Source organism: Adiantum capillus-veneris, chromosome 9, assembly GCF_014529385.1.
Source record: "Adiantum capillus-veneris isolate H3 chromosome 9, ASM1452938v2, whole genome shotgun sequence".
Lineage (NCBI taxonomy): Eukaryota > Viridiplantae > Streptophyta > Polypodiopsida > Polypodiales > Pteridaceae > Adiantum > Adiantum capillus-veneris.
Genome location: NC_140939.1, coordinates 100,317,356 through 100,389,444, shown reverse-complemented (window position 1 = coordinate 100,389,444; position 72,089 = coordinate 100,317,356).

Here is a 72,089-nt window from a genome sequence, read left to right as displayed (position 1 = left end):
GGCCGACCCGGATGTGACGCACGTGCTACACCGACGCACCAGCAAAGCTGCTATTGACCGGCATCACGTCCACGATGCCCTCTTCAATAAACCGTAGGTTATTATCATCATTTTTTCCCATTTTCAACCAAATCTTATAAAAAATCCCAAACTTTTAAATTCTCATCTCTCTAGGTGATGGTCACAAAGGCCCACCTAGAGGTTTTCCTTATAATATTTCCCAAGACAAAGCAAGGGTCAACCACCCAGAGCCCACCACCTTGATTTGTCTCCCCTGATTAGATTACCCTAATCACATCACCCTAATCTAAAGCAGCCAGCACCTATAAAAGGACACTGAGAGGTCACTATCGCGGGCGGCGGGGGGGGCAAGTTCATGAGAGGTCAGCCCTTGGTAGTATTTTGGTGGGAGGAATTGGCAACATTTGCATCACAAGAGAGAGGACTTAGCATAGTGGTTTACTTTGAGAATTGTATTATGTAAAGGAAGCGATTTTCACATCTCGACTCCAACGGTCGATGCACACACACTCATGTTAGCAAATTTTCATGTCAATGAGTCATCTCTAGAGAACGCACCAAGTAGGTTCACTATCTCTCCCTCTATCTCTCTATCACCATGATGTGCCACCTCGTCAGAAATAAGGTTGCTGTAAATATGGCAAGAGAATAATTCTCCCTCATACCCCCGAGGGTTTTCATCACCTGTCTATTCTCTCTATATTCTCTGTGTGTGTGTGTGTGTGTGTAGAATTCGTGATATTTCAAATCACCGTTGTCTGTGTCCTTACCGCTCAAAGCTAGGTGGTGCCCCCTGTTCGCTTTACCGTGACCGGCTTGCGGCGTGAATCGGCTCTCGGCATTTTAGAGGCCGTCGGGGTTCGTGCCGCGCTTTTCTCCCGTCATTTGGTGCCCCTACCGAGGAGGGCATCTCGGAAACCTTCAGTTTACAATGCTGAAAGTAACGCACTGCATCAACTGGAGGACGGAAGAGGAGGAGACTAAGGAGGCACTAGCCACCTTCATTGAAGTACTACAGTAGTGTCATCAGTATTCAAGAGGTAAGCTCCCCATCTCATGTTTCTCGTTCTAACCACAAATTGAGAGCATCAGGTGGGAGGCCTATGAAGTGCCATCACTGCTATCAACCACGTCATTCTGTCAATGAGTGCCGACAGAGGAAGTGAAGAAAGAACAGTGAGTTTTGCTTTTGGAAACTGCGGCACTCTCACTATAGTCAGATTCTCTATAGCACCAAGTGTTTTCTCTCTAATGCTTTGAGAGGAGTCGTCAACTACATCAACCACAAAGTCTAAGTCCGAAAGCCTAAAGCATTTGGTGGACACAAGCGGGCCTACACTCTCTCTAGGTTGGGAGAGTTCAAATGAAGTTCGACCACCCAAGCGCCGTCACCGCATGCAGAATGGAAAGTCGATTGAGGTAAACTCTTCTCGCCTAGTCTGTTTTGAACCTAATGTGGAGGATTGTGCGGACTTCTAAAAGAGGTAGGAGCTTGTGGTGAAGGTGTCACCTCTTCAACACTTGAGGTACGCAACCCTAGTGGTGAAGATCCTTTCCCTACACCCAGCATGGATAATAACAATTGGCCCAGAAGTTTTTTCTTTCCGTTTCTTGCAACACATGCATGTAAACGTGTATATTGATAGGAAGACATTCTAGCAGCAAAAGATTGTTTTCTTATTCGGAGCCGAGATGCTTGATGAAATCCTTAGATCTCCACGTCCCATCATATTGACCCTTCTGGATTACTACCACTCTTTTGATGTAAGCATATTTATTCTATTCTAGCTTTGCGATCCATTCTTTATCCTGTTTTAATCTACCCACCCAACCCTATAAAAAGCGGTTATGAGCCACTACTGTCATTTATCTATTAGGAAAAAAGAAAAAGATTTTGTAATTTCCTGAGTCACTACCATGGCAAGTGTTTCTTTCCCAACGTTCAGTGGAAAGAAGGGAGAAGATCTCACCATCGACTTTCAGGATGATTCCGACATCGCTTGTGTGGTTTCCAACAAGGATGACAGTGCCTCACGGCTTCAAATTTTTCCTCTACTGATGAAAGTAGAGGCCAAGTCTTGGTACAATGCTTTGCCCCAAGCTACCAAAAATGCATGGGATGTGTTACGTGTTGCCTTTGTGAAGAGTTTTGGTGGAGTCACAACCTCGGAGAAGCTATGGCAGTTAACTGACGGAATTGAAGTAGCAAGGTCTGCTAGAGTATGCCACCTACGAGTCCAAGTTTGTGGATTTGTGGGAGAGATGGGTTGCCTCACTAGAGGAAGGTGAAGGAGCGCCTAATTTCTTAAAGAAGGACCATTTCATTGTTGGCATGTGTTCGCCGCTTAAGGAGAAGGTGAAGTGAAGGTTTCTTGCAATATATGAGTTGGCAGTAGAAGTAGCCTGCCTTAAAGACAAGAAGCTACGCATGCAAGCAAGAGTCAACGAGTCAAAGGAATCAAGCTCAGTCCAACTAACCCCAATGACTGCAACAGCCGTTCATAGAGCCCAACCACAAGAGGCATCAAAAGAGTAGCAAGACCTGCTGAGTCACATCACTACCCAACTCGAGAGTTTATCCGTGCATCTGGTGCAGCAAGGACATGCACCTGTCAGACATCCAGAACAAGGAAGAGGACAACAAAGGCAAAACCAAGAGTACCATTGCTATAATTTTGGGGAAGACGGCCATGGTATGTACTACTGCCCACATCCAAGGAGGCATAATTTCAATAGAGGAGGGAGACAGAATCATATATCTTCGCCAAGGGCAAGACCACCACCACCTAGGCAACCAAGGCTGATTCCACCGGTCCAAATCCTTCGACCACCTATACAACAACCACCACCACTACCCCCACCACTTGCTGTAATCCAGGCGGTGAGTGTTATTAGCTTGGAAGCTAAAGGGAAGGCAAAGGTAGAAGAACCAGTTCGAGAGAAGCACAAAGGGAAAGCAAAAGTAGAAGAAGTGGATGCTATGGGAGTGAAGCGTGCCAGGCATGAAGAAGCCTCTCAAAAGGAAGAGAAAATGAAAGGGAAAGCGGAGTCTAGCAAGCAAGCAGCTAAACCGCGATGGAAGATAGACATCGTAGATTTCTCACTAGGTGAGTATGCTAAACCCTATGACTTAGTTCAGGATGTGTTGATGTAGGGCCCGAAGATAACTTGGCCCCAATTACTCCACCTTGCACCAAGGATGAGGAGGCAATGGACAAAGATGGTGAGTACTAGGAAATCAAGACCAAGGATAGCTGGGGCTATCTCTGGGAGGGATCTCGACGACATCCTACCAACTATGGATGCCCACATCAAGGGGAAACAAATCTCAAACGTCTACATAGATGGTGGCATGCAAATATGCGTCATGAGTGAAAAAATGATGCACCATCTAGGTCTAGAGGTGAGTAGGCCGGCACCCTGCCGAGCCAAGGTGGAAAATAACGTAAGAGTGAAATGTGTAGGTATTGTGAATGCGGTCAAAGTAAAAACATTCAATATGGAAGTGGAGGTACACATCTTTGTCATGCCACACAAAGGGGAGGGCTACCCTATCATGCTTGGGAGACCCTGGCTCATGGCTATGGAAGCTAAGCAAGACTAGAGCACCGGAATGATTCAGATGAAGGACTCTAAAGGGAAGTCCATATTCTACGACATGAGGACTGAGAAGCAACGCAACATGATCTTGGAGGCTTCAGAAGATGAGTCCAGTAGTGACGATTCGTCTACCTCAAGAGAAGAGGCAACAATATTTGAAGAGAGTGACAGTAGCATCGAAGTGATGGGGGTCATCCTTAAAGACCCAAAAATATTGACACAATCTGAAGCACCCCCAACAAACCAAGAGGAACCATCAGGTATGCAATCCTTAGAGGATGCAAGTAAGTTTCATCGGATTCTCTCAAATGAGTTAAGCGATAAAGAAAGGAAGGAATATGTCTCCATGCTAGGTAACTTCACTAAATTGTTCATTGATGGCTATGATAAGATCACAGGAATCACAGTAGTACAACACCACATTAAACTCAAGTAAGGAAGTAAACCCGTAGTGCAGAAGCTCAGGAGACTTGGGGTAATCCAACAAGAGGCACTACTCAAAGAAGTGAGGAATTTGCTATAGGCAGGTTTCATCTACCCCGTCGAAGACTCAGAATCGGTCCTCTAGTATTAGTCACACCAAAGAAGAATGGCAAGTGGAGAGTCTGTGTGGACTATAAACCTCTCAACGCAGCCACAAAGAGGGATCACTTTCCCCTCCCATTCCAAGATGAAATTCTCAATGAAGTGGCTGGTCACTGAGCGCTACACAATATGTGATGGCTACTCAAGATACTTTTAAATTAGCATTGTGGAAGAAGACCAGAAGAAGACAACCTTCATCATGCCTTGGGGATGCTTTGATTACAGAATTATGTCTTTTGGCCTCACCAACGCTCCGGCCACATTTCAGCGCTATGTGACTTTTGTCTTCCAACCCTACTTTGGAACGTCAATATGGGTCTTCATAGATGATTTTTGCATCTATAGTTGACTCTCCCTCCATTTGAGCAAAGTCTATGATGGCTTGACGAGGCTGCAAACCTTGGGTGGCCAGCTCAACATGGATAAGTGTCACATTGGTGAAAGCAAGGTCACTCTCCTTGGCCATGTAATTTCAGCAAAAGGGATTGAGGCTGACCCAGCAAGATCCAAGCTTTGGTATCTTTGTCATCACCCACCACAGCTAAGAAGTTGGTTTCTTTCCTTCAGAAGGTAAGATACTTAAGCACGTTCATTCACTTGCTATCTCAAGCAGTTCTCCCTCTACAACAAGTCACCCAGAGGGATGTCTTCTCATGGAGTGAAGAAAATGAGCAGCAATTTACCGAGGTGAAGCAAATCCTAGCCACGCTTCCCACCATTTCACCCCCCAAGTGGGACGAGCCATTCTATGTGAACCCCAGTGTAGGAAGTGATACACTCGGAGCCATATTAATGCAAAAGGACCCCCAAACTTCCTTCATGTGTCCTATTTACTTCTCTAGTCGTGTCATGGCCCCATCAGAAAAGGGATTCACTACAGTAGAACATGTAATGGAATTGGCCTATTTAACTTGAAAGTAGCGGAAATTAATGAGAGTACTTTTGAGAAATAACTTTGTGAACATAACGGGTGAACATAATTGAAGATAACAACATAATCATACCAATTAGTTAACTTGGCATGAACAATACTTTTGCAAGAGAGAGAATTTAGAGAACATGACAACACTTGAGGGCCGGATTTATGTGGAGCCGGTCCCCCCTCCAATAGGCATTTGTATTATGATTTGTCCCATTAAGAGAGACTTGTTACAATACAGTCTTTGTGTTCCTTGTGACCTAGGTGATGCAATGAAGATGGAAAGCTTCATGCATCACAAATATAACATAAACTTGAAGAAATCTTTAACTATCCCAAGCCTCAGTCCCAAGACCTCAAACACCTTCAAAGGTGTAGAGAGCTAGCAGGGAATGAGGGTAGGGAAGAGGAAGAAGAAACATTTCGTAGGAGAAAGAATTATTTCCTCACTTATCATACTCTTGTTGCTAGCATACATAATAGCATAGTAATGAAGAAGAAGGACATGGCAAGCTTAAGCATTGAAGCATGGCTCTTGGTTGGATTTGCACTCCATAGCCAAGAGTGTTGGTGTAGGCTCTCAACCTCTACTTGCTTGGAGAAGGAGAGGGAGCTCTTGCACTTTTCATAGCACACAATGAGAGTGTTTGTGAGTGTGTGTGGGTGAGTATACCCCCTAAGCGTCCCCCTAGCTTGCTTGGGTCGACCCCCCCTTGTAGCTCATGCTTGAAGCTCATTGGACCCCTCCAGGCCTAGCCAATCATGAGCAGGAGGCATTACAAGCAGTAGGGGTAGCCTTGAGACAAGTGTCCCCCTTTCCCCTTTGAGAGAGAGGGCTAGATAAATGCTAAATCAATTAATTAAATCTCCTAAATTACTATTGGACCCCTTGGGTGGCCAACCAATACGTTTCAGGCATCTCACGAAGGTAACATACGTAGGGGCCTGACATGTGTCCTTGCTCCTCTTCAAGCTTGGGCCTTCCTTGTGTGTGTGAGTGGGTGTTCTCTCTCTAGCCCCTAGGAAAAGGGCTCACCCCCCTCTTGTAGGGATGCTTTTGACTTTTGGTGCTCAAGCATGACTAAGCACTTGAACTAGGGGGTATTCCCACAAGCATCTCAGGCAAGCTTTTCAAAGCACCTCAAGTACCTTAATCATGTAGCAAGTCAAGCACCTCAAGCATGTAGCAGATCAAGCACCTCAAGCATGACAAGCAACTCAAGCAGGACAAGCACCTCAAGCACAGCAAGCACCTCGAGCTTGGGCCAGGTTCCCACCTCAAGCTCAGCCCTAGCTTACCTAAGGTCAAAGGACTTTTACACACATTATTGGAGGTCTTCAATGAAGATAACCCTAAGGTCTTATGCTCCATTGGTTAGCCTTGCTCTTGATAGACCATCTCCCATTTGGGCCCCTTTACCATTGGCCCTGTGTTGAGATAGATCTATAAGCACATATCTATATCTTAACACTTTTTCCCGTTTATTCTTCCACATTAAGTGATCAATTTAATATGAGAAAATCATTTGGGTTGGTTAGATATTAGATTTTATGACATTACCTCTCTCTTGAAATCATAGTCGTGCTCGACTATGAGGCAAAAGAGATAAAGCCTTAGTCATTAGTCAATCGTACTTAGCGGGTAGAGGATCCCTTTTTACCTTACGACATCTCTCCAGGATGGACGACTAATCCATTTGGTGCTTGGGAGACATAGCTACCACAAGCATGTCTGCTCTTTAGTCCATTTCATTCTCCCAAAGTAGAGTTACAAATTCTACTTGGTGTTTCAGAGACGTCGTCATCACAAACATGATTCTAAGCATGCATACTAGTTAAATTTGTGCACAATTAAAAAGAGGACTAGTCTTATAAGACAAAAACATGAGTCATTTAAAAGAAATTTGTACATTTGCTTAATCTAATGTAGCATTGTAAGCATTAACAAGGTTCATACTATCCTTAAGTTGTACTCCTTGCATCCATCTAGCATCTTCAAAAGGATAAATTTTGAACTTAATAAGATACCGTCGGATAATCTTACCATGTCGTAGTACCTTGTCTTCATGCCGAAGGACAGCTTTGGGTTGTAGCACCTCTTCCTGGTCTTCAACTTCGGGAGGGTCTTCAATAATTGGTTCAGTTGGTGGCCCTCATTTGTAAGGCTTAAGTAGGCTTACATGAAAGGCATTGTGTATAAGACAATGGTTTGGGAAACTTGAGTTGATAAGCCGTCTCATTGATGGGCTTCAAGATTTGGAAAGGACCATAGTATCTTTTTGCTAGTTTAGCATAATACTTTTGATGGCCCGTAGGATTTTTGCCCGTCGTTTGCCTTAATCGAGCCTTAGGAAACTTGAGTAAGACCCAATCATTTTCTTTGAACGTTAAGGCTGTTTTGTGCTTATCAGCAACATCTTTTTGCCTTTGTTGAGAGATGGATATAGCCTCCCTAATCTTTTGAAAAGATTCTTGTAGGTCACGGCTATACTCATCGGCGGCGAAGATCTTCCCATGTACTTTAAGTAGCAAGGGACTTTTAGGTCTTCCCTCAATGATCTCAAAAGGTGCTTTTCCCGTAGAAGTGTGTACATTATTATTGTAGGCATACTCTACAAAAGGTAAATACTTTTCCCATTGTGAGCGTTGATCTACTTCGGTAACATAAGTCTTGAGTAGATCGAGTATTGTTAGATTGGCTATCTCACTTTGGCCATCCGTTTGTGGGTGATAGGCCAAAGAGAAACTCAATCTTGTTCCTAGATTTTCAAAGAGACCTTTCTAGAAATTACTGATCATTCTAGGATCTCTATCTGACACGATGGATGTGGGTAATCCATGGTGCTTGAAAATCTGAGATATGAAGAGAGTTTCCATTTGATGTGCCTTAATAGTCTTTTTGACAGGAATAAAATGTGCTTGCCTTCTAAACCTGTCGACTATTGTCCATATTCCTGTATTCCCATGGATAGACTTGGGTAATCCAAAGATGAAATCCATGGATATACTCTCCCATGGTGAATTTGGAATAGGCAATGGCTGGAGTAATCCAGGTTGCTTCCCTCTATCATACTTGGTCTTTTGGCATACTACACATTTTGATACATACTCTTGTATGTCCACTTTCATGGTAGGCCAATAGAAGTACGTCTCTACTCCTGGAAGAGTAGGTTGAATACCTCTATGCCCCGCATATGGAGGAGCATGGGATTCATACATAACTTTCTCACGAAGGGAGTGGGTAACACATAGCCTATTGCCGTGGAGAAGATAACCATCCTGCAAGGTGAATAATTCCTCTTTCTTCCCCAAAGCAAGGGCTAACATTATGTCTTTAAAGTCAGGGTCAATAGCATACTCATCTATCATAGAGGATAGATCATTGTGAGTAGCTATAGACACCGCATTAACTTTTGGTCGTCGTGAAAGTGCATCGGCAACTTGATTGTTCTTACCATCTATGTGAGCAATATGGAAATTAAATTGCGAAAGAAAATTTTCCCACCTCATTTGTTTTTCGGAAATCTTGGTTTGCGTCATGAAATACTTGAGACTTTGGTGGTCGGTTCTTAGGATAAATGGAGTCCCCAATAGGTAGTGCTTCCATGTGTCTAGGGCATGTAGAACAGCTAAAAGCTCTTTCTCATAAATGCCCAAAACTCATTTATCACTGTTGAGCCTTCGACTCTCATATGCTATGGCATGCCCTTCTTGAAGCAAAACCGCTCCAAGGCAATCACCACACGTATCACATTGGACCTCAAATGGCTTTGAGAGATCCGGAAGCACGAGGACTGGTTGGGAAGTAAGCTTCTCTTTGAGTTTTTCAAAAGCATTTTTCTCCTTAGTAGTCCATACAAACTTAACGTTCTTCTTAGGTAAGTCGTGTAGTGGTCCTTCTACTTGAGAGAATTTTGTTATGAAGCGTCTATAGTATGCACACATACCAATAAAGCTTCTTAGCTCACAGTGATTTCTTGGGTTAGGCCATGCTTTTATTACCTCTAACTTTTATGGATCCATTTGGATACCATCTTTAGAGATAATATGACCTAGGTACTGAATCTCTTGAAGGAAGAATTCGCTTTTCTTTTGGTTGAGATAAAGCTTGTTCTCCCTCAATGCTTGAAAAATCACTTGGAGATGTTGCTTATGTTCCTCCAAAGATTTGGAGTAGATGATGATATCATCAAAGAACACTCTAGTGAATTTACGATATGGTCTAAAAATTTTCTCCATTAAACGATTGAACGTAGATGGTGCATTAGTCAAGCCAAAAGGCATGACTAGATATTCATAAATACCAAACGTTGTGCGAAACGCGGTCTTTAAGATATCTTCATCCACTATCCTTATTTGATGATAGCCACTCTTAAGGTAAATCCTACTGAAGTAGGTAGAGCCTTGTAGCTTATCAAACAAATCTTCTACCCGAGGTACGGGAAATCTGTTTTTGATAGTGATATGGTTTAGTGATCGATAGTCCACACAGATATGGTATGTACCATCTTTCTTTTGCACTAAAAGGACTGGAGAACAAAAGGGAGAAGAACTAGGCCTCACCATCCCTTTGTCTACCAGCTCTTGTACTTGCCTCATGATCTCCTCTTGTTGAGCTTGTGAGACTCGATAAGGAGGCTTGTTAGGTGGTGAGCTTCCAGGAAGGATCTCAATGCGATGGTCATCATTCCCTCGTTTTGGAGGTAAGTCCATAGGGATATCATCGATGAACACATCCTGGAATCCTTTTAGAAAATTAGACAAGTCTAACTCTTCTTGATTCCTAACATTTACATTTGATGAAACATTAGTATCTTTTAGAGACTCTTTGACAAAAATCATGTACGTAGAAATTGAGCTCTTCATTGACTTATCAAAATCAAGAGGATTTACAAGTGGAATAGTGCGACCACGCTCACTAGCATCTATATACATGTTCTTTCCCCTGTAGGTGAAGTAAATTCTCCTTTCAGGGAACTTCATGTTGGCAGCCATGCGATGAGACCATGGTGCCCCTAGGATAACATCTTGATGTTGGAGAGGAGAGATGAAGAAGTCTTCTTTGTCGACATAGCTTTGGACATGAAGCCTCAACTTCCCAATGAAGGGAGTAACGGAGGCTTGTTGTCCCTGTTAGGAAATAAGACGTAGCTAAATAGATAATTGCGTAGATTACTTAATGGAGAGAGACAGATTTATATACACGAGATTATAGAGTAGAGAGAGAGAGAGAGAGAGAGAGAGAGAGAGAGAGAGTACACACGATATACGTGGTTCACCCAATGTGGGCTACGTCCACGGGAAAGCAGCCACTCAATGGCTTTAGTACTTCAAAACAAGAAGTAGTTTACAAAGGGATTATACCCTTAATGGAGCTCCCGCCTTACTTGACTCTCACCACCTCACACTCACCTTGTTGCATCAACTTCACACTATGAAATGTGTGTAGAAATGGCCTCCTTTTATAGGCCAAAAGGGCTGCCCTCTCTTATGAGAGACAGCCATGTGTAGCCGCCCTTGTGCGAATAAGTCCAAATCGGACCCTCCAATCCACCCATGTGTGGCCGCCCTTGAGAAGACAAGTCCGCTTTTGAATTCGGCCACCGGCCAACCGACCGGTTGTTTTCCGACCACTTTCCGGCCTCCGTCCGGCCATAATATTCCGGCCTTTAAAGTTGCCCCTAATTCTTGTCCGTGAAAATTTTGGTTTCCGGTGAGTGATTTTCCTTCACGCATGATGGATTCTCCTCATAATGGGGGCCTTACAAATGTGCGCTTTTACCACAGAAAATTACAAGGGTAAATCAGGTTCCATACTTAACAATCTCCCACTTGGAGACTGATCTCCAAACCAAACCTGTGACTGCTTTCCATTCTGGCTTCTTATCCTTGAATGCCGATTGAAGATGAGCAAAAGCTCAACTTCTCCTTGTTGACCACCTTTGTAAACATGTCTGCAGGATTTTCACTTGTATGCACCTTTCCTAGCTTTAGTTGTCCCTCTTCCAAAAGAGTGCGTATGAAGTGATATCTCACCTCAATGTGCTTTGTCCTTGAATGAAAGGCTGAGTTCTTCGCAAGATGGATAGCGCTTTGGCTATCACTGTACAAGACACAATTGTCTTGTTTGAATCCAAGCTCTTCTAAGAATCTGTGAAGCCACATAATTTCTTTGCTTGCCTCCGTCATTGCTACATACTTTGCTTCCGTGGTAGAAAGTGAAACCATTTTCTGCAGCTTTGAAGCCCAGCTTACTGCTGTGCCTCCAACTATGAACACATAGCCAGTAGTGCTCCTTCGAGTATCTTTGTCACCTGCCATATCTGCATCAGCATACCCTTCTAGATAAATATCAGTTCCTCCAAAATACAAAGCATTTGTTGTTGTCCCTTTTAGATACCTAAGTATCCACTTCACAGCTTACCAATGCTCTTTACCTGGGTTGTCCATGAACCTACTCACAACTCCCACTACATGTGCAATGTCTGGCCTTGTCCAGACCATAGCATACATTAGAGAACCTACCGCTACAGCATATGGAACTTTAGACATATAGGCTATCTCCTCTTGTGTCTTTGGACACATATCCTTCGTTAGTTTAAAATGACCAGCCAAAGGTGTAGAAACTGGTTTTGCATTTTGCATTGCAAACCTTTCTAGTACCTTCTTGATGTAATCTTCTTGAGATAGCTTTATTGTCTTCTTCGTCCTATCCCTTGATATTTTCATACCAAGTATCCTCTTTGCAGCACCTAAATCTTTCATTGAAAAAGATTTGGACAGCTCCTCTTTTAGGTCTTTGATGTCCTGCATGTTAGCACTTGCAATCAACATGTCATCAACATACAACATTAGGATGATGAATTTCCCATCTCCCAAATTCTCCGTGTAGACGCAGTGATCCGAGTTGCATCTTGTGAATCCATGATCCAACATCCATCGATCAAACTTCAAGTACCATTGTCTTGATGCTTGCTTTAAACCATACAAGCTCTTCTTTAATCTGCAAACCATTTTCTCCTTACCTTTTACTTCATACCCCTTTGGTTGAAGCATGTAGATTTCCTCCTCTAAGTCACCGTGAGGGAATGCCGTATTTACATCCATTTGCTCGAGATTTAGATCATGAGCAGCCACAAGGCTTAAGACAAGCCTAATTGAGTTCATTTTTACAACAGGAGAAAATATTTCATTGAAGTCAATACCTTTCTTTTGAGAAAAACCTTTTACCACAAGCCTAGACTTGTACCTTTTCTTCCCACCTTCTTCTTCCTTTAGCTTGTACACCCATTTGTTTTGAAGTGCCCGCTTACCTTTAGGCAACTCAACCAACTCCCATGTTTGGTTGCGATGTAGTGAGTCCATCTCCACTTGCATGCTCTTCGTCCATTCTTCTTTGGATTCATGTTGCATATCTTCTTCATATGATTCCGGCTCTCCAGAATCTGAGATCAAGAGATGGTTGAAGGAAGGAACAAACCTTTCTGGAGGTCTACTTGCTCTTGTAGATCTTCGGGGAATAGGTTGAGGCTCCTCATTTGGTTGACGTTGTTGCACATTGTCACCGTTTGCAGTCCTTGAGTCTTCACCGTCCTCAAGCTCCATGTACTCATCACCTGTTTCTTTTGTTTGTTTTCTTTCCAAGTAATCTTTGTACATATTTTGTTCGTTAAAAATTACATCCCTACTCCTTAAGATTTTACCATCTTCAGGATTCCATAGGCGATACCCAAAGTCTCCTTCTCCATAGCCAATGAAGAAACACTTTTTGGACTTTGCATCTAACTTTGATCTTAGGCTTCTATCTATGTGCATGAAATCCTCACACCCAAACACTTTGAGAAATGCATAATTCACCGGTTTACCTGTCCATGCCTCTTCTGGAACTCCCCCATCCAATGCCGTTGAGGGTGACAGATTGATTAAGTACACAGACGTACTTACAGCTTCTGCCCAAAGCTCAAGCGGTAGGCCTGCATGTAGCCGCATGCTTCGTGCTCGTTCCATGATTGTCCTGTTCATCCTTTCCGAAATCCAATTTTGTTGAAGTGTCCTTGGGGTTGTCCTTTGCCTCCGAATGCCATTGCTAGCACAAAAGCTTTCAAAATCTTGGCTGCAATATTCGCCTCCATTGTCGGATCTGAGGCATTTAACCTTGGTACCTGTTTCATTCTCCACAAAGGCTTTCCACCTTTGAAATATGGAAAATACATCGGATTTATTCTTCATGACATAAACCCATGTTTTTCTAGTCGCATCATCTATGAATGTTACATAGTACAATGAGCCACCAAGTGATGGTGTCCTTGCACGACCCCAAACATCAGAATGAACCAACTCAAGTTTTTTATTTTTTCTTTCATTTCCTGATTTTTGAAATTTTACCCTCTTTTGTTTACCATAAACACAATCTTCACAGAACTCTAAGTCCACTTCTTTCAAACCTGGTAGAAGCTTCTTTGTTTGAAGGATTTGCATTCCTTTGGCACTCATATGCCCAAGTCGGTAGTGTCACACCGCACTGTCAACTTCAGTAGTTGCTACACAAGCTGAAGGTTGCGTGCTAACAGTACACAAGTAAAGTGTACCGACTTTTTCTCCCTTGGCAACCACCAAAGATCCCTTTGAGATCTTTCACCGTTTGTTTCCGAATGCAATGTTGTGACCTTCATCGTCCAATTGTCCTGTAGAGATCAAATTTTTGCGAAGAGAAGAAACATGCCTAACATCTTTAAGCTTCCATTCATTTCCGTTAGTAGTTTTGACAGAAACTGTACCTTTGCCGACAATCTCACAAGCTTCATCATCTCCCAAGTATACATACCCAAAATTACCTTTGGTGTAGTCTTGGAAATGTTGCTTGTGTGGTGTCGCGTGGAATGAAGCCCCGGAATCTACTATCCAGGAATTAGACACATTGTCTAATGAGAGAGTTAGAGCATCTTGCTCTACTTTACCTGCCACATTGGCCTCCAATGTTGGCTTGTTGTCTTGAGACTCTGTCTCCTTTTTCTTCTTGGACCAGCAATCTTTCTTGACGTGGCCCTTCTTGCCGCAGTTCCAACATTCAAGAACTGACTTTGTGCGTGACTTGCTCCGCCTTGAGCGATCACGACCCTTTTGGTTTTTGAACCTCTCCTTAAGCCTTCCTCTTGTTTCCACTGATAGTGCAGCACTTGATGATTCTCCTGTGCTTCTCCTTTGCATTTCCTCGCTTAGGAGAACACCCACAACCACTACAAGAGGCTATTCATATTAGCGACGCTCACACAGCGACGCTCAATTTTTTTTTCCCGGCGTCGCTATGAGCGTCGCAAATTTACTTGTAAATTTGCGACGCTCATAGCGACGCCGGCTGGGCTAAAAAAAATAACAGAGAGCACCTAAAAACTCAGATCTCAGATCTGAGTTTTTCGGCGCCCTCAAGCAAGAAGCAGGTAACGCTCTCCCTCTCTCTCTCTCTCTCTCTCTTTCTTCTCCACACACACACACACACACACACACACACACACACACACACACACACGAGGAGAGGAAGGAGAGCCAGGTATGCTCCTTCCCTCTCCTCACTCTCATGTTCCCTTCCCCTCTTTCTCTCTCCCTCTCTCTCTCTCTCTCACACACACACACACACACACACATAGTGTTTTTGAGAGAGAGAGAGAGAGAGAGAGAGAGAGAGACAGAGAAAGAATACAAACATAAACAAAAACGCACACACACATACATAAACAAAGAATGCACACACACATTGAGAGAGGAAAAGAGAGAGAGAGCATGCATAAACAAAAAACGCACACATTGAGAGAGGAAAAGAGAGAGAGAACATGTATAAACAAAAAACGCACACATTGAGAGAGGAAAAGAGAGAGAAAACATGCATAAACAAAAAAACGCACACACATTGAGAGAGAAAGAGAGAGAAACTAATTTAACGTCGTAGGAAACTAATTAAAATTAAAAGACCTAAAGATCTAGCCGACGAGGAGTTGAACTCAAGACCTATTATTCAAGAGGGAAATGGCATAACCAATCTATCATACTTGGCATGGGTGATAGAAAGGTTATACCATTTATCTCTTTTTATTGGCACACACATCCACACACGCGCACACACACAAGAAGAAGAGAGTTATAATGTCGTAGGAAACTATCCTAAAAGACGTTAAAGATTAGGTTAGATGTAGACGTACGTTAAATTAGATTTAGGTTTATTTAAGTTAAATTAGATTAGATTTAGGTTTATTTTTAGTTAGATTTACGTTTATTTACGCTAGATTTAGATTTACGTTATATTAGATTAGATTTAGGTCTCCATAGACTGCGATGTCTGCATGAAGTGGGTGAAGAAAGCCCTCAATGGAATATAGGGTATTGCTGCCTTCACTCATGGTGGGCTCCGTCGATCCAAAAGTACTGGTGAAATGTCTTCAGAAGATAGGGAAGAAGGTGGATCTTCAGGGCGGCAAGAGTCACTACATCCCCGACAATGACCATCTAGACAACCTCTAGTCATTCAACAGCAACTTCAAAGTTAGTAACAAGAGCAAGAACGGTCCAAAGGGCCAATTGCTGTCGTCAGATGTGGATGGAGATGAGGTAGCGTCACCGCCGGAAGTTAACTCTCACATCTTTAGTGATGAGAATGCCAACTCTTGCCGAGTTATGTGAAAAATTATGTGTTAAATCAGTTTTAAGGTTCTTATAATCCCTGTTAGTTAAGTTCTTTGTTTTTAATATAACATAATTTACGTTAGATTTAGATTTATGTTATATTAGATTAGACTTAGGTTTATTTAGGTTTACCCACACACACACACACACACACAAGAAGAAGAGAGTGTTAACGTCGTAGGAAACTATCCCAAAAGACGTTAAAGATTAGGTTAGATGTAGACTTACGTTAAATTAGATTTAGGTTTATTTTTAGTTAGATTTATGCTTATTTACGTTAGATTGAGTCCACGCAAGAATTACTTACGGTTTAGGGTTTAGAGTTAGACGAACAGTGAAAAGATCTACTGTGAAAAGATGTTAAGATGCTGTGAAGTGCTACAGCTAGAGAAGAGGCAAAGGGGTTTTGTCCACTACATGCAGTATCATGTAGACGTGGGTCTGTAGATTTCTTGTACCCACAAATATAGGTATTGACCAATAAAGACGAGATTATAACCCGGTGGTTCTGATCTCCGTGCACCTCTAGACCGAGGTGTGCGGGGATTGGACATGACTAGAGAATGTGAGTTAGAGAGAGAGAGAGAGAGAGAGAGAGAGAGAGAGAGAGAGAGAGAGAGATAAGACGAAGAATGCCAATAGAATATAAAATTTTTGTCCAGGTTATAAGATTTTTATCCTCAGTATGAGTAGTGACGAGGATGTGGGACCATCCAACCGAAACACCTATCTCTAAACGAAGGTCTTATGTCCTTGTAATCAATGCAAGCATGCTGTGCGACAGACAAGACGTGTTTCTTTGCAGCACGTTCGCGAATTTGGCGAGTTCGATCCATCTATTATAGATCGAGTTGTTGCCAATTATAACTCGTCGGACTCTGACGCTAGCCAACAAGCAGCAATCTTGCAACCCAATAGACGTGTTCGCAGGCGCTTTGGTCAAGCAGCATATGTGAGGCCACAAGATGTAGCCTCTGATAGCTCGGGGGATAATCATGCAGAGCACATTCCCAACGAGGCAATGTTTGAGCCCGAGATTGATGAAATGATCGAGACGACCGTGGATTCAGAAAGGATTATCTATGATGATATGAAAAGTGAAGCCGATACGCCATTGTATAATGGAGCACGTATGTCTAGATTGAAAGCACTCCTGGTTCTTCTCAACATGCAGGCAAAGTTTGGATGGAGTGACACTAGCGTCACAGCGCTTTTCAGGTGATCTATTACAATTAGTTTACTTTAATAAAACTCTAAATGTATAATGATCTGATAGATTTTTACACGACTTTATCGTATTTTTATGTTGTGTAGATTGCTTAAAGAGCACATACTACCAGCTGACAATGTGATGCCAGATTCCCAAGATGAAGAAAGAAAGATTTTGCGAAACTTGGGGATGGATTGCAATTCTATCCACGCTTGTCCTATTGACTATATTCTTTTCAGAGGGGAATACATAGACATGGAGAAGTGTCCGAAATGTGATTCCGAAAGATATCGAGTAGATCTCCACGGGACAAAAATTCCACAAAAGGTTTTGCGACATTTTCCTCTGCTTCCTCGCATCAAGCATTTCTTCGAATGTAAGTCCATGGCCGCCCTAGCATCATGGCATGAGGAGAATAAATCTTTGGATGGTGTGCTACGAATTCCTGCAGATTGCGCAGCCTGGAAACATATAGATGGAACATGGTCAGATTTTGCCAGGGAAGCTCGAAATTTGCGCTTAGGCCTCGCTATGGATGGCATAAATCCATTTGGTCAAAGATCAACATCTTACAGTGTATGGCCCGTTGTCATCGTCAACTACAACATTCCCCCGTGGTTGACTACGAAGAAGGGGCACCTATGGCTAAGCTTGATTGTGCCAGGGCGATATAAAGTGGAGAATATGGATGTGTATCTTCGTCCACTATTGGAAGAGCTACAACAATTGTGGATTGGCATAGAGGTGGTGGATATGAGCCGACACACAGGACGACGGAATGCTTTGATCAGAGGCATTCTAATGTGGACCATGCATGACTATCCCGGGCTAACAGAATGCTCAGGTGATCTATTGACACTCCTCACTCAGACACTGTAAATCTTGTTTTTTCCCATAGTTGATCTATTATCATGTGTATACATGCAGGGCTTCAAACAAGCGGATACTGAGCATGTGTCACATGTGGACCTAGACTGAATGCACGTAGGGCACCCTCACTGAAGAAGCAAATCTACGAAGGTCATCAAGCGTATCTTCCAGAGAATCATGTGTTACGCGACGGCTTTTTGGGAAGAGAGCCACCAAGGATGTCTGCACAAGCATGGTTAGAGCAGAAGCAGATGTGCGATGACGGATTGCCTCCAGGGATGAAGAGACTATCTCTATGGTACGAGTTACCATACTGGCCCCGACTCATGATCAATCACTTGCTCGATCCAATGCACATATTCAAGAATGTGGGTAATCTACTATGGGACCATCTGACCGGCAAGAAAGATACTTTGGGAGCCAGAGTTGACCTTAGAAATGTGGATCGTATGGAGCAATATTGGCCGCAAACAGCGTCTGATGGATCGATAAAACTCCCTAAAGCACCCTGGATTTTCACAAGAGCCCAAGAACACAAAGTAAAAGAGACCATTCGATCTTTGCGGACCCCCACTGGCGTAAAGCACTCGCTCCGAACGTGTTTTACTAAAGAAGGAAAGCGTACCGGTTTGAAGTCACACCATTGGCATAAAATGTGTCAGGTACGTTCATAGTGGACTTTAATATCATTGCATAAAATGTGGACTTTAATATCATTGCTGCACATACTTTACAATTTATTTTACCGGTTGCCATTGAGGGATGTTTGTCTCTCGACATCCATAACACAATCTACAAACTTGCAAAGCTGGTGCAATGGATCTCACAAAAGGAGATCAACGTAGACTCCATACCATTCACCAAACTAAATGCTGCGGAGCTTGTGTGCATGTTTGAGAAACATTTTCCTACTACCATGCTAACCATTCAGGTGCATCTTCTTGTTCACATAGTTGATGAGGTGGAAATAGCTGGCACAGTTCATTCTAGATGGATGTTCTTCTTAGAACGTTTCATGAAAACGCTTAAGGGATATGTGCGTCAAAAGGCACGTCCGGAGGGTAGCATGGCAGAAGGTTGGTTGGTATCAGAGTCCCTAGTGTACATTGGAGAGTGGCTAGACGGATTTGATAAAGCCCGGGACACGCTATGGCGAACCATAGATGATGAGCGCATATCTGGGATTGTCATGTGCAATCTCGGTGTTGAGAAGAAGATGACGGAAGATCTAGAGGCTAAAATCAACCGATTTTGCATGCTTCACAATCCAGTGATGCAAAAGTGGATTTCACAATATGAGGATGCAAAGCAAGAGCGACAAAGAGCACAAATCGAGTGGAGACGGGGAAGACGACCACCGATGCATTATCCGACGGTTCTGGAGAGCCTACCAACATTCATGAGCTTAAGATGGTTGCAGAACCAATTGAAAAGCGTACAACAATGCGGTGACTAAGTGACTGAGCAAGAGTGGGAGTACTCTCGGGGTTGCGCGACCAAGGTAAGTTTGCAATGTACGACTAGCTAGTGACTTTATTTCTAAACGTTTGAACGGCCACTCATAATCTTTGTTCGTTGTAGTATAAGTCATATACAGCAGCATGGTGTAAAGGTTGACATTTTAGGGTGGAACGGATCGACAAAAAGCGTTTTACTCAAGATTGTGGAATCATGGCAAAATTTGAACAGTCTAGTCAACGACGTTCCTCTGATGCAGATCCTGTGGTGGTGGAACTCACTTACTTCGGCACGCTACAAGAGATTTTGAGGATCGATTACAGAGGATTTTTTGTCGACTTGTTCGACGTGCAATGGTTCAAGATAATCATGGAGGGTCGCAATGCTACTGTGCGTAGAGGAGAGTCTGGTTTTCTTGAGGTGGATTCTACTAAGAAATGGACTGACCTAAGAGACACTTTCGTACTACCCGAGCATTGTGAACAAGTAAGTATGTAAATAGTTAACATCCCCCTTTTACAAGTTATGTGCTTGAAAGCTCTCATGTAAGTTATGTGGCTCTGGCAGGTAATATTTCATCCTACAAAGTCTACATCAAACTGGTGGTACGTCATAGAGGTAGCCCCTCGTAGTGCAAGGACGTATGAAGGCTACCAGGTGCCAATCACAACGGCATCAATGGAGGAGATCAGAGAAGATGCCCAATCAAAAGCCGCTGCGGTGGTGCCAGACGAGCATCAAGATGCTACTACTCTATATGGGGTGCATGCAGAGGAGCTACAAAATGAAACAGAGGATATGTGTTTAAACGGAGAGCTCTATATAGATATAGGAAGTTATGCTGAGTTATGCGAGGATGAGAGAGAGATCTCTTAAAGCCACAAATATTGTATTTGAACAATTTTGCTCCGTGTTGTAAAAGCTCTGGCTTTCTAAGTACCTTCCATGGTGTATAACGCTCTTTTCTACTCGCGCTCACATCTTTTGATTGAAAATTCTGAGTTTTCGACTTGCCTCTTCTATCACTCAATTCATTGCGTCATTGTATTATATGCGTCATTACGTCATTGTATTTAATGGTCTTTGCGTCATTGTCTACTCTATTCATTCAATATTAAATTTAAATATTCGTGTGTTTAATGCAGGTATGGATGATGAGGAGTTTCTTTCTTCTTTGTCACCGCAACAGAGACAGTGGTACGTGGAGCGTCATCGCTCTGGCGCATCATAGCACGTTCCTACTCCATCCGCATCTCCCTCTCTTTCGGAGCATTCGGCGTGCTCCGAAGCTTTGGTGTCGACGAGATGATCTTCACACTCGTCTAGACACCGGCGCTCTAGTGGTGGCGGTGGCGGTTGTTGTGGGGATTCCGCCGCCAATGCCTCCACACCGCCTCGTGTTCGACGAGGCTCTTTATCCTCCCCTTCTTTGCCCGCCCCCACACCAGCCACAGCATCGCCATCTACGCCAGGTTTTGCGCAGCTGACTGTTCCTAGCAGCTACACACCTCTACCTACTCCGCCAGGAGCCACCCCACTCAACACTCCTCGCTTCGAGGCCCAACGGCGGCATCATCATGGATGATGACGGCAAGAAGGTGATCTCGCGCATGCGTGGTCTTTGCTCTCAGCTGTTTATACACTACATACTAAACAAATGGAGTGAAGTACCAAGTGATTTAAAAGACAGAGTCATCAGCATACTTCATGATGAGTTTCCCGTTCCAACACGGGATCAGTGCTTCAATGAAGACCTGATAAAGATTCGAATGCGCGAATACTACAAACACAAGCGTTCCGAAGTGCAAAAAGCAATCAAGCATGGGTGGAACAAGCCAGATTGGCTGGCCAAAGAAGATTGGAAGAATGCGAAGAAAGCAGCGCGCGAGAATCCCGACAAGTGGAAGCAACAAAAGGATGCAGCCAGAGCGCGAGTAGAGGCAGGGAGCTCGCACCACTTGGGGAGCGGTGGATGGGCATCATTTGAGGCCGATTTTGTAAGTGTTTTCGCATTGCTCTTTATGTTCGATAGTTTAGGGTTTATGAGTTTTTTAATTCTAACATAATGAAATCTTTGTATGTTTTGACAGTGGTCGATGATAGGACGTGATCCCACACCGTACGAGCGCGAGTACGCAGGCAGGAAGGGCTTAAACGCCCTGATGGACATTCTCAGTTCTCGTGGCGGCATGGCTAGTATTAGGGTTTACTCTTTTCTATTTTTTGTATTGTTTTATAAATGTCGTTATATGTTTATACTTACTGAAAGCTGTCTTATTGTCTTTTTTTGCAGAATCCGATAGATACGCCGCTTGGACGCGATGAGACGTCTGACTAGACGACGTCAATTTAGCCGTAGCTAGATAGCATTAGTTTAGGGTTTCTCATAGCTTATGTATCATGAGACGGATTTTATACGTCTTTTTGAACCATGTATATTATTACATTTGTCACCACAGTTCATTTTGGCAATCAATTCTTTATGCCTATGATGTTGTACAATTGTCATTATTACATTTGCCAATCAATTCATTTTGCCTATGATGTGTACAATTGTCAATTTTGAGCTTGTCAATTTTGCAAACAATGCGTCTTGTGGGTGACTATTTTGGGTCTATTATCTACCCTTGCACTTTTTTTAAAAAGTGAATCAAGTACAATATGGTTGATGGGTGGCAGGGCATTCAATGCCCTGTCACCAAAAAAAAATTCTCTCGGGCGTCGCTATAACCGTCGCTATTTATGGCTCTGGAGCGTCGCTATAAGTGCCGCTATAGACTTCTGCGTAAACGTCGCTATAACCGTCGCTATGACCGTCGCTATGAGAATCTCTATATAGCGACGCCTATAGCGTCGCATATAGCGACGCTCTCGTAGCGACAATTTTAGCGACGCCGGGGGTTATGAAAACCTAGTGTGTTTCCGTCGCTAACAGCGTCACAAGAGCACACAACCTCCTGTGGTGAACATCATCAAACTTAAGAGTATTTGTGCCAGAGATAGAATTACTTACAGCCATCACAAGGCTGTCCCAACTATCCGTTAGAGATGATAGTATAAGGAGAGCTCGCACTTCGTCATCGAAATTGATTTTCACTGATCGAAGTTGACTTATGTTTGTGTTAAAGTCATTTAAGTGTTCTGCAACTGAACCATTCTCTGCCATCTTTAGATTGAACAAGCGCTTCATAAGAAATACCTTATTGGATGCCGATGGTTTCTCGTAGAAGTCGTCAAGTGACTTCATCAAGTCCTCCGTGGTCTTCATCTCCGAAACATTGAAGGCCACCGTTGACGCCAAGCTTAACCAGATTGTTCCGAGTGCCTTTCGATCAAGGACAATCCATGCTTCATCTGCCACTGTTGCGGGCTTCTTCGCAAGACCGCCTAGTGGCAAATAGAGGTCCTTCTTGTAGAGATAGTCTTCAATCTGCATCTTCCAATGTTGGTAGTTTTTGCCGTTGAACTTCTCAATCTTGAGCTTCCCTTCCTCCGCCATAACTCCCACTCAATTCAAGGAATCCTTTCCTTGAGATAATTTAGCTACGAGCAAACCTTGCTCTGATACCAGTTGTTAGGAAATAAAACATAGCTAAATAGATAATTGCGTAGATTACTTAATGGAGAGAGACAGATTTATATACACGAGATTATAGAGTAGAGAGAGAGAGAGAGAGAGTACACACGATATACGTGGTTCACCCAATGTGGGCTACGTCCACGGGAAAGCAGCCACTCAATGGCTTTAGTACTTCAAAACAAGAAGTATTCTACAAAGGGATTATACCCTTAATGGAGCTCCTGCCTTGCTTCACTCTCACCACCTCACACTCACCTTGTTGCATCAACTTCACACTATGAAATGTGTGTAGAAATGGCCTCCTTTTATAGGCCAAAAGGGCTGCCCTCTCTTATGAGAGACAGCCATGTGTAGCCGCCCTTGTGCGAATAAGTCCAAATTGGACCCTCCAATCCGCCCATGTGTGGCCTCCCTTGAGAAGACAAGTCCGCTTTTGAATTCGGCCACCGGCCAACCGACCGGTTGTTTTCCGACCACTTTTCGGCCTCCGTCCGGCCATAATATTCCGGCGAAAAAGAATATTCCGGCGAAAAAAAAGTCTCGGGGGCCTCCGCCCGCGAGGCCTTTAAAGTTGCCCCCGATTCTTGTCCGTGAAAATTTTGGTTTCCGGTGAGTGATTTTCCTTCATGCACGATGGCTTCTGCTCATAATGGGGGCCTTACAAATGTGCGCTTTTACTATGTGAAAGCTGCATCAGCCACTACTATATCTCCCATCTCAAAATCTTGAATGCCCAACTTGGTGGCCAACTCTATTGATATGAAGTTGAGAGTAGATCCAGGGTCAAACAAGATGAAGGCATCATGCTCTCTTACCTTTCCCCAAGCATAGGAGAGTGATGATCCTTTGCAATGAGCATCCTCTTTTGGAGCTTCGATGGTGGAAGCCCTAGGAGTCTCATTGCGAGTATTTTTCTTGGGGCAAGAACGATAGCCATGTCCTTGCTCCCCACACTTGAAACACTTATGGTCCTTGCGAAAAGCTTCAAGCTCTTCAGGAGAGAGTTTGTTTTTACCTTTGTAAACTCCCTTCTCCTTGGACCGATTGTTGTTGTTTTTGTTGTTGGAAGTGACTTGGGAATTATTTTGAGCATTGGTTTTCCCCTTTGCATCATTTTTGTCTTTGTTTTCCATGGGCTTGACATTATGTCTAGCCCCTTGATGGAAATTGATGCGTGAAGCAACCATGGTATGATGGATTACTTTGGTAATAGTAGCAGGCCATTGAGAGTTGATGTATTCAGCCATCTCTTCAGGTAATCCCACACAGAATTGTTGCCTTTGATCGGCAAAGTCTATCTTTTGAAAGACAGTAGCCTTGAGATGTAAATCCCAAAACTTGTCTACATATTTGTGGATAGACTCATGGGAGAGGAGCTTTAAGCTGCGCCATTCGGTACGCACTTTGTCCTTTGCATCGCTTGCAAGGAATTGCTTCATGATGGAAACTCGTAGAGTTTAGGGGCACCACCTAGTTGTAGATGCGAACTAGGACGCATGTGATATCTCCTTGTACTCAAACGCACAAAGAGAGGGGAATGCAAGATAGCCACGCACACCAAACACAAACATTCACCACGCCAGAGAGAGGTAAAGCGCACAAATCAACTTGAGCAACTCAGTCTTAGCCTTAAAGACTAGATGCACACAAAGCTTGATGAGAAATAGAGAGACAACACAAAACTTGACCTTGTTGCCAATACACAAATTGTCTTAGGGTCACAAGAGCCCTCTCACCGAGCACCCTCTTACAATTGAAAGTTTTGGCAAACAATTCAACAAGCCCTCAAACCACCAAGCATGAAATGGCACAACAAACTTCAAGGACAATATACCTTCAACCACCTGATGAGCCAAATTATCAAGTCATTTTGGAGAGAAGAGTCGTAGTTGCAGCATATAATTGCACCCAAAACTATGAATCTTATTTATGGACAAGAGTAGGCTACAAGTGTGATTGCAAAAAAGTATCACTCCACTCCTTTAGATGGCATAACTAACTTCAAGCTTCTCCATGCACCTATGTGTAGTGATGGAATAGAGCACTCACAATGCACACACTCTACACAACTAGGCTTGAAGAGTGGTGTGTTATGTGTTGAGAATGGTGTGGTGTAGTGTGATCATGTGATGATTTTCAAGGGAGAGAAGGGCTCTATTTATAGGTTTAGAAGCCCCGATTTGGATTAGGCCTAATCAAGTTTATTTGAAGGAATCAAATATTATGCATATTTTATTTTTTGAATGAGGGTGGGTCTCTCTTATCCTTTGAGTCACATGGATTGAGGATGAAAGGAGAGAGGATTGAGTGAATAATTTGGGAGTGCCTACTCTAGTAGAGGGTGCATTTTACAATAAGGTTAGTGGTTAGTAGTTAGTAATTATCACTACAAAATATTTATAAAATCATTCACCAAATGGTGATATATATGATGAGAAAAGTTAGAGAAGGGATGAGCTTGTAAAGAGAGGTTGAAGCTTCGGAGAAGTTGACATTCACCTCTTTACAGCACTGGAAGAAGAAGCGGTCAGCATGGCGAAGCAGCGCGTGTCGATGAAGCTATGTTATTTCAAACCTTGGAAAATTCATGATAAAAGCCTTCATTTGGAGAGATTATCTTTGGATTTTTGCTGATTTTTTTGAAGTTCTTTACAAAGTTGAAGAGAGTATGGTAATATGGACATATATGTAGAGAGAAAGGGGGACACATAGGGTGTAGAAATGGAGGATAAAGGCTATGGAGGTGTGAGAGATGTGGAAATGGTGAAGAGGGTGAATTAGGACATGGGAGTTGCAGGTTTGGGAGTGGGAAGGAGAGGGAGGAGTGTGTGTGAAAGAGGAAAATAATAAAGTGGAAGAGGGAGTGTGGCTGCATAGCATGGGCAAACTACGGTCCACCAATAAAATCATAGCTCACAGCTCGTAGCTCAAAATAATATGAAAAACTTTGAAGTGAAAGTTCAGCTCACGAGCTACAACTTTTGTTTGTATCACCTTTTCAAATCCGGGGAGCATGTGATCTTTAAAAATTCAGCAAAACCGACTGTTTTTTCCACTGCACAAAGTCCTTGTGAGGTCTTTCTTTCGATGATTCTTTTGAATACCTCCAAGAGTGAGCTCCCCATGCTGCATGCATGCATTCCACATACCCTTGACCTTATTTGGTAGGTCTATAATTGAAGATATTGTTGAGATCATGATATAAATCAATAGTACAACTAAGAAAATCAAATATTGAGGGGTCTAAAAAATATGTACATGTCAAATATAAATAATATAGGTGGAAAAAATATATAGGGGTCAAAATAAATATCTCTCATTATAAGTCTACCATAAAAAGATGAATATTTTTGGTGGTCTAATTTATGATAGTAATAGAGAATAGATGTAGGAAGGAAAAAATCACAATAGTGAAAAAATATACACATAAATAAAACTAGTTTTTTTGGATTTTTATTGGAATGGAGTTACACCAAAAATAAGAGAAGCTTGCATGAAATTATTTTTATATGGAATAAAGAGTATGCAAAATGGTAAGAAAAAATATGGTAATGGTGAGTCAATGTACATAGCATAAATAACAAACTATAGGTAGAAATATTTAAATAAATACCAAAATAATTATGAAAAATCCTTTTATTTAGGCCCTAATGAAATATTTACACACAAATGGGCCATAATATATTTTATTTTTTTTATTTTATTTAGTTTTTTGGCTCAACTAGCCGCGTGACTAGCTAATTGAGGGTTTTTAAGAAAATTTGGAGAAAGTCCCCTAACTCACACACGCCTATGTACAGTGAAATGGTAGGGATAACCAAAATGTTTGAGTGATTTGATAGGGTGAGATAGCTTACTATGGCAATTATGGAAAGCCAAAAAACGGCTATCATTAGCCCCCCCCATAGATAATGGTACATTCATGTACCATTTATCCGACCATACAACATGTAGATTGTGTAACGTCTGTCTTTGTCTGCTCTCATCTTTGAAGAACCCTTGTTGTATGATTAAAAAACCTTGTGTGATATGAAAGGTTTTCAGAGCCAATAGCAGGATGTAATGAAGTGACTGAGTAAACCTCCTTCATTGAGAAAGTTTCCATAAGCACCCCGCAGGATCAAAGATCTTGAAATATCTTTCCCAAAGAGAGATGTATGGTATGGAATCACTTACTGATTTTGGTCTAAGAAACTTGTAGATTTTATTGTTGTGAATCATTGCATATATCACTATGAATGTGATATAAAAGATCGATTGCTCTTGCTCCTGTGTAAAGTTGATGTATCTGCTACGATCTTCAAGAGCTTGTATGAGCAAATTCCTAAACTGTAGCTCATAAAATTCATTCAACCTGGGTAGGCTCATCAAGTAAAAAATTCTATAACCTTCATGATTTAGGAAAGCTTGATCCATGCTTCCAACTTCTATTGGAAGATATTGCAAATAGTTTACCGCATAAGTAGATAATAGATAAAGGTTTCTATTGCTTCCAACACATTGGAAGAGAACTGATTAATGAAATATCCACATGTAGCAATCAACATGTTTTTCATCTATGATGAAGACCAGAAGCATCACAATGTGCGACCTCCATACACCAAAGAACCAAATGTAGAAGGTTTGGAAACATCTCTTCATCACCAAGTATTCATGTCCTCTTCCACTTAAGAAGGTATGGTGCCCCCGATGAAAGGTATATGTGAAGAGAGGAGAAGTTGACTTTGAAGAGGTGAAACCCAATGTGAAGATGATTGGGGCTTCAATAGTTTGGATTTTCTTGCTAAGAGATTGTCCCATGAATGAAGAGCCACCCACTAAAACACCATTGGAGAGAATGATACCCTTCTGACAATTTCCTTTTATGATTTTAATTTTTACTACTCTCCCATGTTATTCATCCCCTTCTAAGCCCCCCCTTTGGCAAGGTTGTAACTCCTCACATTGTACCACCTCAAAGGTTGATGGATTACTGTTTGATTTTGTGAAAACTTTGGCTTCTTGCATGATAGGTTCCTCTATGCTTAACATATATGGGTCATACCAATGCTTTTCAACATCCTCAAAAAATTCTTGAAGATTACTCTCACATGGATTCAACTCACACTCTTCTACTTTGTTTTGGAGTTGGCATTCCATGTACACAATCATCTCTTTATGATCAATGTGGTCCATGATCTCCCCACCTATGATTTCATCTTCTTCTTCACTCTCTTCTTTTAGACAAGATACACTCTCAGAATATTCCATAAGATCAAGGTTACCTTCAAGGTCTTCATTCTCCATAGAGTCATGTTGCACAAAAGCTTCGTCTGCTCAGACTAGAAATTGATCCTCCGCCAAAAGGTTGGATGTATCCATTATTGAATCATCAATGCCATTTGAGATATCTTGTGCCGATTTTTGCATGCTTGTGATAAAGGTAGAATAAAGAGATTCCACATTTGAATCTTGGCCACACACTTTAGCACTTGAATAATCAGTTGGAATGTAAGTAACTTCTTCAACATTTGTCGGAGTAGAAGGAGACAAGTATGGCAAAGGAGATGACTCCTTGATAGAAACACTTTCATGATGGTTGATTCTTCCAGCATGATGGAAACTATTTTTGATGTAGAAGTACTTGTGAAACTTCCTTCGGGCAATAGTGACCGGTTCTTCAAAGGTAGAGGGTCCACTACAAGTAACCTTAGTCTTTAGGAAAGGAGACAAACCCGAAATAAATTGCTCCATTTTTACATAATCTGAAAATGTAGAACTAAACCCATATCCTCCCCATTGACGAGAAAACATATCCTCATAAGCATAGCAGTCTTCACCATGTTGTTGAAGTCTCCCTAATGAAGCCCATGCTTTCTCCGTTGTTGGAAATTTAGAGAATCTGGTCTTCAAAGCTTTGGAAATTTGGGTATACCCATCTTCAATCTTAGAAGACATACTCCAAAACCATTGCTCAGCGTTGCCTCTAAGGCATAGCAATAGAAAATCCCCTTTTTCAATGTCATCCCTTTTACCAAGGATACGACAAACCATTCTAAAATCAGCAAGAAAATCATCAACATCTTCTTCTAGATTTCCGAAGAAGATTGGGATATCATCAAAGATATAGCGTGTCATAGTCTCTCAATGCTTCAACCACCCAAAGATTAGTTCCAAACAATCATTTTCTCTCATGACATCAACTAACTACACAAAGTTTTGAAAGGTCTTTCAACATGAATTCTAGATTCTTATGTGAAAATGTTTTTTTCCTTTCTTATGTTATGCTAATCCAAACCATATTCTAGATCAATTTTTGTTGCATTGAAATTAAACTCGGTCATACAAGTTTTCATGATTCATATAATCTTCTTGATTAAGCTAAATTCAAGCATTCATGCAATACAACAACAATAAGCACAAAGTCAGTCCTCAGTGGGGGCACCAATTTGAGGCGGTCCGGGGCGGGCAACAAGTAGAGCGGCCTCTAAACACCCTTCGAGGCTCCCGTGCTGCTCAATTGGGGCTGGGACAAGCACAATCAGAGACAACAACAACCCACAGCCCGAAACCAAACAAGAAAAGGGGCACCACCTTGTTGTAGATGCGAACTAGGACGCATGTGATATCTCCTTGTACTCAAACGCACAAAGAGAGGGGAATGCAAGATAGCCACGCACACCAAACACAAACATTCACCACGCCAGAGAGAGGTAAAGCACACAAATCAACTTGAGCAACTCAGTCTTAGCCTTAAAGACTAGATGCACACAAAGCTTGATGAGAAATAGAGAGACAACACAAAACTTAACCTTGTTGCCAATACACAAATTGTCTTAGGGTCACGGAAGCCCTCTCACCGAGCACCCTCTTACAATTGAAATTTTTGGCAAACAATTCAACAAGCCCTCAAACCACCAAGCATGAAATGGCACAACAAACTTCAAGGACAATATACCTTCAACCACCTCATGAGCTAACTTATCAAGTCAATTTGGAGAGAAGAGTCGTAGTTGCAGCGTACAATTGCACCCAAGAAAATCAAATATTGAGGGGTCTAAAAAATCAAATATTGAGGGGTCTAAAAAATATGTACATGTCAAATATAAATAATATAGGTGGAAAAAATATAAAGGGGTCAAAATAAATATCTCTCATTATAAGTCTACCATAAAAAGATGAATATTTTTGGTGGTCTAATTTATGAGAGTAATAGAGAATAGATGTAGGAAGGAAAAAATCACAATAGTGAAAAATTATACACATAAATAAAACTAGTTTTTTTGGATTTTTATTGGGATGGAGTTACACCAAAAATAAGAGAAGCTTGCATGAAATTATTTTTATATGGAATAAAGAGTATGCAAAATGGTAAGAAAAAATATGGTAATGGTGAGTCAATGTACATAGCATAAATAACACACCATAGGTAGAAATATTTAAATAAATACCAAAATAATTATGAAGAATCCTTTTATTTAGGCCCTAATGAAATATTTACACACAAATGGGCCATAAATTTTTTATTTTTATTTTTTTTATAGTTTTTTGGCTCAACTAGCCCCGTGACTAGCTAATTGATGGTTTTTAAGAAAATTTGGAGAAAGTCCCCTAACTCACACACGCCTATGTACAGTGAAATGGTAGGGATAACCAAAATGTTTGAGTGATTTGATAGGGTGAGATAGCTTACTATGGCAATTATGGAAATTCGAAAAACGGCTATCGGTATCTACACCCATGGCTCAAAGTGGTTAATTATAGAGAGTAGAGGAGTAGGTCTAACATAACAGAGTTTCCAAGGGCTAGCTCCTTTCGGACTTCTTATGGCTCAATAATGGTAAAGCCGTAGGCAAGTTTAAAAATACTCCACTATTAAGTCCAAAGCTCCCGAGGTGTGCACCATCCCCCACATAGTGGGCTTAACAAAACCGATATTAGATCCGAGTTCCACTTACCCTATTATAATTAACAACGTCAACCATTTATAGGCTACTTAAGGACCTCTCTTCTTAAGCAAGAAAAGAGAAACCAAATGCTCTGATACCAATGTAATGGAATTGGCCTATTTAGCTTGAGAGTAGCGGAAATTAATGAGAGTACTTTTGAGAAATAACTTTGTGAGCATAACGGGTGAACATAATTGAAGATAGCAACATAATCATAGCAATTAGTTAACTTAGCATGAACAATACTTTTGCACGAGAGAGAATTTATAGAACATGACAACAGTTGAGGACCGGATTTATGTGGAGCCGGTCCCCCCTCCAATAGGCATTTGTATTATGATTTCTCCCATTAAGAGAGACTTGTTACAATACAGTCTTTGTGTTCCTTGTGACCTAGGTGATGCAATGAAGATGGAAAGCTTCATGCATCACAAACATAACATAAACTTGAAGAAAGCTTTAACTATCCCAAGCCTCAGTCCCAAGACCTCAAACACCTTCGAAGGTGGAGAGAGCTAGCAGGGAATGAGGGTAGGGAAGAGGAAGAAGAAACATTTCGTAGGAGAAAGAATTAGTTCCTCACTTATCATACTTTTGTTGCTAGCATACATAATAGCATAGTAATGAAGAAGAAGGAGATGGCAAGCTTAAGCATTGAAGCATGGCTCTTGGTTGGATTTGCACTCCATAGCCAAGAGTGTTGGTGTAGGCTCTCAACCTCTACTTGCTTGGAGAAGGAGAGGGAGATCTTGCACTTTTCATAGCACACAATGAGAGTGTTTGTGAGTGTGTGTGGGTGAGTATACCCCCTAAGCATCCCCCTATCTTTCTTGGGTCGACCCCCCCTTGTAGCTCATGCTTGAAGCTCATTGGACCCCTCTAGGCCTAGCCAATCATGAGCAGGAGGCATTGCAAGCAGTAGGGGTAGCCTTGAGACAAGTGTCCCCCTTTCCCCTTTGAGAGATAGGGCTATATAAATGATAAATCAATTAATTAAATCTCCTAAATTACTATTGGACCCCTTGGGTGGCCAACCGATAGGTTTCGGCATCTCACGAAGGTAACATAGGTAGGGGCCTGACATGTGTCCTTGCTGCCTCTTCAAGCTTGGGCCTTCCTTGTGTGTGTGAGTGGGTGCTCTCTCTCTAGACCCTAGGAAAAGGGCTCGCCCCCCCTCTTGTAGGGATGCTTTTGACTTTTGGTGCTCAAGCACCTTAGTCATCAAGCATGACTAAGCACTTAGACTAGGGGGTATTCCCACAAGCATCTCAGGCAAGCTTGTCAAAGCACCTCAACTACCTTAATCATGTAGCAAGTCAAGCACCTCAAGCATGTAGCAGATCAAGCACCTCAAGCACCTCAAGCATGACAAGCACCTCAAGCAGGACAAGCACCTCAAGCACGACAAGCACCTCGAGCTTGGGCCGGGTTCCCACCTCAAGCTCAGCCCTAGGTTACCTAAGGTCAAAGGACTTTTACACACATTATTGGAGGTCTTCAATGAAGCTAACCCTAGGTTCTTATGCTCCATTGGTTAGCCTTGCTCTTGATAGACCATCTCCCATTTGAGCCCCTTTACCATTGGCCCCGTGTTGAGATAGATCTATAAGCACATATCTATATCTTAACACTTGTTCCTCTTTATTCTCCCACATTAAGTGATCAATTTAATATGAGAAAATCATTTGGATTGGTTAGATATTAGATTTTATGACATCACCTCTCTCTTGAAATCATAGTCGTCCTCGACTATGAGGTAAAAGAGATAAAGCCTTAGTCATTAGTCAATCGTACTTAGCGGGTAGAGAATCCCTTTTTACCCTACGACATCTTTCCAAGATGGATGACTAATCCATTTGGTGCTTGGGAGACATAGCTGCCACAAGCATGTCTGCTCTTTAGTCCATTTCATTCTCCCAAAGTAGAGTGACAAATTCTACTTGGTGTTTGAGAGACGTCGTCATCACAAACATGATTCTAAGCATGCATACTAGTTAAATTTGTGCACAATTAAAAAGAGGACTAGTCTTATAAGACAAAAACATGAGTCATTTAAAAGAAATTTGTACATTTGCTTACTCTAATGTAGCATTGTAAGCATTGACGAGGTTCATACTATCCTTAAGCTGTACTCCTTGCATCCATCTAGCATCTTCAAAAGGATAAATTTTGAACTTGATAAGATACCGTCGGATAATCTTACCATGTCGTAGTACCTTGTCTTCATGCCGAAGGACAACTTCGGGTTGTAGCACCTCTTCCTGGTCTTCAACTTCGGGAGGGTCTTCAATAATTGGTTCAGTTGGTGGCTCTCCTTTGTAGGGCTTAAGTAGGCTTACATGAAAGGCATTGTGTATAAGACAATGGTTGGGCAACTTGAGTTGATAAGCAGTCTCATTGATGGGCTTCAAGATTTTGAAAGGACCATAGTATCTTTTTGCTAGTTTAGCATAATACTTCTGATGGCCCGTAAGATTTTTGCCCGTTGTTTGCCTTAATCGAGCCTTAGGAAACTTGAGTAAGACCCAATCATTTTCTTTGAACATTAAGGCTCTTCTGTGCTTATTAGCAGCAGCTTTCTGCCTTTGTTGAGAGATGGATATAGCCTCCCTAATCTTTTGAAAACATTCTTGTAGGTCACGGCTATACTCATCGGCGGCGAAGATCTTCCCATGTACTTTGAGTAGCAAGGGACTTTTAGGTCTTCCCTCAACGATCTCAAAAGGTGCTTTTCCCGTAGAAGTATGTACAGTATTATTGTAGGCATACTCTACAAGAGGTAAATACTTTTCCCATTGTGAGTGTTGATCTACTTCGGTAACATAAGTCTTGAGTAGATCGAGTATCGTAAGATTGGCTATCTCACTTTGGCCATTCGTTTGTGGGTGATAGGCCGAAGAGAAATTCAATCTTGTTCCTAGATTTTCAAAGAGACCTTTCCAGAAATTACTGGTCATTCTAGGATCTCTATCTGACACGATGGATGTGGGTAATCCATGGTTCTTGAAAATCTGAGATATGAAGAGAGTTTCCATTTGATGTGCCTTAATAGTCTTTTTGACAGGAATAAAATGTGCTTGCTTGCTAAACCTGTCGACTATTGTCCATATTCCAGTATTCCCATGGATAGACTTGGGTAATCCAAAGATGAAATCCATGGATATACTCTCCCATGGTGAATTTGGAATAGGCAATGGCTAGAGTAGTCCAAGTTGCTTCCCTCTATCATACTTGGTCTTTTGGCATATTACACATTTTGATACATACTCTTGTATGTCCACTTTCATGGTAGGACAATAGAAGTACGTCTCTACTCCTCGAAGAGTAGGTTGACTACCTCTATGCCCCGCATATGGAGGAGCATGGGATTCATACATAACTTTCTCACGAAGGGAGTGGGTAACACATAGCCTATTGCCGTGGATAAGATAACCATCCTGTAAGGTGAATGGTTCCTCTTTCTTCCCCAAAGCAAGGGCTGACATTATGTCTTTAAAGTCAGGGTCAGTAGCATACTCATCTATCATAGAGGATAGATCATTGTGAGTAGCTATAGACACCGCATTAACTTTTGGTCGTCGTGAAAGTGCATCGGCAACTTGATTGTACTTACCAGCTATGTGAGCAATATGGAAATTAAATTGCGAAAGAAAATTTGCCCACCTCATTTGTTTTTCGGAAATCTTGGTTTGCGTCATGAAATACTTGAGACTTTGGTGGTCGGTTCGTAGGATAAATGGAGTCTCCAATAGGTAGTGCTTCCGCGTGTCTAGGGCATGTAGAACAGCTAAAATCTCTTTCTCATAAATTCCCGACTCGTTCATCACTATTGAGACTTTGGCTCTCATATGCTATGGCATGCCCTTCTTGAAGCAAAACCACTCCAAGGCAATCACCACAAGCATCACATTGGACCTCAAATGGCTTTGAGAGATCCGGAAGCACGAGGACTGGTTGGGAAGTAAGCTTCTCTTTGAGTTTTTCAAAAGCATTTTGCTCCTCAGCAGTCCATACAAACTTAACGTTCTTCTTAGTTAAGTCGTGTAGTGGTTCTTCTACTTGAGAGAATTTTGCTATGAAGCGTCTATAGTATGCACACATACCAATAAATCTTCTTAGCTCATGTAGATTTCTTGGGTGAGGCCTTCTTACAACGCCAATGTATCACGGCTTGGGAGAAATCCGGAGGTTCTCGCTTCAGTCATTACACCACACACGTTGCCAGTTTGATGGATCCATTTGAATACCATCTTTAGAGATAATATGACCTAGGTACTGAATCTCTTGAAGGAAGAATTCGCTTTTCTTTTGGTTGAGATAAAGCTTGTTCTCCCTCAATGCTTGAAAAATCACTTGGAGACGTTGCTTATGTTCCTCCAAAGATTTGGAGTAGATGATGATATCATCAAAGAACACTCCAATGAATTTACGATATGGTCTAAAAATTTTCTCCATCAAACGATTGAACGTAGCTGGTGTATTAGTCAATCCAAAAGGCATGACTAGATAGTCATAAAGACCAAACGTTGTGCGAAACGCAGTCTTTAAGATATCTTCATCCACTATCCTTATTTGATGATAGCCACTCTTAAGGTCAATCCTACTGAAGTAGGTAGAGCCTTGTAGCTTATCAAAAAATCTTCTACCCGAGGTACGAGAAATCTGTTTTTGATAGTGATATGGTTTAGTGCTCGATAGTCCACACACATACGGTATGTACCATCTTTCTTTTGCACTAAAAGGACTGGAGAACAAAAGGGAGAGGAACTAGGCCTCACCATCCCTTTGTCTACCAGCTCTTGTACTTGCCTCATGATCTCCTCTTGTTGAGCTTGTGAGACTCGATAAGGAGGCTTGTTAGGTGGTGAGCTTCCAGGAAGGAGCTCAATGCGATGGTCATCATCCCCTCGTTTTGGAGGTAAGTCCATAGGGATTTCATCGATGAAAACATCTTGGAATCCTTTTAGAAAATTAGACAAGTCTAACTCTTCTTGATTCCTAACATTTACATTTGATGAAACATTAGTATCTTTTAGAGACTCTTTGACAAAAATCATGTACGCAGAAACTGAGCTCTTCATTGACTTATCAAAAGCAAGAGGATTTACAAGTGGAATAGTGCGACCACGCTCACTAGCATCTATATACATGTTCTTTCCCCTGTAGGTGAAGTAAATTCTCCTTTCAGGGAACTTCATGTTGGCAGCCATGTGATGAAACCATGGTGCCCCTAGGATAACATCTTGATGTTGGAGAGGAGAGATGAAGAAGTCTTCTTTGTCGACATAGCTTTGGACATGAAGCCTCAACTTCCCAATCAAGGGAGTAACGGAGGCTTGTTGTCCCTTGAAAGCCTCATCAGCCACTACTATATCTCCCATCTCAAAAGCTTGAATGCCCAACTTGGTGGCCAACTCTATTGATATGAAGTTGAGAGTAGAGCCAGGGTCAAACAAGATGAAGGCATCATGCTCTCTTACCTTTCCCCAAGCATAGGAGATTGATGATCCTTTGCAATGAGAATCCTCTTTTGGAGCTTCGATGGTGGAAGCCCTAGGAGTCTCATTGGGAGTATTCCATAGCCAAGAGTGTTGGTGTAGGCTCTCAACCTCTACTTGCTTGGAGAAGGAGAGGGAGATCTTGCACTTTGCATAGCACACAATGAGAGTGTTTGTGAGTGTGTGTGGGTGAGTATACCCCCTAAGCATCCCCCTAGCTTGCTTGGGTCAACCCCCCCTTGTAGCTTATGCTTGAAGCTCATTGGACCCCTCCAAGACTAGCCAATCATGAACAGGAGGCATTACAAGTAGTAGGGGTAGCCTTGAGACAAGTGTCCCCTTTTCCCCTTTGAGAGAGAGGGCTAGATAAATGATAGATCAATGAATTAAATCTCCTAAATTACTATTGGACCCCTTGGGTGGCCAACCAATAGGTTTCAGGCATCTCACGAAGGTAACATAGGTAGGGGCCTGACATGTGTCCTTGCTGCCTCTTCAAGCTTGGGCCTTCCTTGTGTGTGTGAGTGGGTGTTCTCTCTCTAGCCCCTAGGAAAAGGGCTCGCCCCCCCTCTTGTGGGATGATTTTGACTTTTGGTGCTCAAGCACCTTAGTCATCAAGCATGACTAAGCACTTGGACTAGGGGGTATTCCCACAAGCATCTCAGGCAAGCTTGTCAAAGCACCTCAAGTACCTTAATCATGTAGCAAGTCAAGAACCTCAAGCATGTAGTAGATCAAGCACCTCAAGCACCTTAATCAAGCACCTCAAGCATGATAAGCACCTCAAGCATGACAAGCACCTCAAGCGGGACAAGCACCTCAAGCACGACAAGCACCTCGATCTTGGGCCGGGTTCCCACCTCAAGCTCAGCACTAGCTTACCTAAGGTCAAAGGACTTTTACACACATTATTGGAGGTCTTCAATGAAGCTAACCCTAAGGTCTTATGCTCCATTGGTTAGCCTTGCTCTTGATAGACCATCTCCCATTTGGGCCCCTTTACCATTGGCTCCGTGTTGAGATAGATCTATAAGCACATATCTATATCTTAACACTTGTTCCCGTTTATTCTCCCACATTAAGTGATCAATTTAATATGAGAAAATCATTTGGATTGGTTAGATATTAGATTTTATGATAGAACACATGGTTCTCCCACTAATGTTTGCTACCACAAAGTTCCGCTCCTATCTTCTGCCTAGACCCTTTGTAGTTCTGACAATGGAGGAGGTCTTTCCGTATGTAATGCGACACATGGATGTCTCATCTAGGATCTCTAAATGGCTGGTTAGACTACAAGAGTTTGACTACACCATGCAGGTAGAAAACTCCACCAGGGCTAGTTTAGCGGGTATTCTTACTCATTGCCACTATGAGAAAAAAATGAAGGTCAACACGGAAGCAAAAGAAGAGACACCAATGGTAGAAAGTCCTAAGCTAGAAAGAGCCCACTCTCTTTTCTTTGACGGAGCATACAAAACAATAGTGGACCAGTCTGCATCTGGCATAGTCATTTTCAATGAGCAATAGGAAAGGGTATTCTCCATTGGGCAGCTATTACACTCCCACTCCAACAACGAAGTAGAGTATGCAGCTTTAATTCTTGGGTTAGAACAATGTATTTCACAAGGAATTTAACACCTAAATGTGTTTGGCGATGCTTTGCTTTTGATAAATCAGATAAATGGCACTTGGGTTTGTAAAAATCATGTTTCACTTGGTCAACCATGCCAAGTTAAGGATCTTTTAAGGAAGTTTGAAGCAGTGAAATTATTTCATGTCCCTAGGACAGAAAATCAGGAGGCAGATGCTCTAACCAAGGAAAGAATACAAGATGTTCCTGTAGGAGCAATCAAACTGAAACTACCCCTCTTTCAAGGTAGAGATGCTATGCTTGATATCATTAGCTTTCTAGATACGGGAGAATGTCTGGAAGGGTACACTACAGGCCAAAAACAGTGGCTGGTAAGGAAGGCTACCATATACCGCCTTGTAAACGACCACTTGTATTGTAAGGGCAAGGATCAGATTCTCAGGCGAGTGCCAACCTCTAGTGAGATCACAGAGGCAATTTCAAGTTGCCATGATGGTGTTTGCGACGGTCATTTTGCTTTAGACATCACCAGTAGGAAGATTCTACAGGCAGGATACTCTTGGCCTAGTCTGAACAGGGATGTACATCATTGGTGTAAAACATGCAAGGCTTGTCAAGTGGCCAGTGATTACACACTAACCTATGAGCCACAGACTCCTATCATCTCATATGGTCCGTTTGAGAAGTGGGGAATAGATGCAATCGGTTCTCTACCAAGGGCCCAATCAGGTAAACTGTACATTATAGTTGGTGTAGACTACATGACCCGATGGGCGGAAGCAACAACCATCACCCGCATCACAGCCCAAGAGGTAGCAGATTTCATATTTGAGCACATCTGTTGCCGTTTTGGCACTCCTCTTGGGATAATATCAGATAGGGGACCAGGTTTCAGAGGCAATCTAGTAGGAGAACTGATGAAAAAGTTAGCCATCACACACCGACATTCCACACCATACTATCCACAGTGTAATGGCCTAGTAGAAAAGGTAAACGAAATGATCTGCAAAATCATCACAAAGCAGGTGCGCAACCACACAGGTGATTGGGATAAACATCTCATGGCCACTCTATGGGCCTACCGAACGATGTTCCGAACATCATTAGGTTTCACCCCTTTCCATCTAGTTTATGGAAAGGAGGCAATCCTACCTATTGAGGTACAAATATCCAGCTTACGAGTCATGGCTAGCCAAATACAGCACCCAATTGTAAATCTCCGCAACCACATCCTGGATTCGGAAATGCTCCTGCAAGATAGGGAAGAAGCAATCAATCACTATGAAGCGCAGGGAGGCAGAACAACATTGGCTCACCTTCAATCAAGGGCTTAAGGAAAAGGGCCTGGAAAGGTCATGTTGGTGTTGAGATACGACAACAGATTTGACACCAGAAAGGACAAGAAATTTCAACCCCGATGGGAAGGACCATTCATTGTAAAAAAGCGCTATGACAACGGCAGCTATAAGATGATGGAAGCAGATGGGAGAATTCACAAGACTAGAGTCAATGGATGGAGGCTGAAAGGTATTTCCTTAGGTTTGATCCAGAGTTCATGTTAGATATTCCAGAAGAGGGAGAACCCTCCAACTCCACAAATAAAGATTCAGAGGTAGGGCTAGAAGCATGAATGCCTCTAGCTAGATGGGAGGGCTAACGACAGCCGGTTTTCGAAACCGCGACCGCGAGAACCATACCTTAAGAAGGGGAGAGCATATTACCAAAGAAAAAGAAAAAGCAAAAGGGAAAAGTTCTTTACCATTCACCACCCTTTAGGCTTAACCACTAGCGGGGCACCAACAATTTGGCCACACCTCTCCATTATCGCTAGAAGACAGAGCCTCTCTCTCTCCTACTGCTCGGCTCCGCCAATTCTCTCCCTCTCACTTACTCTGCCCGATGCATCACCTGGACCAGTGGGCGCATGAGACGGGATATCTCTGTCACACCCTCTGGCGAGCCACCAAACATTTTTGTATATTCTCTCTCCCTCTCTTTAAAAATATTCTCTCTCTCTCTCTCTCTCTCTCTCTCTCTCTCTCTCTCTCTCTCTTTGCTCATCCATATTCCAGCTATGGCGGGCCACCATATTATACCCCCATCTCCCCTCTCGTCCACACCCCTTTGGCCTTATACCCCCTCTATCTTCCCCTCCCACTAGATCTCTCTCTCTCTCTCTCTCTCTCTCTCTCTCAGGAGAGCGTCCTGCAAGCAATAGGGGAGAATCCACTTAATCTCTCTCTCTCTCTCTCTCTCTCTCTCTCTCTCTCTCTCTCTCTCTCTCTCTCTCTCCCCCTCCCTCCATTCACTTCCCTACACAACCACCCTTTCCTTATCTAACACCCCCCCCTATTCCCCTCCACTCACACACTCTCTCTCACTCTCTTCGCCCCCACGCCCACTCACTCACATATATATACCCACACACCTACCCACACTCACCCCTATTCCCCTCCACTCACACACTCTCTCTCACTCTCTTCCCCCCTCCACGCCCACTCACTCACATATATATACCCACACACCTACCCACACTCACCCATACATACACGAGCATGCATATATGCACACACCAATAAAATACAAAAAAAACAAGGGACTCAACGACATCGACGCCATCAACAAGAAGAAGACGGCCTAAATCTCGCGACACTGACACCAAAACAAGCAAAGGCGCCGAAGACATGCCGTGGCCGAACTCGAAGTGATGAACGTGCTACGTCGACGCACCAGCGAAGCTGCTATTCACCGGCATCATGTCCACGACACCCTCTTCAGTAAACCGTATGTTATTATCATCAATTTTTCCGAGTTTCAACCAAATGTTGTAAAAAATCCCAAACTTGTAAATTCTCATCTCTCTAGGTGATGGTCACAAAGGCCCACCTAGAGGTTTTCCTTATAATATTTCCCAAGACAAAGAAAGGTTCAACCACCCTGGGCCCACCACCTTGCTTTGTCTCCCTTGATTAGATTACCCTAATCACACAAGATTACCCTAATCTAAAGCAGCGAACACCTATAAAAGGGCACTGAGAGGTCACTATCAGGGGGCGGGGGGGGGGGGCAAGTTCATGAGAGGTCAGCACTTGGTAGTATTTGGTTGGGAGGAATTGGCAACATTTTCATCACAATAGATGAAACTTAGGATAGTGGTTTGCTTTGAGAATTGTATGATGTAAAGGAAGCGATGTCCACATCTCGACTCCAATGGCCGATGCACACACACTCATGTTAGCAAGTTTTCATGTCAATGAGTCATCTCTAGAGAACGCACCAAGTAGGTTCACTATCTCTCCCTCTATCTCTCTATCACCATGATGTGCCACCTCGCCAAAAATAAGATTGCTGTAAATATGGCAAGAGAGTAATTCTCCCTCACACCCCCGACGGTTTTCATCACCTATCTATTCTCTCTATTCTCTCTCTATCTCTATCTCTCTCTCTCTATGTGTATGTGTGTGTGTGTGTGTGTGTGTGTGTGTGTGTGTAGAATTCGTGATATTTCAAATCACCGTTGTCTGCGTCCTTGCCGCTCAAAGCTAGGTGGTGCCCCTTGTTCGCTTTACCGTGACCGGCTTGCGGTGTGCATCGACTCCCGGCGTTTTAGAGGCCGTCGGGGTTCGTGTCGCGCTTTGCTCCCGTCAGAACATCAAAATGAAGAACGGTTCAAATTGCAGGTGATATGAACATCAAGATATGATCAATGGAGGTAAGTATGAATGTGGCATTCCAAGTAGACTAGGAACATATAGTCAAATAGGGCAACATTAGCTCATTTGCATTTAGAGGGAGAGAGAGGGAGCCACAGAAGCATAGAGTTTTTGGATTTGTTTCTGCCCGCTGCGAGCACCTCGATAGCTCTTACTACATCGGATTCGACAGGTATGATCATTAACCTTACTAGAATATGTGTGTATGCCCCATGCTGCATCAACATTGCCAAAACAACAAATCATAGCAGTACAAAGTCACAAAATCTGCAAACTAACAGGACCATTGGGGAATTTCAAAACTCATCAAAAACCAAAAACCTTTCATCAGTAGACCCCAAATAGCCGGTAGAATCAAGCAGGACAAAAACAACAGCAAAAGGTGTTGGAACATGGATCGCGATCCATGTTTCTCAAACCCTAAAATCAACAAAATTTGTACAAGAGCACCAACAGGCGGTCAGGAACAAACTTCTATAGCTGGAATTTCAAAATGCATCCCAACATGGATCGCGATCCATGTTCTTTTTTGCCAAAATCAAGGCAGGAGGGGTTCATTAGCTAGGGAATGCAAAAATATGACTGATGTTGCAAAAATAATCATAAAAATTGATCTTAAGATAATCAAATCCTCCTAGTTTGCTACCTCAGTATTCAAACGGTCTTTTGGCCATTTTTAGAGAGAAAAGGGTAGGATTCTAGGAAAAACTCAGGGAAAGGACAAATGGTAGGATGCCAAAAAAACTCATGGAGTAGGGCTAGAAGCAGAGTTCTTGAGAAGTTTTCAAATTGCTGCTTAAGCCAATCGAGAGACTTCACACTCTCCTCGAAGCCTATCAACAAGAAAATGTAACTGAAGGATGTTTGTAGGATCAAAACCAAGCAAAAGATTACTTGCAAAATGGTGAAATTTTCCGGAATCAATTTGCCTCCTCAAATGGATTCAAATTCTGATGGAATTTGATAGGGAGCCAGGCAAAGCTGTGAACTACATGCCCAAATCATCGAGAAAAAAGGCAATGACAGATATTAGGCAAAGCATGTGCCCAAAAATGGTTCAAAGAAACATATATGGTCAAAACGGAGAAAACATGGCCATAAACTAGAAAATGGGGCAAATTGAGGAAAAACATTTCCAAATCTCACAAAAATTCACCAGTGTACTAGAAAGACCTATAGGAATATAAGTACAAGAAAACTGTATTGAAATTCATCTAAACATAGATCGCGATCCATGTACCTTTTTGCCCAATCATAGAAAAACCCATGCCATCTGATCCAGTATGTTCAAGAAAGCCAAGCCATGAAGTTTCAATCCATCTGAATTCCAAAATCCACTTCAAAATGCCAAAATTATCTAAGTCTGCATAAGATTTTCAAAAATTAGCCCAAGTGTCAAACCATTGATCCAAATCCCAATTTTGGACCAAGGCATCATCTAGATGAACCCTACCAGATGGTATCATCAGAACTTTAAAATGTTTTCCAACATGGATTGTGATCCGTGTACCTCCAATCCTAAATCTAGAGAAAATTGCATAGTAGCATTTTTATATGCCCAGGAACAAACTCCCCTAGTTGGAATTTTAAAATTCTTCCCAACATGGATCACGATCCATGTTGCTTTTTACGAGAATTCATTTGTTACACTATATCCTTGTGCCTATAGTAATCCTAGATACATTGGTAAAATTTGGGGTAGTTTTGACAAAGTTATGCTCATTTTTCATTTTATGGTCAAGTTGCAACTTTCCGACAGTTCTGATCAATGGCTAACACCTATTTTCAATGCTAAAATTGATCGCAGGATGCCTCGAAGGAAAGCACAAAGGGAGTGGACTAATGCACCTTATGAGATAACAGATATCTCCTCAAATGAGAAGGCTCATATCACAGTATAGGTACCGGCTAACATTTTCATCGGAAGGTTTCAAGTCGCAGATGGAGAAATAGTGAAGGCCACTATATTCCCACAAGAAATGTGGACACTGCACCAAAAGCCATAAGTGCTAGCAAGGGGTAGATGCCTTCAGTTTGACAGCTTCCTACGATTACCTCCCAGGGGAACGAACTTTAGACAAGCTTATGAGCTCATAAGTTCTATTCAGTACAATGGGGAAGCCACTCTGACTAACAAAGATGGGGGAGCAGTCAAGGTTAAGATCACAACAGACATAATCAATGAAGCCCTCCACTTGTAGCAAGGGACACACAATCTATTGCAAAAGACAAAGGCAATAGATAACGACAAAGATTTCCTAAAGTAAAGAGGCCACAAGCTGACATATCAAGATTTGATATACTCAAAAAATGATTTGCCATTGCGCCTTATATCGCAACACTTAAAAGTGTAGAAGCCACCAAGATATAGAGAACCGTTGTTGCACATGACGGTAATAATGGTATTGGACTTGGCAGAGAGAAGAGTGGTCAGCTACGATTTTGGAAATTACCTCCTCGAAAACATTGTCGAAGCAAACCTAAGGGGAAGCCCAAAAAGCAAGGCCTACATGAATGCGGGACCAATGCTAATGCACATTGTCTACCAATCATTAGGGATTATTGATGATCTACCATCCGCAGAAGTGCATATAGATCTGATTCACAAGTCTAAAAGAGAAGTAAGACCTATGTCCGGACCTTCCACTAGGCTGAAACCAGAAGCTAAGCAAACAAGGCAAAGCGTAACCATAAGATATTTTGACAGCAAAAGGACAGAGTTGGATGCTCTGAGTAGCCAGGAAGCTGGGTCCCAATAGAGAGACACTCCTTCAGAGTACCAGTCTTCAGAAGAGGAGCATGACAACCTGTACTCTCTAGGATATTGTTAACCCTCACGGCACACGGACACCCTATGATCTATAAACGTTGTATTGTTTAGAGTCAGGTACCGGGCTTGTCGGACCAATAGGAACAAGGTAAGGGTGATCGCCGATGACAGGCGCACTCTAACTGGAATATTCAAGGAGTTAGTTGGCTAAGTATGGGCGCCCAAGTGTGAATGGGGTGAGCTCATATAAAAGCCACTAAACCTAGTTTTTACTCATTCTCTCATTGTGCAATAGAAGCCGCTCTTGCTCCATCTCCACCTTCTCCTTCACCATCTCCTTGTGTGTGTGTGTGTACATGTGTGTGTGTGTGTGTGTGTGTGTGTGTGTGTGTGTGTGTGTGTGTGTGTGTGTGTGAGAGAGAGAGAGAGAGAGAGAGTGAGAGTGTGTGTGTGATCGAGCATTGCGGCGGCACAACGGCGGCGAGACGGTTGAGCGCGGCGTAGTGGCGTCTCCCTCTTCTTCGCGGCGCGGGAATCCTTCATTCACAACTACGCAGGAAGGTGAGTGACACACCATTCTTCCTTGTGAGCTTGTCTGTTGTATGACTATGTGCTAGGAGCCTTTGTGGCTCGCACACGGCGCGTAGCAAGTCCCAAGCCTTGACATTTTTGGCGCCGTTGCCGGAGAGATGCTGCACGTGAAGCTCCAATGGCGACCTGTAAATTGTATTGAAGCTATTTTTTATGTAGGAAAGGCGAGGCTTAAGTTTGATTATTGTTGTTATGCAAAAACAGTAGAGAAAGACACAATGTTGTTGACTGCATTCAAGTTTTCTGTGTTCTGTTAAGCTCTGTTTTGCTAGTTCTATTAAGCTCAGATTCAGCTTACACAGTTAGCATTTCTTGCGTTTCTGCGTTTTCTGGTTTGCACTGCACAGTTCTGTCAAGTTTCAATTTTCTTCATTTTCTGGTTTGTGCACAGTTAGGCGCACAGTTAGTTAATTAAGTAGGTTATTAATTAGGTGAACCACTGATTAGCAGGTCAGTAGGTAGGTGAGACAGTAAATAGTTAGGTGAGGGGGAGGTTATAAAAATGGACGGGTTGGTTTGTATAAAAGTGAGATCGGGATCGGGATCATTTGAACCAATCCCAATCCCAAGCCCAAGCCCAGGCCCAGGCTCTGTCTCTGTCTTATGATATAGGGTAGTCTCACTCCTATATATATATAGGCTAGACTAACAAGGAGGGAGTGAGGAATGTGGGATAAGTCCTACACTCTCCTCTCCTTCATTGCACACTAGGACTTGCTATTTGGAGCCTAGTTCCCCAGCTAGGAAAAGACTATTTCGGGCTTTTCTGGAGCAAAATAGAACCAAACGGTGGGGTGTAAAGCACAGCGCGTCCCTCCTAGCGATACGCTCGTTTCAAGCTATCACACGGCCCATTCCATGACACGCTCTAAAAAATCTAACAAAAAAACAAACAAAAAACACGCAAAAAACTAGTCACGAGGCCTCCTAGAGCAGCCTTTTGACACCTTAGGGTATCAAAAGCACATGCACTTACGCTCTGGGCGGGTGCTAGAACACGAGCATATTGAGGGTGCCTCTGTTCATACGGACACCCATTACCCATCCACGATAGGCTCTAGACCCTCAGCGGGGACACAAGGTAGCACCACCCAAGACCCTAAAATAGCCGCTAGTGATTCCTCCTCCGACTCAGAAATCATGGAAGCATACCCTACCCAAAACACTGAGAGAGAATTCCATGCACCTCCCGAAGCTCCACAGCCTAGTACTAGTATGTTTAGCCGTTTCATGGAAACATTAGGTAGAGCTACTCGCTCGGAACCTGATGCAAATGAAGCACACGAAGGGGGTGGGGAAGTGGACTCTCCTTTCACATCGCACGTGGACCCCACACCCCCAAAGAGTGTCCATGTGGATATCCTGCCAACTTCTTACCAAGAAGGCCCTGTTCAGCTGCCTCCTTCAGAAGTTCCCTCTAGAGTACCGTTGGTGACAAGTAAAACCACGGGGAGCAACATTGCTTCTACCTCACAAGAAACCGTTAACACGTCGACTCTAGAAGGATTGTTCATTAATGATCATTGGACATACGACCTCCACACTGAGGTGTTGACGGATCTACACTCTGGCCACGCCTACCATGTAGGATGGATAGAGATTGTACGATCCACCTCTAGTGCCACGAGCATCGAAGATCAACAGAAAATGATCTGTAATGTTATCCATGGCATTATTCAATCAGAAAGGCAAAATCGAGGGGTAAATATACTCTCAACTGGCCCCATGAGATTTTTGGATACGAGCAAGGCTCAACAGCCTACTCTATCACAAATGGAGACTCCTCTAATGAGTCCCATGGACCCATCTTACGTCATTTCACCTGGGGTCTTTATGCAATCTGAGCCTCCGAGCGACAACTTTAGCTTCCCTAACTTGGCTCAACCCTCTATTAAGGAAAACACAGTGCTCACTCCAAGGATAGACCTGACAGAGAATGTACCGATGACATCTACGGTTAGCGCAGTGCCAATACCTAGTGTCGTAGTACCTAATATGGGGCCTCGACCGTATGTGCCTCTAGCCCCTTATGCACACATGGCCCCCACACCTCCAATTGTACCACTTGTTTATGCTCCTCGAGTGCCGCTCCCTAGCCCTTATCCGAGTGGACCTATGCCCGGTTATGTTCCATATCCTGCATCATCCACACATATGCCAAGACCGGTACCCGTCCCTCTCCCACATATGATTCCAAGAGTACCTCCACCGGCCCTGCCTCCTCACATAGGTGACTTGGCAGCGTTTTCTCAAACCATAGGTCGATCTATCGCGGAAAATATGCGTCATGCATCTGATAGAGAGCCTAGAAGTAAGGCAGTACAAATTGCCAAACTCACGCAAAAATTCAATGGGGACGAAGATGCTAGAAAACACATTGAAGTGTTTGAACAAGTATGTGATTCCTTAGGGGAACGCAATGAACTACATAAGTGCAATGCCTTAAGCTTGACATTAAGTGGGAAGGCTGGAGATTGGTATAGAACCCTAAGGGTGGACGAGAAAACAATCTACCCTACCCTTCGAAGGTTGTTTCTAAAGGAGTACATACGAGAAGGTGTTCTTTGGGGTGTAGCATCTCAGCTACAGAAGGCCGAACGTAAGGAAGGAGAGTCAGTAAGGGACTTCAGTAGTCATCTAAAGCACTTAAACTCTCACTGCCCTGTAAATGAGCGCTTCAACAATAACCAACTGCTTGATCGATTCATTCAAGGGTTGAGGAATGAAGGAATCTATAATGGACTAGTGATTAGAGGTATCACAACCTGGGAAGATGTCACTGCCAATGCAATCCAATTAGAGGACAACTTGATGATAGCAGGCATGAGGGTGTCTACTCACACGAGATCCACTAGCTCACAAGCCATTGAGTATGAACCCATGACTGCAAAGCCCATTGCCAATGAGCCAAAGGTATTTGAGACATTCTTGACAGACCTCACCAAGGCAATCCAAGAGTCTCCTAAGGATAATCGACCCCCTCAAAATAGTCACATGTATCCAAGAAGGGAGCAACAATGGTGTTCCATTTGCTTAGGTCCACATAGCACTAGTGAGTGCCCTACATTTAGAGTAAAATTTAATGGAACTTGCAACGCATGTGGTAGGTATGGTCACCAAGCTAAGGATTGTTTAATGATCAAACGTATGATGGCAAATAGACCACCTGTAGCCTGGACGGATGCGCCTCGAGCTCCTGTATTGATGCCTGCTCCACCTGTTGAGCAACTACCGCAACACATGGTCCCTAGATCTCAAAATGTTGTACAAGCTACACCGCTACCACCTCCTGTGCTAGGACCGCAGCCCCCGCATCCAAGAGTCGCCCCTATGAACCAAGTGGGTTGCGAGCCATCTAATGCTTATGCAGATGGCTGTGAGGAGGAAATAGACACTAGTATTGCCTACGTACTTGATATATTGGAAGAGTGTCCTATATACTACATGGAAGATTGTTGGGGGCAAGTCAAGCCGATTTATCAAGCTGTTGCTCTCGCATCCACAGGTCAAAATATCAACACCCAGGCTAGGAGGCCACCTCTTCAATGCTACGAGTGTGGTGGACCACATCGGGCAGTGGAGTGCCCTATTAGGCTGCAAAAGAATGCTGCACAGATGCAAATGAATCAAGGGAGCACGTCTGCAATGCCAATACTCACATGTAATCGTTGTGGTCTAGATCACTTGATTGCCCAATGCCCCTATAACCCAAATGCACCTAAAATCACACCCCTAAATTTGGTCGAAATTGCTAGTGTGACATCGCCAATACCACCCGTCGCACCTGCTTATGCGATTACACGGTCCATGCTTCAAGGGCCATGCCATATCCTCGAAGAGAGAGATACCGCGTCAGTTATCCAAGCAAAGAAAAAGAAGACACGAAGGAAGAGGTCGCAGAATACGGGAAATTCAAAGCCAAGTTCCAAAACAAACATAGGAACAGGAGATGACCCCGTGTATATGAATGACCTCGAGGATGATTCAGATTCAATCGAGACAATGGAGACTAGAACCAATACCACAAAGGGAAAGACCGACAAAGAAAACCGTAACATGGAACCAAATGAAAACCGAATAAGAGAAAACCATAAAGAGCCTCTGAAAACACCACAAGTGTTTCCAAATCCAATCCAAGACCCCCAAGATAAACTGCAGGGGCAAAAAGGGAAGAATTGTAAAAAGAAGATTGGGACGTACCCAAACTGAGTAGACGAGATTGAGCAGGTGAAACATCTAAGAGGTTTAGTGGAGGAGACCCAAAGGAAACTAGAACCAGAACCCATGCATGTCAAAATTCATGACACAGTGTTTCCCACGCAAGTTCATCCACCCCACATGAACCATAGACCGTTAGCCATACCTAGTATCATCCAAGAAGGGAGTGAGGACGGGACATCAAAAAGTGAGCATACACCTTTCTTGTTGGAAAGGATGTTTAACGAAGGAATACCTGATCCCATTGAGGAATATGAGATTCCATCCTCACCAGTTCCTAGTCAAGGACCTACACCCTGCAAAATGCCAATGAATGTTGCCAAACTAGTGGACTTCATGTCTTCTAAGGTCCGAACCACGATCATAGCAAAGCTGTATGGAGATCCTGAGTTATTCTTTGCACTTCGAGCATTCCTTAACGGAGAGCTACAAACGGGATTATCGCAGTTTGCGCAAACAAATAGGCCTAACTCGATTATGATTGATGAGGAAAATCATGTGCAATCACTTGACTTAGATGGACACGAGTCTGTGATCGAGGTACCCATTAACGAATTAGGGCAGTATTTTGAAGGCGACGAGTCTAATGCGACCCTACCCATCACTACCAAGGGATTAACTATAAAGGGAATTCTTGATGGTGGTGCGGGAGTTAGCATCGTTACAAAATATTGTTGGGAATCCATGGGAAAACCCTGCCTCAGTGTTACTAACATTGTGGTAAAGATGGCAAATGGTACCATAGACAAACCTATGGGGATGCTCAAGGATCTTAAGATCAAAGTTCTAGGACACAAGGTACGACATACGTTCATTGTAATGGATTTCTCTAAACACCTTATGTCATATGAAATGATTTTAGGACGACCATTCATGAGGGAAGCACAAATGGTTCATGATTGGTCTAAAAATCATGTCTATTTGCAATTCCAAGACTCTGTCCTTAGAGTGGATTTGGTGACTGGTAAGGTACACCCCTTAGGGAGTAAAACCATTATTGATCATCGCTCTGACACCACAGTTCACTCGGCCCCACTACAATATTGTTACACTTGTAAGAAGGATACAGACATTGGCCAAGATTCTCCTTACATGGATGTGTTACCGGGTATGACAGAAGTAGACAACGTGGACTAGGTACACCTAGCTGCAACCATAGATACCTGGGGAAATAGAGGAACCACTTGGGCCACACCAGAGGGGGAAGAGGTACCACAAATTGCACCTCTCAACATGATAAGTGCCATACATGCATCTTCTAAGGGCAATGCAATTGTAGACCAATCTGACAGTGACACCGATAGATCAATAGAATACTTTGACCAACACGACTCAGACACGGACTCCCAGACTGAAACGGATTCTGAATCTCATGAATTAGAGAGTGGAGCAAGTTCAGAGTCAAAAGATTCGGAAGGACCGAGCACATCAACCGATGATAGCTCCTCCGAGAGTGAAGAGGAGACCAACGAGGACTCCTTTAGTGAGCCAGATCTAAATGCAAATCAAAAGCAGGTCTCAAATAAGAAAAAGAAAAACTTTAAGAGACGTCGATATCGAGCCAATGTACGTGCTAGGATAAAAAAGAAGAGATCCTCAGCAGAATGGCTCAGTTATATAGGAGCATGTGATGCTCATCGAAAATTGGTAGACGATTGGGGTGAATATCTCCAAAATGTTATGTGGTGTAGACCACGACCCCATGACATAGCCCAATTAGAGATCATAGACAAGCCAAAGTTGAGCCGCACTGCAAGGAGGCGTCAAAACCAAGAGTTAGATCGACAACACAAGAAAGCAGAAATAGAAGCACAGACCAAAGCACAACCTGAATCCACAGACTTGCATCCTGCACCAGAACATTTCAAATCTTACACCACAGGGGGAGCAAAGGTTGTGTACACAAAAGCCCAAAGAATACCTATCGATGGGAATAATGGAATCTATGATGGTCCGGCAATAGTTAAAGAAATAGAATTAGCCGACCCGGGTGAAGAATCAAAACCTGTTTTTATTGCCCAAGACCTCACAGAAGTTGAAGAGGCGGTCCTCAAAGAGCTTCTCAAGGAATTCAAGGACATATTCGCTTGGACATACCATGATATGAAAGGTGTTCCACCTTCTGTGGTCCAACATACAATCCCTATGATTAGCACTGCGAAGCCCGTACAACAAAGACCCTACCCGATGAATCCTAAGTACGCAAAGATCATTCAAGAAGAACTCGAAAAGCTTATCAAATGTGGGTTCATATATCCTATTGAACACTCTGAATGGGTGTCTCCAATAGTTATCGTGCCAAAAAAGAATGGGAAACTCAGGGTGTGCGTGGAACTCAAAAAAGTTAATGCAGCTACTAGAAGAGACCATTACCCCCTACCATATTCCGAACATGTACTCGAAAGAGTTGCAGGCAAGGAAGCTTATAGATTTCTAGATGGGTACTCAGGCTACAACCAAATCACGATAGCGCTAGAGGACCAAGCTAAAACTACCTTCATCACAGAATTTGGCGTGTTTGCATTTCGTGTGATGGCTTTTGGCTTAACAAATGCCCCTGCTACATTCCAACGATTAATAAACACTGCTTTTAAAGAACATTTGAGAGAGTTTTGTGAAGCTTTCTGAGACGACCTTTGTGTTTACTCTTCTTGGAAAGAACATCTATCATGTTTGCGAAAGGTGTTTGAAAAGTGTAGGTTATATCGTATCTCATTGAACCCGTTCAAATGCCAATTTTGGGTCAAGCATGGAGTTATTTTAGGGCATATAGTATCTAAGAATGGTATCTCAACCGATGAGAGCAAAATTAAAGTGATTCTAGAGTTACCACCACCAACCAATTACAAGGGAGTTCAAAGGTTCATGGGACACGTGGGTTATTATCGACGGTTTATTTTATTTTTCGCTGAGATAGCACGTCCTTTGTACAAGCTTCTCATTGAATTTAAATGGACTGAAGAGTGTGACCAGGCCTATGAACAATTGAAGAAAACACTAGCAAGTGCTCTGATTTTAAGGACACCTAACTGGCATGTCATTTTCCATGTGCATATTGATGCATCAAACTTTGCTATTGGGTGTGTTCTCACTCAACCAGAAGAACATAAATTGGACTATCCCATTAGCTTTGCAAGCCGTCAATTGAATGATGCTGAAAGGAACTACACCACTATAGAGCGAGAAGGTTTAGCAATAGTTTATGCAGTAAACAAATTTCGCTACTACCTTCTGGCAAACAAGTTTGTATTTTATGTGGATCATCAAGCGTTGCTGTATCTGGTAAACAAGCCATGCTCCACAGGAAGAATCACACGATGGTTGTTAATTCTTCTGGAGTTTGATTTCACGATTGTAGTGAGACTTGGTAAAAGGCACGTCATGGCTGATCATTTGTCTCGCATACCCAATGGTGAAGCCCCTACAGGAGTTGATGATGAATTACCCGATACTTCCCTATTCATAGTTGAGACTATGCCTGAATGGAGTGAGAACATTGTTAACTTTTTAGTTAATGGTTTTCCACCCAAGGAACTTTTTAAGGATATCGCTCGAAGGCTAGTAAAAGAATGTGAACCCTATTGTTTGATTGCCGAAACTCTGTATAGACTAGGCAAGGACGATATTCTTAGGCGTTGTGCCCGTGAGGATGAATATTTGTATATCTTGCAAGAAGCACATATGGGCATAGCAGGAGGACATTTTTTAGGAGACCTGACTGCTAGAAAGGTGCTGCAATCAGGCTATTGGTGGCCAACTTTATTTAAGGATGCATCACTTTTTACAAAAGGGTGTGATGAGTGCCAACGTTACAAGACCACACAGCGCAAAGACAGAATGCCCTTACATCCTATTAAAGTAACCCAACCATTTGAAAAATGGGGCTTAGACTTTGTAGGTCCAATTAGTCCCGCAGCTCGCAACACTCAATCTCGCTATATTCTAGTTGCTACGGACTATGTAACAAAGTGGGCTAAAGCTAAGGCTTCACAAAAAGCTGACACAAGGACAACAGCTAAGTTTCTTTTTGAGAACATTATCACAAGATTTGGTTGCCCTTTTGAAATTGTTAGTGATAATGGTACCCATTTTATAAATGAGGTAATAAGAAGGCTTACCACGACCTTTATGATATCCCACCATAAGTCTACACCTTATTACCCGCAAGCTAATGGACAAGCCGAGAGCACCAACAAGACTCTAATCTCTATTTTAACCAAGATGGTAGAAGCTCATGGCACTGATTGGGATTTGAAGTTGACATCTGCTCTATGGGCTTATCGTACTGCTTATAAAGTGACTATTAATTGTACTCCATTCAAAATGGTATACGGCCAAGAAGCGGTTATGCCTTGGGAGTTTGTCATTCCTAGTCTTAGGGTAGCTTCGCAAGAAGGATGGAATGGTAACCCCTTAACCGAGCGTTTGTATATCTTAGAAAAACTAGACGAAGAGAGACAGTTGGCTGTGCAAAATGCTCTTGTGGAAAAGGATAGGAGAAAGAAGTGGTTTGATCGCCAAGTGAAGGACAAGGACATCAAAGTTGGTGATAAAGTCCTTATGTATGGAGTACGTAAAGAGAAGAAAAAGTTGAAATATGCTGGTAAAGGACCATATAGAGTATGTGAAATTACCCCACAAGGTACCCTTCATGTGGAAACTCTTGATGGAGTTGAAACCATTGGATTCCTCAATGGGAGTAAATTCAAAAGCTATTATGATCCTTTAAGCCAAGAAGAACTACGGGCCATTCATCAAAAGAAGGCCTCCAAAGCACAAACCGAGTTAAAGAAGATACAAGCTCAAGCTGAGGCTAAGGAGCGACAACAACGTATAAGACAAAAACGAGAGGCTAACCTTGGAGTCACAAATGCATTCCACGTGGAAATCGAAGAGGATTGGTTGGACTCTGACACACCTCTACGATACCCTATTGAGTTAAATAGTGCCTATGGAAAAGTGCTATATAACGCCTTATTGGACACGGGTGCTGAATATAATCTACTATCCTATGGGGTGTGGTGTCAGTTAGGGAAGCCACCTCTATCTGAGAGTATTATCCAAGTCAAGGGTGTCAACAAGAAAAAAACTACAGTTTTTGGAATCTGGCACACTTCTGTCAGTTATGACAATGGAATTGTAGCTCAAGACTTTTTGGTCATGCCTACTGGAACTATGGAGGGTAATATAAACCTAGGACGCACGTGGATGATAGCCACGAAATGCACTATTGATTGGGGGACTGGGGGTGTCACAACGCAAAAACCAACTCTTATCCCTACCACTCAAGCCATAGTCCCTGAGATATTGCCTAAGGAAATAAAACCCAAGACATTGCATGTCCAGGAGGTTGAACCATACGTCCCCATAGCCCAACTCTCTAGATCTTCAACTGATGTAGTTGAAAGAAAGCTTGAGACACACAAGAACCATCCTAATATAACAAAGAAAGCATACAAGTGGGTCCCTAAAGCTTCTTTAGTAACCATGGCTGATGCTAAAAAACGGAAGCCTCGTAAGAAACGTCCCACTCGCTCCAAGAAATGTAAGAAAACGTGGAGCTGGATTCCTAAACGACTATTAAAAGCCCAAGGATACTATAAAGGAAATGATCAAATCTGGGTGCCCAAACGTAAATTGTACTCTTACCTGTCACCTGGCCCATGTAAACCCAATCCTGTGGCTCCAAAACAAATTGAAAATCGTGGAAAGGAAAAAATCACAGAATGCGACACACCTGCTCCAGAGCTAGTTTGGGTACCAAAGAAAGAACGATTTGTTCCACCTAGCTCAGGAACAGGAAAAGCAAATGAAGCTTCTTGCTCTTCATGTAGTTCCTATACGGAAATAGAAGCTTCGACACAACCTCCACCTACCATTGTACATATCCATACAAGCAAGAAAGAGTTTGCACCTCCCGTTGTAGATTCACCACCTCCAACAATGTTGCAAATAAAATCATGGGAGAGTACCTTACCACCCTTGCAACTAGATGAAACACATAGGGTGATCGAAAACTATTGGTTAAATCCTTTACCCATAACAACTTGGCACAATTGGTTTCAAAAGGTGACGACATCATTCCAAAAAGTATGATCTACCAAAGGAAGGGGGGAGTGTTTGTTGACATCCATCATTCACTTGCTTCCCTCTCAACCTTCCTCCCTGACCTCTCAATCTCCAATCTTAGGGAATGTATATATAAAGCCTTATACTCACAAAAACAAGATAAAAAAGTAAAAGAGCAAGAGCCATAACACAAAATAATAAAAACAAATTATACACAAGAACACGACCCTTGTAATATTCGTACTCTAACCATCATCTATTTGCGTGTACAGATATGGCTAGTACGCTAGAGTCATCCACTCCTGCCTTGGGTGAGAGGTACCCTCGTTACTTTTCACAAATGTTTCACATGGTTTTTACCCTTTGCTTGCATGTGAATGGGATTTGATAGGTACGCTAGCATGTGAGAGGAATTTTAAGGAGTTAGAATGACTGATACGTCTCTTGACCACGTCTGATCCATACTTAGTAGAGAGCGTTTCTCCCATTGCACAAGCCTACCCTTTTGACCAAGATGACTATAGGCGTCTAGTAACCTTCTTAGTAAACATGGGCACCTATGATGAAGAAGAAAATTTACATGACTACACGGATGGCACATATGGTCTCATGGATGATGACTTTGTTTATCTCGACGATGAGGATAGGGGTTTAGCCTTAGGGTTTCCCCCCAACCTCTACAATATCTTATTCCCTTGACTCTTTAGGGGGAGTGCAAATAATTAGGTTAGGGTTCCTTATGTTTTTTGTTGTGTTCAATAAGTGTTGGTACCTTTTCCCACTAATGTGCCTCCTAGAGGTATTCCTTTTGTTTCCTAGTGTGTACAAGAGCGTGTTGCTATTGATAGGATTTGGACCTTCATGGAATCTTTCTCTCGTTCATACTTCAAATCAAGCACGACCATCAACACAAACAGGTGTTTTATGTCCATTAGCATTGCCCTTATCTTTTTGCATCCATGTTTGTCTGCTTTGATTGTGATTGGTAGCATAATATTCAGCGCATTTGCTTAGTATCAAACATTTAATTCAATGTAATGTTTTGTCATAATCACTTGTCTAGGTTTAAAAATCAAGCAGTCCGACTAAGCTAGTTTGACCAAGCTAAGTATTAGAAATCTTCTCTTAATACCATGGGGAATGCCTTCCTAATAAGCAATGGTTACTTAGGTTCTTAATCCGATTTAGGCAGCATTGTGTGAAATGTACTAGGGCTTTCTAGTGGGCTTAACCCTATTGACCTTTAGCTTAAGTATTATAAAGGGAGTTTACTAATGTGATGAGCCTAGGGAGGGTAACAATGTTATATGACCCCCCCAAAGTTACAAAATTAAAATGCTGAAAATGAACAAACAAAAAATCAAAGTGCCACAATGTAAAATTTTAAGCTGGAAGATGTTGAGAGAGAAGGAGAGAACACAGAAGTAGAACCCCAAAGTGTGTAGAATACACACATGAGATGATGTATATATAGAGGGGACCTGGGTGCCATATATAGAGAAGCCATATATTGAGTAGCTTCACATATAAGCTCAACACCCCCGCTCAAATAAGGGTCCCTAACTGTGGATGAAAAAACCCTTGGGGGATCAAGGGAAAAACCCACAGCTCTATATACACCCACCGTTATATTATAAAAATCATTAAATATACAAATGTTTACGAGGAGCTACATCACTCCTTTTACAATGAATGTTTTATGAGGAGTTACATTACTCCTATCCTATCAAATACAATAATGAATACAAAGGTTCAATAAAGAGGTATAAAAGCTATTGATTAGCTTGTAATCAAAAATGTCTCCGTGAATCTGCTGTGTAGCTTGTCATCAATATCGCATCACCAAACATGTCTTCATGTTGTCATCAATATGGCATCACCAAACATATCTTCATAAATCTTTTATTGTCACCAAGTTTGTCTTCATAAAATCAATTCTTTGATCAATCCTACATAGATCATAGACTCCAAAAAGAACATGTCATGAAAATTATTAGCATCGTTAATGAAATAATTACGTTCACAATGCCATAAGAGATGGTTCGCGACGCCACTCTTTTGACGACATATATACGCACGACAACATATGGTACATAAAGTATAAACGTAAAAGTACAAAATGTGTGATTACGTGATACAAATGATATGTGTATATACTACATAAAACAACATTTATCAATGTAGTGATCAATGAATACCATCAAAGTATTAACAAAATATCATCGTTATATCAATAAAAAATGAATAAATGACCATGGTATCAACGAAACATCATCATGGCATCACCGAGAATAACCATGGTATCAATGAAATATCATCATAGCATCACCGAGAATAACCATGGTATCAACGAAACATCATCATGGCATTACCGAGAATAACCATGGTATCAACGAAACATCATCATGGCATCAACGAGAATAACCATGGTATCAACAAAACAACATCATGGTATCACCGAGAATAACCATGGTATCAACGAAACATCATCATGGCATCACCAAGAATAACCATGGTATCAATGAAATATCATCATGGCACCACCGAGAATAACCATGGTATCAATGACATATCATCATGGTATCAACGAAAATCACCATGACCAAAGTATTAACAAAACATCATCATGGTACCATCAAAATCACTATGGTATCAATGAGAAATTATCAATAAAACGACGTAAACTATATCTCTAAAAGAATAATTATACGAGAATCAATGAACGAGTATATCATATAACAAAAGATCATGTACCAACAGTAGCTCGATAGAATTTGGACGATCATCAACGGCTCGACTGAATCGGAACGATGTGTAACTGGCTTCTGCAGCAAAGTTACGTCAGTAACAAATATATGATTGATGAAGAAAAATATAATTGAGAAGTTCTCAATTATGAGAAAAATCAAAAGCAAAAAGTAAAATTTTGATTTTCAAACATATTCGCAGTCCGAGACGATAACCCAAAATCGGTGCAGAATTTAGAGAAACTTTCTTCTGCAAAGTTATAGACCACATCGATTCCGGTCTCCCATAGCGGGTAGTTTCTTCTGCAAAGTTGTAGAACACATCGCTTCCGGTCTCTCACGTGGGTAGTTTCTGCAAAATCGTTTTCAATAAGCAGAAAAATAAAAAACAAAAAACGGAAATTGCTTTTTATGTATGTACGCAGTCCGTGAACGATAACTCAAAATCGGTGCAGAATTTGAAAACACTTCCTTCTGCAAAGTTGTAGACCACATCGATTCAGGTCTCCCTAGTGGGTAGTTTCTGCAAAATCGTTTTCAATTAGCAAAAAATCAAAAACAAAAAGCGGAAGTTGCTTCTGAGGTATGTACGCAGTCCGCGAACGATAACTCAAAATTGGTGCAGAATTTGAAAACACTTTCTTCTGCAAAGTTGTAGAACACATTGATTCCGGTCTTCTTCGCGGATAGTTTTTGCAAAATCGTTTGCAATTAGCAGAAAAATCAAAAACAAAAAGCGGAAGTTGCTTTTTAGGTATGTACGCAGTTCGCGAACGATAACTCAAAATCAGTGCAGAATTTGAAAAAACTTCCATCTGCAAAGTTGTAGACCACATCGATTCCGGTCTCTTAAGCGTGTAGTTTCTGCAAAATCGTTTCCAATTAGCAGAAAAATCAAAAACAAAACGCGGAAGCTGTTTTTCAGGTATGTACGCAGTCCGTGAACGATGACTCAAAATCGGTGCAGAATTTGAAGAAACTTTCTTCTGCAAAGTTGTAGAACACATCGATTCCGATCCCTCAATCGGGTAGTTTCTGCAAAATCGATTTTGATCAGGAGAAAAATTGAAAACAAAAACGTACTTCTCTGATACCATGTTGAGAGAGAAGGAGAGAACACAGAAGTAGAACCCCAAAGTGTGTAGAATACACACATGAGATGATGTATATATAGAGGGGACCTGGGTGCCATATATAGAGAAGCCATATATTGAGTAGCTTCACATATAAGCTCAACAGAAGAGAAATCCCTGCTTAAATTGGTACTTCACTCACATGTATCGCCTATGGTACTAGAGCCCTAGAGATTCCCAGTGTGGGTGCTTTTCCTTGAAAAGCAAAAAACCCAAGGCATACAAAATAAGCACACACATCAAAATTGAATCAATGTGAAAAGACTTTGGGGGGTCAAAGAAAAGGTAATCAGTCAGGCGATGATTTCATGAAAAATTCTTTTTATCGTAGCTTAACTACAAGGTCTTCTAGGTATAGCCTCTAGTCAGTCCTCGAACATCAAATCCTTGGCTCTCGCGATTAAACAACTTAATTGACCAGAAAAAATTGAGAAGTTACCCATGGTATTAATAGTCGAGCTCTAGTGCCTTTTGATCGTTAAATTAGCGACCCCGAACTTGTTTAATTTTTTACCTTTACATCTGTTTATGCATTTGATTATATTGCAATTTAATGTTTATTGCTGACAAATTGCCTAAAATTCTGTTACCAATCAATTTGTCTGTCTAAAACTGCATATGATTTTTAATTGTATATGAGAATGCAATTACTGTGGCAATGTTGTTTGATTTTGCAGTGATTGAAGAAGGCTACGCACATCCATGTCGACTGCTCTTCCATCTCGACGAACGAGCTTCAACTGGATAGCTTCCGAGGACGGAATCTACATCAGGAAGGGGGCCATGTTAACCGTCATGGCACACGGACACCCTATGATCTATAAACGTTGTATTGTTAAGAGTCAGATACCGGGGTTGTCAAACCAATAGGAACAGGGTAAGAGTGATCGCCAATGACAGGCGCACTCTAACTGGAATATTCAAGGAGTTAGTTGGCTAAGTATGGGCACCCAAGTGTGAATGGGGTGAGCTCGTATAAAAGCCACTAAACCTAATTTTTACTCATTCTCTCATTGTGCAATAGAAGCCGCTCTTGCTCCATCTCCACCTTCTCCTTCACCATCTCCTTGTGTGTGTGTGTGTACGTGTGTGTGTGTGTGTGTGTGTGTGTGTGTGTGTGTGAGAGAGAGAGAGAGAGAGAGAGAGAGAGAGAGAGTGTGAGAGTGTGTGTGTGATCGAGCATTGCGGTGGCACGACGGCGGCGAGGCGGTTGAGCGCAGCGTAGCGGCGTCTCCCTCTTCTTCGCGGCGCGGGAATCCTTCATTCGCAACTACGTAGCAAGGTGAGTGACACACCATTCTTCCTTGTGAGCTTGTCTGTTGTATGACTGTGTGCTAGGAGCCTTTGTGGCTCGCACACGGCGCGTAGCAAGTCCCAAGCCTTGACAGATATACACGATTGAGGAAGAAAATTGCCCGCATATGGTAGAAGCTATCCCAATTACTCATGCCAGGAAGATAATGGAAGAAGCACATGCGTTGAGGGAAAGGCTCCGCCAACATAAGCACGAAGACAAACGAACCCAAGGAACAGAAGCTGATGATAGAAAAGAGGAAGTTGAAGAAGAAAATATTCCATTGCTACACAGACAGACAGATGCTCTGGAAAGGATCAAGCAGTAGAAAACATAGGAAGCTGAGGAAAAACGAGAGATTTCCAGTGCCATGCGACAATGAATCCATAATGAGCTCAAGCAAAAGATGGGTCTAAGGGAGAAAGAAGAAGCAAGAAAACCACGCTTCGATGATCTCGAATCATCTAACAAATCTACTCAAAGTAAAAAAGAGGAAGATAACTCACAAGGGAAGGAAGAGCAAGACACGCTTGACCAGCAGGGTCAGGAGTCTGATTCTCCCAAGAACACTGGCATCCCTTCAGAGACTACAATAAAAGAGAAACAAAAATTTGAAGACCTGCCAGAGCAAGGAGTGGAGAAGAGGCAGTTAGAACAAAAGACAGATCAGGAAATTGAGGCAACACAACCAAAGCCTACCAAACTTCAGGAGCTATAGAAGATCTGAAACTGAAAGAAAAAATTACTGATGAGGCTGAAACATTAGATCAAGTTCAGCAAAGGAAACAGAAACCAATAGCACAAGCTCTAATGGAGGAAGGAGTGAAAATGGTCAAGACACTTGACATTGATGTACATTTGGAGCAAATCAAGCTCAAGTTTCAATGCCAAAGGGCTCATTACAACCTTGACGGGCTGGAATTGGAAGATACTAAAAGAGATGCGTCTAAGGCAGCTGAAGTTTCCTTGTAGCTAAAGCAAAGATTATAAGAACTCAAGAAAGCACAATCTAAGTTGCAAAGGGAACAAGAAAATGCAGCCTACTACTACAAGGAGGTGCAACAATATAACGAGGCAAACTCCGCACTGCAAGTCCAAAAACAATGCCTCAAGGAGGAACTAACCAAAGAAAGGGAACATAATGAAAATCTGCAATAGTCATACACTGTGGTTAGCAAGACTCTGACTCAACTCTTAGCCATATAAGAGACTCCCACCTCCTCAATTGTGACTGCAAGTTTAGCCTCCTTGAACCAAGAGGTTAAAGATCTAAAAGAAGCCCTAGCTTAGGAAAAGTATGATAGACAGATCATGACAGTAGGACATAGGGCCCTACAACGAGCCAAAGACGAAGAAATTGAAGAATTGAGGAAGCAGTTAGTTGAGGCACCGGGGGATCTGGACTCTCTGAGGGCCAATCATGCAAAGCATCAACAAATGGCCCCAGTAGACTTTGAGCAAGAAGGAGGATTTGAGCAATCAATATTCGAGGCTCATCAAATAGAGGTGCCAACTACAAGCACTGGAAAAGCACAAAGACCCTTCTCACAAGGAATATCTGTAGTACAAATTATAAGAGCTGGAATCTGCTGCCCTCCTCATGATCACTCTAGATGAGGTGGTAAAAAACCTCAGGCATGAGATGATCACCCTGCCACCACTGATGTGGCAAGAGGTTAGATTATGGCAACAAAGAATGCTAACAAAACTTGAACCAAACAGCCAAGGGGATTACAGGGATGTTCCTGTCACTCTAATTCAGTTTCAGATGATCATTGCCAATCAACCCCTCTGGTGAAAGAAGTGGTTTGAGCAACAACCACCAGAAGAAACCTATTATAGGAACGCTCCACAACATTTCAGGATCGACCCCACTTACTGTCCCATCAATAGACAACAATCGTGGGACATCTTAAAAAGCCGGCGGTGTTGAGCTTCCCAGTTATCAAAAAACCAATTGATAACAACCCACCGTCCGAGAAGTACATGGTTCAAAATCTCAAAGGAGTCATTAACATGATGAAGGAGATCCCAGATCTCGCATGCGAGATGCTTGTGAAGATTTCCATGATGTTTATCACGTGCATAACAACTTTCAATGATGATATAGAAGCAACAAATCATCCCTGGTAAATCTTTATGGAAGGCACAAGAGGGATTTGCTGGAATATGGAGACAAAAATCCCCAGCAAGAATGTCATCATGGGATTGTATGCAAGAGTCATGTTCTTACCCTCTCACTACATGCCGACTTTTGAGGAGGCATTCATGACCGGATTCTTCAAAGTGGACTCCTCCATATTCAATCCCATGACAAAAGATCTGCCAACACGCCACATAGCATATCAAAGTACTCTTAGCAAAAACCCTTTCAGAGAGCTAGCCGCAAAAGTAGAGATTGAGGCAAGAGCGCAGAAGTTCAGGCACCTCACTATGACTCTCGAGAGAAGACAGTAGACTACACTCAAACACAGATTGCATGAGGATGCGAAATGAATATAAAGGGGGGGAATGTTTGGTGGATCCAGCGATCTGGCACATGACAGGCGGATGCACACCAAACCCTGTAACACTCGCTCAATTTTTTCAACAAAGCCGTGTAATTTAGCTAATGATGATTTGTAATTGTAGTATATTTTGATATCCCCTCTCAGTCTCTCTGAGTCTACACCCTTGCAGATCATCGAATGGCCATGGGAAATCTCCCTTAGCCTTTAAGTCAAAACCCTTAGTTTTAGAAAAATGGGATATCATTAGGTTGAAGGAGTTTTTGAACGTTCACTCTGAGAGCTTCTTGCTGCCACAAATTGTAATCCTCTTTTATCCTAGATTGGTAATCAGAATTCATTTCCGAATAGCACATTGTGTTCGTTGTCTCTTGCTCTACAATCAAGTATAACCATTCTCAATTCTGCTATGGTTCGCAATGCATTTCTTGTGAGCTGAATGCATTGATTTGAAGGTTAAAATGGTTGTTTTTTTATGTTTTTACCATGGATAAGTGTTTCTATGCTTAAGGGGACCTTTCCGAGTAGTTATGTTCCAATTTTTTGCACATTTTTTGTGATGCATTGTGATTTATGTACCTTCCCAGATGGTTGTAGAACTTGGTAGGATTGTGCCCCTAGGTGTTGTAATACTTCTTAAGTTTACTTGTGCCCCTAGGTGTTGTAATACTTCTTAAGTTTACTTGTGCCCCTAGGTGTTGTAATAGTTCTTAGGATTGTGCCCCTAGGTGTTGTAATGCTTCTCTTTAAGTTTCATTGCATTCTGAATTTGTTTGGATACCGAAAAGGCGTGATGACCTAGAGCGGTGAGATTGGACACATACGGATTTTTTGACTAGGAAGTGGTTGATTTTCTTTTGTCGTAGAATGAGCATCCCTCTTAGTTCACTTTGGTGAAATTGACCCTCTCATTAAGTCTTTGTGCCCCATCCCAAGTCGCTTCCTTGCATATTGACATTATGTTAGTACAAAAAGCTATGTTGTAGACGTTTGTCGCGGCGACCCACTAACATATGGAGATTCACTTTAGAAATTGGCATCTCATAATCTTGTCTATAACATATATAAGAACCTTTTCCTATTCAGTTTGGCGGGAACATAATTGTCTGATGCTTGGAGGAACTTGACCAATATAGGAGTGTCACCTAGGCTATTTACCCTAGCTATCCCTCAGGCATTATATATTTAACATATACACATGACTTAGGGTTCATAGATAACTGTAATTTTGTCTAAAAATCCAAACTAATAAAATTCCTAGCACACCATTTTGATGTAATGGTTCTAGGGTAGCCCCCTTACACCTAATTCATGACACCATAAGTCTATGACATTGATACATCTTGTATGAAAAAGCCTATTGTGGATCTTACTTTTGGAATTATTCACTGGTTTCATTGGTGGTAACCCCAACATATTGGTTACTCTTGGGGCTTAAAATCAGTGCTTACATATTTTACTAGTCTATAGGTGATACTGACCAAGAAGATACTATGCTAATGGATTGATTCTTCTCACTCCTTCAAACACCCCTTGGATGTCATGACCTTGGGGGTAAAATCATTTAGTCCTCTTTTCCCTTCTCTCTCTCCCCTCTCTCTCTCTCTCTCTCACTTAATATTATGATGAAAAGATATCTTGACCATAAAGAAAACAATATACAAAGAGGAAAATTATTTTATTTTCTAAAGACAAATGCTAGAGTGAGTTAATAATTTCCATTTGATACTGATGAATAATATCATCCTGGTCATGAGATGCTCCAACTAAACAAAATATCCATATGTAAATGAAGGGGATTTATTATCCCCTCTTCTCTAGTTGACTTTGAATTGATAGTAAATCCCAAGATTTAGAGCCCACATCTAGGCCTCATTGGTGGCTTTCTTTGACCTACAACAACAAGTAATATATAATTTAGAGACCATTTTAAACATTTGATTGTCTAGTGTCTCACAAAAGTAGATCTTTTCTTACCCATAAGCTCATGTAACCCCTTTGTAGATTCGATATGTATACTCTTAATACAGTTGTGCTTATTAAAGGTCCGAGATCATATCCCAAGCAAGTTGGATAAACAATAGCATGGACATCACTTAAATTGTTTGTATTGAGAGTCATCTTCAAAATGATAGGTTAGTGTGGGGATAAACGTGGCACACCAAACTTGGAAGCACGTATTGTTGGGTCCTTTATTATGGGCTCTTTGTCTTTTTGTCCCTCTTGTTCTTGAACCTAATCCAGATTTCTATCATACAATGGTCGCACCCCAAAATTAGATGTCATCCTGGTGGGTCCCTTGCTTATGAAGTCTACTTGTTTCTTTACCCCTCTTCCTTCGACGTAGGACTTCCATATTTCTTTCAAAAAAGTGTAAGTGGGAAGATACACAAGATGATTTTTCTACTTCATTTGAATTGTCATGAACATCCTTCTCTAAGAACTTGGGAGGTGTATTCTAACTATTCCTCTATTATGTCCTGAAACTTTGATAGGCCATGTTGCTTCGTGATAGGTGGTTATCCTAGGTGATTGAGCAAGATAAGGGTTCTAGTGTCATCTATGTTATTTAGAGCTAGAAGGTATGCCAAAAGATCATTGCACAAGAAGATGTCACGCTCCCTTGATAGCCTAGTGGATACATTTAATTATCCTTGGGATTAATACATCCCTTAAAAGAGCTATTATCAATGAGAAAGGTATTTTTTGGATTGCAAAAATTCTCGTGGTCATACCAAACCCTCATGAGGGGTTTGAACATGGCTTCTAGATTATGTTTAACTAGCCTAAAGACTCTTTGAAGGTTATGGATATAGCAATCTTCTTGTCCCATGTTGGCCCACAATAGCGACAACATCATATTGAATCCCAAATTTCCCCAAGACTAATTTTTGAAATCTTTGTTAATGATTTTGGATTATGCCAATAAAACATTCTTTGTATCATCAATTTTACTTTTTGTGGAAGCCGGAATGTTATGGCACTTCCAAATTGTAAATACAAAGTCATTTAGATCATTTCGTTTATAACCTAAGGTGACCCTAGTATATAAGGCACCTAGGTCATTTTGTAATTAAGTTTTTTGGAGTTAATTGGAGTTAATTGAAGATAATGTGCATCAAACTGAGAGAGAGAGAGAGAGAGAGAGAGAGAGAGAGAGAGAGAGAGAGAGAGAGAGAGAGAGAGAGAGAGAGAGAGAGAGAGAGAGTTTGTGAGTCTTATTTTCTTGCTACAATCCAATAGCACCAGTGCAATAGCCTTGAGGAGAGCTACGCATCAATATCAACAATGTGACGTGACAAACACCGCACGAGCACGCCCACCTATGAGCTAAATCTACTCATAAGTGCCTCAAATGACCTTTGTTTTGAACACTCAAGTGGTCATTAGAATCAAGAGGAAAGAGCTACATGTTGATACCCTTGGAGTTTAGTTTTGATAAATTGAGAATCTCAACTCTGTCTTCTATCGCGATTTTGGGTGATAGGTTTAGGGTTAGGGTTTTGACCATAGAGGCTGAGGGACAATTGTATCCTAGTGAGGGGATGGTGTCTGTCAAGTTTTGGTAGATAGAAGAATGTATTGTTGTTTAGTTGTGTTTTGAGTCTTGATTTTGTGGTTTTGGTATTTGATTGTGACCTATGGTTGAGGTTGAGAAAAAGAGTTTGAAAAAATGTTTAGTGTAAGACGAGGGTTGTTTGCTTGCTAGAAAGAAAAACCAACCAGACCTAGGTAGTGTGGGACATCTTATTTAGATCCAGTGCTTGAAAGAATTCAAGATTTGAAAGAAAATTGGAAGACAAGGGATGAGGGTAGAAATGAAAAATTGGAAGACAAGGGTTGAGCCTATGTCATTGTACGCATACTCTATAGTGGTACAAGAAGAGAAAAGTTCTTGCATGCTGTATATGCAAAGGATATGTTTTCTACAGGTTTTTTAGGATTAACAGACTATGGATCTATTGATTTTAAAAAGTGTGAGGACTTAAAGCGGTGTGAACGACAAAATGTAAATAGTGTACAAAGAGGTTTGAAGATGAATGGTTTGCTAGAAGATGATGAATGCATTACAGGAGTGTTTGATGAGTGTTCGTTTGTGGATACTATGCAAGACTTGGAATCATTAGTGGATTTCAATTTGTGTATGGGAAGTGAGGTTGTGAAATTTTTCTCAATAGAAATGTATAAATTCATTGAGGATTTCAAAAATGCTCAAGGTGTTGATGTACGAGTGGAGACCAAGTACAAGTCTGTGGCAAAGAAAGTGAAACTAGTGGCATTACCTCTACCAAAAGACTGTACGAATAAGATGGGTCAAGCTACTTTGCAACCTAGTCTTTGTGAGCCGAGCAAGATTTGACATAAGTTTACACATGATACTTTGAAGGAGTTAAAGATTGGTTGCAATGATAGTTTGACAAATGTTGAAAGAGTATGCTTTGAAGAAATTCTTGCCAAACATGGAAAGGCTTTTGCGTTTGAGGCGCATGAGATAGGATGTGTTGATCCATCCATTGTTGCTTCTATGGTGATCTTCACTATCCCTGGCATATACCTTGGAATTTGAGGACTATTCCTATTCCAAAGGCCTATTTGCCAAAACTCATTGAGTTGCTTAATGAAAAGATCAAGATGAGTATTTTGGAGTCTTCTTGTGCTCTGTATTCAAATAGGTGGTTCACAGTTCCGAAGAAAAATGTTTCTTTATGCTTTATTCAAGATATGCAACCTGTAAATAAGGTGACAATCAGAAATGTGGGTACAGGGCCAGTTGTAGATGAATTTGTAGAGGCATTTTCAAGAAGGGCAATATATTCTATGGGAGATTTGTACTCAGGGTATGATCAATTTCAACTAGCAATGGAAAGAAGGGACTTGACTACCATGAGGACACCTTGGGCTTGGTAAGGATGTGCACCTTACCTCAGGGAGAAACTAATTCAGTTGCACATAGGATGAATGGTATGAACAAAGTCCTATGCGACTTCATACCTCAAACTACAATGCGTTTCCTCGATGATGTGCCAATCAAAGGATGTGATGTAGGTAATATAGATGTGGCTATGGACTCGAGGGGGTGCCTCAAGTATGTGGAAAACCATATCAGTGATTGTGATAAGATCTTCTCAAGGTTGGAAGAAGTGAACCTTACCTTGTTTGGTCAAAAGTTAGTGTTTGGTGTCAATGGAGTTCTTATTGTGAGACATATGTGCGGGCCATATGGTAGAAGGCCTTGTCCTGCAAAGATTGATGTAATTTAGAGAATGAAAGTGAAATGTATAAATGTCACTAAGGTTCAAAGGTTCTTGGGTGCATGCGTGTTTCATGTTATTTGGATTCCACATTATGCACATGTAGCAGAGCCTTTGTATCAACTTTTGAGAAAGAAACAAAAGTCTCAATGGGAAGAATGCATCACATCCTATGAGAAAATTAAAGAAGTTGCTGCTCTGGTCTCCAACTTTGAGGAAAGCAAACTATGAATGTGGAAGATATGTAATTGTGACAGTGGATACTAGCCCCACAAGAATTGGAGGGGTGATTGGCAAGATGATGATAATGGCAAGCGATATGTGGTGAGGTTTGGAGCAAAATTCCTTAGTACTCGGCAACGCAACTATCCACAAGTAAAAGAGAGTTATGGGGAGTAGTCACAGCTTTGAAATGTGATAAAAAGTATCTGATAGGTGAAAATGTAATAGTGGAGACCGATTGTCTACCCCTTCTTGGAATGATTACAAGTTGCTCAACTCTAGACATTGCTATGTTGAGATGAATTGCCTACATAAAGTCCTTGAATCTTGAATTTAAGCATATTGCAGGGAAAGATAATCCAATTGCGGATATGATTTCAAGAGCAAGGTGTAAAAATAAAGAAGACATGGTTGTCGAGGGCGAGGATGTAGGCACAAGGTTCTATAGTATCTCTCATGCCAAGTGCGATCATGTTTGCCTATCAAATGCACTTGACTCATTTATAGTAGACAAAACCTATATCAAGGTGACTGGCTGCTCATTGGACGCTATCTGAGCACTTTGACAAGGCAAGAAGGGTGGACGGATCAAGAGTTCAAAAGAATACATAGAAAAGCCTATGGATACTATTTGAAATATGGATACTTGTGGAAACATCCAAAACAAAGAAATGGGATGCCGTTAAGAGTTGTGAATAATAAGGATGCTCAAAATGAGCGTATGAAAAAGTTTCATGAGAGTCTTTATGCTGGACATAGAGGGGTATGGACCACCTTTACTAAATTGGAAGAGAGGTATTGGTGGAAAGGTATGTATGAAGATGTACCTCACTTTATGGAGTCTTGTGAAACCTATCAAATGTATTCAAATGTACGTCATCCTGATGGGTTTCACCCTACTTACCCACTAGCCATGCATTATAAGTGGGTGGTAGATTTGGTTACAATGCCATCAGGCTTATGGCAAATGAGATACATAGTGCTTGCACTAGAAGACTTGACTAGTAAAGTTTAAGGTCGTTCTTTAAGAACAAAAAGCACAGAAGGCATATGCAAGTTCCTCTTGCATGATGTAATTAGCCGTTATGGATGTGCTGGGAAAATATCAGCTGATGGGAGTGAGTTGGATGTTGACAAAGAAAGGGAGTTTTTCTCTAGATTGGGTATTAAACTCGCTCTCACTACAACATACAATCCTGAAGAGAATGGTAAATCATAACGTGGGCATCCTCTTATCATTAACACTAGTTCTTTAATTGGACACTTAAGTGTCCTTAGACACTAAAGTGTCTTGTTTTCCTTCCAAGTTTTGGCAATTTATTTGTCAAGCTAGAAAGAAGTTTTTTATACCTTGCTTCTACCATAGGTTGTTTATGAGGGAAAGAAAACACTCGTTTTTTCTCCATGTCAAAATACAATCCGTATGGATAGAATTCTGGTAAGTTCTAAGTCATAAATTTTAGTAAAATTTCAAGCTGTTTTACCAAAAAAAACATAAAATTCTTATATCTTTTTGTAGAGATGGCCCTTTTTATGTTATAAAAAGCCAAGTGCTAGCATTTAGTGTTACAAAACAATGGAATGCAATTTAAAGACAAGTTTCCAAGTTACTCGCAAGCTATAGACATAATTTCATACTTGAGAACGTGCTGAATTATAGCATAATTTTGGTCTTCCAAAGCTCCCTCATGGAATTGGGGCTATTCTAGTGCAATTTGACAACTACAAATGACTTTATATATTGAAACCAAGAAACTACGTATTTTTTGGGCTCCCTAACTCAATTAAATCTCGTTGCTTGGACTCTATCTTGCATTTTTTATCGTGGAAAAACTCTTGAAAATCTTGAGTTCTCCATAATAACACTAAAACCAAGGTTTTGGGCATGCCAATTGTGTATGTACCATGTACTTTGATACATTTAGTTGATCTACATAGAAAGTTTGATATTATTTGAGGTTTTGAATGCTTATGTCTCAATAATGAAAATGTCAAAGTTCTCTCTTATGGTGTTTTGAATATTTATAATAATCCAATAATTGTTGCATACCAAAGCCCATCTATTTTCCACCTTGAGTCCTAGATGGAAAGGGTAAGCAATGCATCACTTTCTAAAACTCACAAATACATCAAAAAAATATTTTTCTTTGTATACAACGATATGCTTGAAATGGCTATATCAAACACATAGAACTTTCCATTATTTTATATACTCCCAAGTCATTTTTTTTGCACATGAAACTTTCAATTATCTACATAAATTTTTTGGAAAAGACACCTAAAATTTTCGACAAGGTCGCTTCATTTTTTCTTGAGCTTATAAAGTTGATTTCTTAAAACCATCAATCGCACTCTTACGAGGGTCAACTTGATGAGTATAGTTCTTGATCATGGTAGATTCTAAAATGCAAGGTTGAATTTTTAAAGGACCCTCTAGCTAACATATTTTAGAATATCAAGAGGGTTTTCTTAAATAAATTGTCTACTGCAAGTAGCATTTAATTTAAATTTGTAAAAAAAGGACACTTACGTGTCCTGTTTTGGTACCAAACTAGTGTTAAAGCTTTGGCTAAGGTGTGCAAAGGTAAAATGGGAGAGTGGCCTAGGTTATTGTCTTATGGTTTATGGGTTGATCGTACAACTCATAGCTCAGTTACTGGTTATATGCCTTTTGAGTTGATGTATGGTCAAAAACCTATAATGCCAATTGAGGATGTAATTCCCACACGGAATTTATTGCCTTGGGAAGATGGAATCATTAGGGTAGACCTTCTTCCTTTGCGCATACAACAATTAGAAAGAAGGCCTCTAGATATTGAGATTGCACTAGCACAATTAAGAGATGCAAGGTTGAAGAATAAGGTCAGATTTGATAAAAGGCACAGGCTCAGACCTAGAGCTATTGAGGAAGGTGATTGGGTGTTGGTATATGACAGTAGTCTTGATAACCAACATTCAAAGATAAGAAAGCTTTCAAAGAGATGGCTTGGTCCTTATGTGGTTAAGCATGTACACGGGAATGAAAATTATACCTTGCATAAGTTGGATGGTACAGAAATGAAGATTCCCATTGCAGGGAAAAGAATTACAGAAGAGGCAATACAGATCCCTTTGTTTCAAACACAAGTCAAAATGAAGGCTGTGATGAACATGTTATGGATGAAGATGAAGAAAGATATGATGATGCACTGGTCTTCGTTGCAAGTGATGATGAAATCGATATGTATGTTTACTTAAATGAGGACTGAACCTACAAAAGCTATGAGTGGCACACGCCAGAGGATGTGCACGTTTAGAGGGGATGGATGTCATGCCGTGGCACATGCATAATGTGAAACTAAAATATCTACCTCGCTCTTAATGCTTTTGTTGCGTGGAACCAAATGCTATGATGTATATAGTGTGATATATGCGAAAATAAATGCCATGGTTGCAGTCGTGTACATACCTTATCGCGCAAGCGAGGCCCTATACATGGCACTGTGGCATTCCTTTTCACATAAATATATTCCTATTTTTCTTTAGAAATGTACAAATGTCAAGTGTATCCAAGTGGCACGCTCGCTTTTCCTAGAAAGTGCAATGCGGATGATCTCGGCCACAAATAGCAGGTTTCATGCACGAGCAGAAGAGATG